Source organism: Eptatretus burgeri, chromosome 14, assembly GCF_056783735.1.
Source record: "Eptatretus burgeri isolate ZD-2024b chromosome 14, Ebu_testis_v1, whole genome shotgun sequence".
Classification (NCBI taxonomy): Eukaryota; Metazoa; Chordata; class Myxini; order Myxiniformes; family Myxinidae; genus Eptatretus; species Eptatretus burgeri.
In genome coordinates, this window is record NC_140974.1 from 14,665,529 (window position 1) to 14,737,617 (window position 72,089).

A 72,089-nucleotide genomic window follows, 5' to 3' on the forward strand; every position below is an offset into this window, starting at 1 on the left:
AATGACACAGAGGAAGCACACTCCCGTTTGAGCTGTCTCGTCGAGGTTTGATTCCCTGCCCAACATGTAGGATACTACCCTGGTTCTTTGCTGGCAGAGCATTGCACCAATGAATCCGTAGTTGCTCAGAGACGATGCTAAGTGGGCTCTTGTGTCTGTTAATATTCTTTTGTGTATGTTGAAAGTCCCCACGATGTCGATGGACACTCAGTGTAACGTTCATCCGATGGATGGCATATTTTGTGATGCAACGCCATATTTGCCTGGAAAGCATCAATTGGTTTGATTAATTATATATAGTCAGGTCAAGAATCAAACCCAGACTCGACAGCTCAAAGAAGAGCTACCTAACACTGCCCCCATCATCAAGTGACCTCGCTCAGTAACGGATAATCTGGAAGCAGAAGATCCAACAAAAATACATGTCGGTGAGTGAAAGAAAAAAAAAATCAGGTGTAAATTCAAATACTGTACTGTATTTCAACCAAGGAAATAAATTCTGAAAATACAGAGGGTTGAGAAAATAATGCATTCGACGGAGTTTAAAATTCATACATGGTTTCAGGAAACGTATGATGAGGTCACGGACATCAGAGAGATAGTGCTGAATACAATTTCCTCAAAGTTGATTTGATCAAATGGGAAGTGAAGCGGCTTGCAAGCTGGAAGTGATTAAATAAAGCGATATTACAAAATAAAATCGTGAGAGATATTACAAAAATAAAAATAAAAAGAGGTGAGAGAGGCCCCAGATTTGTTTGAGCCGTTTGAACAAATACCATAACAGCTGATGTGGTCACACAGACATTAGCTGTGCAGACATGAGCTTTCAACGGTCAATTGATCAAGGGAAGGTGATGTCAATGGAAGGTGGTGTCAGTATTGGATTCAATGAATTGATATCCAAGCACTTTTCCTGTTCAGCACTTTCTGAAGTTTTACATGAAGTTTTACATGAATTACCATTTACATGAAGAACAGGAACAATTTGACGTAAAAGGAAGAGAAGGCAATCATTTTGTACCTGCAGTCCTTGCGTGAACAGCCGTGGAGAAAAGTCCGCAGAACAACCTGATTCGGCCTGCATCCTGTCCAGGAAAGCAAAACGATGAATGAAACCAAATGATCTTCATGATACAAGGATCCATAAACGTCACGATATGCATGTCGGTGTAATGGTTATTACTCTTAACACCGATATACGTGTAAGATCTCTACCCCATTTCCTGTTTATATACATTATATATCCTCCGCGGTCTTTTGGCTCAGTATTGCTGAACAGTTTTACCTCCACCACCTGAGGTGGACATGGGTTATGTTTTCACCCCTGTTTGTCCCTTTGTTTCGCCATCTGTCCGTTGGTGAGCAGAATATCTCAAAAAGTTATTGACGGATTTGGACGAACCTTGGTGGACAGTTTTAGTGCGTGATAATGGAAGAATTGATTTGATTTTGGTTCAGGCTCAGATCCAGACCCATCCTTTCAGTGGGATACAAAACATAAACTGTTCAGCCTGGCAGAGGTATGTGCTCCACCAAGTGCCGTTCAAGTTACCCTCTCCAGAGGAGAGGGTATTGCATTTGGGTCTGTTTGTTTGTTCACATAGAACATGAATGTGTATTAATTATATCAGACCCTTTAGAGCCCTAAGACCCTTTAAGACCCTGAGTCCCACAAAGACCATAATACCCATACATTCCTTTAGACACATGAGACTCCTTTCTACTCTTTAGAACTTCACACCTTTCAGACCTTTTAATACATTGTAGACCCCTTTGACCTTTAGACCCATTTTAGATGTTTTAAGACCCTTTAGTCCCCCCTCCCCCTTTCAGATAATTCCAACCCTTTAGACCTCAAATTACACAATTTAGACCCCTTCGACCTTTTAAGACCTTTTAGACACTTAATACCATTTTAACCATTTAGACCTTTACAACTTTTCAGACCTTTTTGCACATTTACAACTAGACCATTTAGACCTTTCATTGGCAATCAACGACCTTTCATTAAGTACATCCTTCCATTTATTTGCCACACAAAATACACCACACAAAAATAGTTCTGGCATGGGTCTGCAATCTCTGATTGCTCTTTCCTGTCTCATTGGAAATTCTCCGCTATACCATCAGCCAGACAGCCATCTGGTATGACCATTCATGGTCATAAGACTGAGGAGGTTATTCAGGGTGAAATAAGGAGGGAAGGGGGTCCCTTGACCCACCTTACTCTACGCGTATACGAGACCTTGGTCCATATTACTCCATCATATGTAGTGGAAACTGGGAAGCAATGGGACACAACACATGGTGGGACATCCCTTCTAGTTCATGTTGAGCCAATCTTTTGCCATTGAGTTGTCAATGATATTTGAGCAGATTCTGTTGGTTGGAACAGCAAAATGGTTGGAGTGTTCGCTCTGATTCTGTGAGGGCGGCAGTTTGGAATCCCGGCTGAGAAAATTCCAAAGACTTTAAGAATGGTACGCGCTGTTTCCTTACTTGACATTCAGCATTTACCCATCCATCCATTGAGACCATACTCTGTGCAGAGCGTTGGTGCTGCTTAAGCAGTCTCCTGAGCTATTGGGCACAATCCTGGATCGGTCGCCACTCCGGCGCAGGATACCAGCAAGCTGGTACTCATTTTTCTGACCTGGGAAGGATGACAGGCAGCATCAACCCCACCTTGTAGTAATTCAACAGCTGAGCGGGATTTGAACTCAAGATCCTAGGATCCATTCAGCATTTATAAAGGATAGAATATGGACAAAAAACCATAGGTTGGCAACACCCGTAAGTTGGCAACCATCTTGCAGGCTTGTTGGCCTTAATGGCCACCTTCTGCATTGAAGTTCCTCGCAAGGGAACTCATATTACTCGATTAGGTGACAACCCAATGGCACTTATAACATCATCTTGTCAAAATGTCCCAAAGTGGGGCAAAAGATGCCCCCACGCCCCCCACGACCTTCACACTTTAACCCTCATCGGCCCGAGCTGCATGTCAAGTATCCTTCTCAGAATACCTTCAAGCCGAAGGTGTCATGGGCAATTTCAAATAAAAAATGTTCTGCATACTGAACAAAAGGACCAAAGCAGAAGTATATATTTTCACAGGAACATTGGAACATGGCACAGTGGGGCATCCCTCCAGCAGATATCTTTGCCTTTGTATTGCAAATTAACTTAAGTGCCAACATATTGGTCAACACTAACTTCATGATCTTTGTTACAATGTCCCAAAGTGAGGTGCAAGATACCCCTTACCCCTCACACATATCATCTCCTTGGTCCTGGATATATGTGCTGTATGATCTTCCTCTGAATACTCACTGATTGAAGGTAAAGTGGGCAGTTTATGAATAATGGACAATTTCAGTCTACTGAATAAAAGGACCAAAAAGTATGGAAATATTGGAAAGGGGACACCTATCCCAACAGAGACATATTGCCTCACCTTACGCGAATGGAAGAGTATGGTCACTCAACACTTTATTATCAAATGTGTAAAGAGAATATGAGTGTGTGGAGGCGATGGGGTTACAAGAGCCTATTAAATAACACATAGTTGCTGTCAACACCATAATGCTTTCTGCAAAGCGCAACAATATTATATTCAAGCCATTGGTGCACACCGGGGTGTGCTTATGTTAACATCATATATTCCATCTGTAGGTTTAGTTCATCGAGAGGTCATGAGAGTCCCTCAGGTGGATGTGGAATGTAGCTTGAGCATGTATTTCCTTGTTGTTTTTGTTCCTGGAATTCTTAAGCATTGCTATTAGCATGCACAGCACTGCTTCTGACTTGCATCACAACAGCGCAGGTTAGAGAGGGTGAAATATTAAATTATATATTTCATTTTAAATCCTCACTTTCGCCATTGCAGAGTTTTCTTACAGAAGCAGAAAGCTTTAACTTCCAAAAATACAAACTGCTATTTTGTTAAACAGTTGCATCTGTACTTGTTATTTTTGTTGACTTCTCTGGTTGTGTGTTTGCCTGTGGCACTTAATTGGTGAGCTGGAATTTATTCATATTTTCCCAGCCCGAGTTCCATGCATAATGATCCAGAGGAAATGCCATGCTATAATATCCCAGAGGCACTAATTTGTCAGGAAGAAACTGGCCCACGTGGTTAATGCTACGAGTTCAAAACGACGACCTTTTAGAGAGCATGCAAGGCTTTGGGGACTGCGCTCTCCGAAAAGCAAGCGACAGGCCATGAGCTCCACGACTCGCAAATGTCCGGCGTAAGCAGGTCATGGTCTCGATGGTGGACAGACTGTTCACATATCCCTGTGGGTTGGCCTGTTTAGCATTCCCAATCGAACCTATTGCTTGTAATGCTGGTGGTGTCAGGTAAAAATCCTGTACGTTACATCAACTTGTCCATTGTTTCCAGGTATCCTTGAAATTGATCTCAAATCCACACTGACGTCCTTGTCCCGCACGGTGCATTGGCATGCTCCTCCATAAATTGTCTATCGCTCCAATTAAAATTCACAATGAAAAGAAAAAAAAATCATGCTTGGATCAACGAGTGCAACCTAGTTTCCTTATCCACTTGGAATTCTTCCGAGAAAATGTTCTTATTCATACAATTGGTGAGCAAACATCGTGAAGGTCTCACAATAGGCTACCACGTTGGCGTCAAAATTAAACGAAAGACCCTCCCACTTTCTACAATACCTCGAGAAATTAAAACATTTTATCTTGTGAGCAATGTGAAGGTTGTGTCCGCATTGGTTTGTATGCTTTTGTGTACCTTAGCGATATGCACAAATGCATGTGCAAACCTCTAACTATGTGACTTTCGAATAATGTGTGTGGCTTTGCTGGGCAGAGGTAATTACAAGCTTACAAAGGATGTACAGATCTGTTTCTGTTTAACCAGGACCGGGGAGAGAGAAGCAATACTCGCTGTTTGGGGGGAGGGGGGTGGAATGGATGGTTTTCTGTGGATAATACAGCACACTCTCCTTTGATTTGCACCATTCCATTCAAGAGGATGAAGTGTTTCGGGTGAACAATTCCAGACATTTCCACCACTACAGACAATCTTTCTTGCGGATGCAAGGATTGTTTTCTGAGAAAGCAGTATACAACTTTGTTTGAACAAACTCTACATCAAACAGGAAGGGCCAGCTGCTTTTTGTAAGATAACCTGCACGAGCATTAAACTATCTTCCAAGCTTAACCCCACTCTCCCCTCTTAACTCAGCAGGGGCTTAGGCATGACAGGTTTTGATGCTTGGTTACGCATAGTGTTGCTAAGCTTGAAAGACAGGACCTGAAGTTTTTATTTTATTTTATTTTTCATTTATAAGAGGAATGGTTGTGTTCACAGGCGTTCCCTCAAAAAAAAAAGCATTCCGTGCTCAGTGGCTTGAAGTCTGTAATGTATAGATGCATCCTGGAATAACAGCTCCCCCTTTCTCCCTCGACTTCCCAGCCCAAACCTTCCTCTCTGAGATATTGAAATAAATGCCTCGGGCAGGTCTGATGCAAAGCTCCAGAGAGGGTTGTAAAAACATGGATGCTACATCGTATCACAAAAACAAAAAAGATATTCATCAGAGAAGAAACGAGTGGAGTTGGGGATTTAAGACGCATCATGCTCAGATTATGTGACAGAGCCACCGGCAGCGCCAACCAGGAAAACTCGGTCTCACAATAAGGCTGACCGAGATCGCTCGGTGACTTTCAACAGGGACCTTCAAAAGTGCTTGTTGAAGGTCACTCGGCGACCGATGCGTTGATCCTGCACCTTGCTGTGAACACAGACTTTTCCGGGTTGGTTGTACCTGAGTGTTTGCCAAAGTCTGAACACAATATTATTAGGAGTTGTCCAGTCGTGCAATTCCAATAAGGAGGAAGATTACATCAAGTTTACCTGAACAATAAGCTTTTCTTCTGATATCAAGGTGATCTGCATGCAGGTTGGATATGCAGGTCTCATTAAAGAGATATAAGTTGTCACAGAAGTCTTTTGGCTTCAGGTCCCTCGAGCTCAAACAAATTACTAATTGCCATTTTGAGTAGTTGTATATTTTTTTCAACCAAATGCTGGTAGAGTAAATCATACATCTGCTCATGTTTGATTGTATATTCATTTCAATCTGCAAGTCTTTGTTCACAATATCGGAATGCGATGAAGAATGCATATCTTCATGCGAGGAGCATGCACGGTCCATGCCACGCACGCTGGTACAGACCAGCGATTCAATGGAGTTTTACCAAAGGTCATGAAAGCAGCGAGTTCAGCACAACTATCAAAAACAAGGGTTGATCACATTAATGGGGGCATAATCCCAGCAGGCAGAGTTTATCAGGTCAACATCTCCTTCCTGCCACTGCACAACCTCGTACGTATTTATCAACTCACCTGCTGCTAGTCTGCTTCCTTAACTCTAAGCTGGATGCTCAAAGCCATTCATCTTGCACGTTTCTCTGCCATTCGTGGAATCGCCTTCCTTCTGCTGTCCATTCCTACTCTTCCCTCCAGGCTGTCAAATGAATGTACATCCCCACTCTTTCCCAAAGCAATTTGCATTCACTTCTGCTTTCCAAAGTCACAAACTAATGGCATTAGTTTGTTACCAGCAAACAGTGGGAGAAATTGTCATCGTTTTTCAAATGTAGCTCCAGTTGCATATTTCCTGTAGAGAAGTTTAACAGACTGCCTTATAGAAAGACGTTTCCTTTCCTGTATTTTGCATTTGAAGTCCTTCTAAGGACCCACATAAGTGGTCCTGAAGGTCCTCAAAAGGATTTTTATTTTTTTTTATTTTTTTACAGGGTCCATGCTGCACTAATTACTGCGTCAGTAAATTTTCTCTGTTGAGGTGGCAGTTGTTCTCCATGGAATTCACTACATCATTACACCTCTCAGAGGCAACTGAAGGATACGTTCTGAAAACTACTGTGATCTTTTTACCTCTATCAAAAACTTATCAACCTACCTGGCCAATCTTCTGTTATTGATTTGCTGATGAGCCCCACTTTTCCAAACATTCATCGTTGAAGTAAACAGGCCTCCAGCTGTATCACAGTCAGCCATTTTAAAGAGAATCAAAAATTGACAAAGCACTCACAATATGATACACAATTAACCCAAACTTCTGTAACCTTACTCTGTCTTCCAGGATAAACAAAAATTGAACTCGCAAATCCTTCCGGGTTGTTCTACATTTCATCTTTGCAAATTCCGCAATCTCTTGGCGTCACTCTTAATCAGGTAGATCAGATTTTCTATTTGGCCTCCATAGCTACGTATATGTCATATGGATGTAATCTGCCAGGCTAATCGTTCAACTCATCATTTGTACAAGGCTCCATGGAATATGGTTGTCCACCATCGGTTCGTGTTCTTGAGGGCTACCTCACACTCCTGAACAAAGATGGGTCTCAAGCCATATTTGTAATTCCAAAAAGTTAGTGGGCCTCATTATTTTACTCTCTCCCATATGATAATTTGTTCATCCCACTCCTTTAACAATATCTCTCTGTCCAACCTTTCAAAGCTTGGACTGAACTGAACGTCCTCTAGTTTCTTGTCATGAATAGCTGGTCAACTCGATTTCTATTTCTTTCTCTAATCACCAAACGGGGAGACATTTTCTCATTCCCTTTCATTCCTGTACAGTTGTGCTTTTTCCTTCAGCCCTTTAGATCCTGAGCAAACGAAGAAAAAGAGGAAGAAAAAAAATAATAAAAACCTCAACAATTATCCTCACCTCTCTCTCTCTTGACATTCTGGTTACAGCTTCTTATTAGCTGTCGGTTCCATTGCTCCCCATCTCAGAATATAAAGCTTCCATTTTCATCATGTGAGTCTGGGCTGTAGGAGAAAAAAAAATGTTTACTTGAAACAAAGCACAAATTGATTTTATCACTTCAATGGCTGAAAGAAGATAGGACTCTGCTCTTAACAGAATATAGAAGACATGAAATCAAGTTCATACTGGCATAAGAGCCTTTCAGCCAATCGCTCGGCCAGTCTTATCAACAATGTTCACTTACTCCTTTCTGTACATCATATCGATTGCTCCCTTTCGAGACAAGGCTCCATTTTTGTTACAATTGAGAATTTTTTTCTCTCGCAAATGAAATTCCCTTGAATTCCGCAAATTCCACGTGTACTTCAGCATTTTCCTTTGTTTTGTGAAATGTTTTCAATCCAACTCCTGTTTGCCAATTCTTTTCATCAACATGTTGAACAATGAAGAAAGTCTATTTTCATTACTTCAGTGAAACTCTCCAACGTACAACAGCCAAAGACGCTGGTTCGATAGACACCATTAACAAGACTCGTACGTGCGTTGGTCGTGGTACTTCTCTATTTCATTCGGCTTATTTCCAATACTGGTGCCACTTTAAATGACATCTTAATAAATCACTATCCACAGTGCTATTTTTAGAGCAAACTTTTGGAGTAAACCTACACCCAGAATCTATACATCTTGATCCAGGGCATATCTTTCTTAGCACAACAAGGATTTCCTGTTCCACACAATAATCAGCTCTTCCATAAGCCTCAATCTCTGTTAAATAAATGGTTCTCCGAGTTTTTCATTTTGAGCCGTTCGCACGTGATTTAAAAGCTGAGTTTGTAAAAAAAAGAACAGGAGTTGAAGGGAGTTGTGAACACAATAAGAACACAAAAAGGTGGAACCAAATTACTTTTTCACACAAATAGAATATGATGGCCAAAATAAGTAAGTGAAACAATTGGGGACATCTCACGATTTGGAATTGGGTGCTACGAAGTGTTAGCTCAGGATGTACACCATGGGGAAAAAAGGGAAAATACTTTAAACCACTACACATAAATAGGGTTGATTTGTCAAGAAAATAATGTTTCATAAACGTTAAATAATAATCCGTACAAGTAAAAGGACAGTGTCTGTCTGTTTTGGTTTCCTATCTCCTCTCTCACTGCTTCAAGCATCGTCACCAAACTTCATCGGCATAATTAACAGTCTTATAATTCTGCTCATGGCATCTAAATCAGGAAGTCGGCAGATGTCCGATGGAGGGATGCCATGGGTATGCCGTATGTTGAATGCAAACACAAGTCCTTGAAAAAAAAAATCTACCAAGATACAGACTTATGTTACAAAATAATTTCAAGTGCTTGTATGTTACTCTTTCACAGAGAACCGTAGCACCGAGAGGCCCCAAATTTCGGTTCCAGGAAGTTCAGAATCTGACCAAGGTTTCAATTTACTACAGGTTGGCCTTGAAGGTCGTTTTGAAGCCACCAAAGGCCGTTATAAAGTGTATATTGGGATGTGAGAATCATGCAATACTGCCGCCAGCCTGCAGGCAAAAGGCAACCACCATGAGGCCAATAACTCCATTACTTTTCAACATCTGTCACGTCCCGAAACCCCCGCTGGGAAAAGCTCACACAGGTGGGCTGCGCCGGGTAGCCCCCCCCCCCCCAGTAAACCTGTAAAGTACCAAACAGTCATCTGCAGAAGAATCACATCCAACAAGATTCATGAAGCTCATAGACAGCGTCGCTGAGCTGCAAAACTGACATCCAAAACAGCCCGTTTCCAATTTTTCTTCTTCTTTTCAGACAGCCAAACTCAAATTTGGTTGAAGCTCAATACTTACATGAAAGAAGAATTTACTGAATGTTTCATTGGGAAGGTCCAAGACTACTCAACATTTTCATATCTTGAAAGTATTCCAGAAAGTAGGCATAGCTGCTTACCTATGCTTAGGGCAATAAACGGCCAAGAGCCCAAGAGGAGTGGGTGGGACAACACCTGTCAATCAACCTGGGAGAGGTGGGCACACGGCGACATGCCAGTCACACCGATGTGGGTGTGGTTCATGGTGGAACATTACATACGGTTGGACAACAGAAAACCATTTTCAAGTCTGTCTACTTCTAGTCCTACTACTGTTCAGTTGTCACATCCTTTGTGTTCCCCTGTTCATGTTCAACTCACAGTTTTAACCACCACATAACTGTGTCCACCTCCCACATTGGATTGATAATATACACTTAAGTACTATCGACTGTATAAATAACAATGTGTGCTTTTATTTACTGCATCATATGCACTGCATCACTAAAGCCGCTAAGGGACTACGCAAACCCACCAAAAGCTACAATGGAGCCAGCCAGTTTGCTAGCGATAAGCGTTATAATTAGACATGCTACTGAAGGTGAGGATGGTGGGAGGGGGTATGGGGTATGCTGAATTACTTACATTTTACAAGGATCCAAAAACTGAATCTGAAGTACAAGACCTACTGAAGAACATTTCAAAACTATCGATTTCAAAACTATTATTTATAAAATAAATAAAGTGACCGTTTTTACAGCCATTTTTCCCTGCTGTGCAGGGGTTTGGCTTTTTGTGAGGCAATGTTTTATGGCCGGATGCCCTTCCTGACGCCAACCCTGGTCGCCTCTTACGACACACAGGGATATGGTTCACCTATTCTAACCGGGGCATACACCGGGACCAGTACACTGGCACTCATTTCGCCGACCTCGGAAGGATGACAGGCTGAGTCAACCCCCTGGTGTTAATTCAGCAGCCAACGGGGCTTGAACTCAGGACACTGGGATCCCAAGCCGCCACCCTAACCACTAAGCCAACACCAGGCTATTTTATACATACATACATATATACAAGATGAGAGTTTTAGTAATATATAGATGTAGAAAGGTCCAAGTTTTCTAAAACTCTAAATGGTCAAGGGTCTAATCTGTCTAAAGGTTGCAAATGGGTCTAAATGGTATTAATGTCTGTAATGTACTCAATAGACAGGGGCGAAGACTCTGAAGTGGGAGCAACAGGTTTAATCCGGACATGGGCACAACACAGCACAGCGAAGCATTGGAACAAGGGTGGGTCACATGACTCCCTAAACCACGCCCCAGTGCACCCATCTCTGCATGCATTAGCATAAACTACTGATACTTCTCATCATCCCGCCCACCCTTTTTTAACAAACCAAGACGCTCAGGAGGCTTACAGACACAAGTTGATTTTCTAAGGGCTAGTCCTTGCTTGCAACTGCTGTGGGCCTCTCAATAAGGGGTACAGGGTCAGGAAGGAGTTCAGGTACATTATTGGGTGAAAAGCTTTCATGAAGAAACAGCGCAGGTTCAAATGCAGGTGGTGATTACACAGGAGTGGGTGACAAAGGCACTTGAGCCGGTTCAATGTTTGGCTCCCCATGACGTTACCTGAGTTGGTCAACATGTTTCTGCGTGTATCTACCATCACACAACTTCACAAGAAACATCATTTCACCAATGTTATCAATAACAATGCCAGATAATCACTTGGTTCCACATCCGGAATTCAAAAGTTGTGTACAGGATCATTGATCTGGAAGTTGCGGTATACAGACGTTTGGTCGTGATTACGTTTCTGTTGATACTTGTTATTCTTGACCTGGACCGTTACGTCCGGGTACACGAATGATAACCGTGTTGTTAATTCATGACCCACCAGAAGCTTGGCAGGTGATTGACCGGTGGTTTGATGTGGTCTGGTGCGGTAGCTGAGCAACACACGAGCGAGACGAGATTGAATGGAGCCTTCCTTGGCAAGGCTTAGACCATTCTTGATCTGAACAGCATGTTTGGCTTGACCATTACTGGCAGGATTGTTGGGGGCAGATGTGTTGTGCTTAATGCCATTCGTTTTACAAAACAACAATAATAAGGGTGGTCTCGCTCTCCCCCTCTGCTTTATCTGCAATATGTCCCCCCCCCACCATATTTCCGCAGGGCGCCCGAGGTCCGTCAACAACCCCCTTCTGGTAAAATTACCAAAATCATGAATCACTGCTCACCTTCACTCTTTCATTCCTCTTTTTTCCCCACCTTTGGAAAAACTCCCTTACTCTCTTCAATAACATTCTTCCCTCGAGGCCTTCAAAATAGTCGTTCACCACCACCTCATATCTTCCCTCATCCAAAACCATGATCTTTTCTACCCCTGTTAATCCACCCCAAATCCACCCCCTTCAAATTCCCTGTTTTCTTTCCTGAAAGTCCCTGTGGTGTCCATCTTGTATACTCCATGTACACCGTCCCATCCCTCTCCCTTCCACAGACCTCCTAATGTCTCTGTTCCCCACTGTTTTGTCCTTCCCCCTCCCATCCCTCTTGTCTGATGCCCCCCTTGCTGTGCATTATGTGTTCGCTCTCAGATGAGCCTTGACAATGTACACAAAAAAGGTGTGTGTGTGTGTGTGTGTGTGTGTGTGTGTGTGTGTGTGTGTGTGTGTGTGTGTGTGTGACATGTTTTCATGGAGTTCTATTGGAGCTTTCTGATGTGGAAAATGAAACACGGAAATGATTATCATGATCTCCTGAGTTGATTAGGCTAATTAACTATAAATAATCCGGAAAAATTTGCATGTTTTAAACACACGCCTTGTTAAGGTGTATAGGGTAGCTAAATGGGTTCTTCTGTGGCGTAAAACTGTACGTGCACTAAGGGTGGACAAGGAGGCCGATGTGCGAGGAATCTGTGAGGGGGTAGAGCATCACCTGTGGTAAAGTAATTCTCGTCCTGCGTACAGGGGACTTTGCGCATTGCGTTCATCCAAACCCTTCCCTCGGTGTACTGCAGTTAGAGCAGAGGGCGGTAGGCTCTTGACAGAGGAGTCCGAAGTGAAGGCCCACTGGGCCAGTTACTTTGAGCGGTTGTACCAGGCTGATCCACCAGCTGTCGAGTTGAACGTCAGGGGTGTTAAAATCCCTGTTGCTGATCCTCCAATCAACTGTGGTCCACCTTCGCTTGTGGAAACACAGGCTGCGGTGAACCGGTTGAAATGGGGTAAAGCTCCAGGGATCTGTGGCATCCATGCTGAACTTCTCAAGGCTGGTGGAAATGCTGCACTCATGTCATTGCATGCAGTTCTGTGCTCTGCCTGGAACACAGGCATCATCCCAATTGACTGGAAGAGGGGCCTTGTTGTCCCTCTCTGGAAAGGGAAGGGTGATCGACAAGAGTGCAACAACTACCGAGGGGTGACGCTGCTCTCAGTGCCGCGCACGGTCTTTGCTGGGATAATTCTTGATAGGGTTCGCCACCATCTGCTTGAGCACCAGCGTCCAGAGCAGTCAGGCTTTACACCAAAGAGGTCAACGATTGAACGTATCCTTGCTCTTCAGGTCCTCACCAAATGCAGATGAGAGTTTCGGCATGGGCTGCTTGCAGCCTATGTTGATCTCTGTAAAGCATTCGATTCAGTGAATAGGTAGCCCTCTGGAGGATTCTTGGTCTTCGTGGGGTGCCACCAAAACTGATCGATCTGATGTCTGAACTCTACTCTGGTACTGAGAGTGCTGTGAGATGTGGTGGTACCATCTCTGACTTATTTCCAGTTGTTAATGGAGTTCCTCAGGGGTGTGTACTGGCCCCTACACTTTTCAGCACTTGTATGGACTGGATTCTAGGGAGGATGTCGAAGAGATCAAGCTGTTGTGCATCACTTGGGAATGTCAAGATCTCTGACCTTGATTTCGCAGATGATGTAGTCATCTTTGCGGAGACTTTAGATATCTTTTTGGGGGCCCTCGAGGTGCTGAATAAGGAGTTGGAGCCACTGGGATTATGGGTTTCCTGGGTCAAAACTAAGATCCAGGCTTTCAATGACATCTTGGATGCTGCTGTCCTGTCTGTGCCTGTTTGTGGTGAGGATGTCGAGGTGCTGGAGAGATTCACTTACCTCGGCAGTGATATTCATGTCTCTGCTGGCTGTGAGTAAGAGGTCAATAGACGTTTGGGTCGAACCTGGGGAGTCATGGATTCACTGGATAATGGGGTGTGGCGCTGCCGGTACCTGTGCAGGAGGACGGAAGTCCGAGTCTTCAGGTCCTTGGTGCTTCCACTCTTGCCCTATGGATGTGAGACTGGGACTATGACCAAAGATCTGAGACGGAGACTTGATTCCTTTGAACCAGGTCTCTTCGGAGAATCCTTGGCTATCGCTGGTCAGACTTTGTGTCCAACGAGCGGTTGCTGAGAGAGACTCAAATGAGATTTGTTACCTGCATAGTCCATGAGCGTCAGCTGCGGCTGTACGGGCATGTGGCTCGTTTTCCTGACGCTGATCCTGCTCACCAGATTCTCTCAACGAGGGAGTCTCGTGAGTGGAGGAGGCCAATGGGCCGACCATGTGCCTCATGGTCGCAGCAGGTTGATCAGCATCTCAAGTAGATTGGGATGAGCCAGGCATCTGCCTGGGGGATGGCCAGACAGAGGCCCCTGGAGTACCAGCGGAAACTGGACGCAGCGACGCGCTGCTCTGGTGCATGCTCCCATACCTGACCTGTGGCATGGCATTCAAATTACAAAATACATAAATAAATAATGATAACATTGTAACAATGTATATATGAATTGATACTAATAGTATTAACAACAATAATATTATCATTTTAGTGGAATAATTGGGCAATAATAATAACTAGCGTATCATCCCCACCTTGGCCCAACCTCATCTGGGCTTGATGAAAAGACAAACTGATAGTGCATGTCCTTGTATGTTTCTGAATTTTTTGCTACATTTTTTGGTCTTGTGTTTATTTTCCACTCTATACCCTAAGCCGAAGCGATCACAGTCGGGTTGGTGCCATTTTATTTCTATTACTCAAGAGGTGGCCATTTTGGATTTCAAAATGGCAAACCTAATTTTATGTTTTTAGATCCTCGTGGAGGATCTCTAAGTCTTACTCACGTTGTTGTTCTTCATCTTCTTCTTGTGGACTTTTTTGTTTCACAGCCTCCAGTTTTCATCGAAACTTCCTGAAACTTGGCATATATATGTAAAAATACCCTGCGCAGACAGTAACCATCTCCGATTTTGAAAATTCCTCCTGGAGAAAAAGTTATGACATCAAAATATCTCCACGAATGGGAATCTCCGAAAAAATTATCTCCGAAACTAGGCAAGCTGTTTGAATTTTGTTTGCGGGAATCAAGCCGGGCATTAGCACAGATAATTTATCGCAAACCTGATACATCACTATGACGTCATCATTAAGAGGACGAGGATCTTAGCTCATTTGAGTTTGTTTGTCATATCTTTGCAGCCAGACTACAGAAAACGATGATTTTTTTTCATTATATTTGTGCTTGAGTATTTTTAACACAATGAAAATATTAACTACTTTTATATGTGGATAATATACTAATATTAACTATATATTTTCAGATTATATTGGTGCAATGTTGTGTTGTTGTGCATTATGTAAGAAGTGATGTCCTAACATCGTCTTTATTCTTTCCGGTCATGGAATCTTCAATGTTATGACACAATGGCATCTGCAGAAGAAAAGTCCCCAACTAAAAAAATGCACAAGTTATGAAATGTGTTTGTAGTGTCAACAAGGAACCAAAGAATCACGAGTTGACCCATCCATCCATCGATTGGGACCATACTCTGTGTGGAGCATTGGTGCTGCCAAACAGTCTCCTGGTCACAATACTGGACGGGTCACCACTCTGACACAGTATACCAGCAAGCTGGCACTCATTTTGCCAATCACAGAAGGATGACAGGCAGAGTCAACCCCACATGGTATTAATTCAACAGCCGAGCAGGATTTGAACTCAGGACCCTTGGATCCCAAGTCCACCACTCTTGCCATTAAGCCAACACCTGGCATACTAATTGACTCAAGCCATGAAAACTTTAGTAGTGCATCATATGAAACATTTTTGAACTGCATGCTGTACATAAAAAGAGCTGAATATGGAAATTTAAACTTTGCACCTGCGAGCAAAAGACTCTGTGATACACTTGTTGCAGTTTTGAAGGAATGAAAGGCTTCATGGCATCCTAAATGCTACAAATTGTTGAAACCTCATTTCCACATAGCTCAAGATGAAAAGAATTACCAAAAAACATGCACGTCTAACTCATAGGCCAACCACCCTCCTGAAATTATGTCCATGTGCTCCAGAACTGGAAGGACTCACTATAGAGACTGAAGACATGATTGGCATGACAACAGCAGTCAGTGCTCGTCATCACCACTTGACAACAGCCAAATTCATTCCTCGAGGAAAATGTGTTAACGAGCTACTGGCAGTATTGGAACCTTGCAACCCATTTGCTGGCACATCGCCCAGGTTTCACAACATCATGACAAAGCAGATGATGCCTGAGAATATTGAAAGAGACATCCCGAACATGGAAAAACGTGGACAACATGCACTTCAATCCTACATTCAGCAGCGAATCTGCGGGCCTACAAATTTATGGGATCCAATGAAGAAAGAAAAGTTACCCAACTGGGGTAATGCCTGCAAGTCTATCAAGCTGAAATATGCCAAAGGTAGCATGGAACTGAAAGCAACAAATTCACTCTTTGTCTGAATGCTCATAACACCAAAGTCAAATCGTCAGATAGATCTAGAAGTGGTTTCAAATCATGAATTCATAACAGTCAACCCCAACCTTATGAATTCTTATGGATCTCTCATTTCTTGTGCAAGTAAATGTTAGTCCTACATGTTTTGGAAGAACTACCATTCCAAATTTAGATCAAACGGACAGAGATTTAGTGACTAGCAACATTGACAACACCAACCTTGTAATTGATGGCATGTCAGTTGTTCATGAGGTTATGTCATCAGCAAGACTGAAAACTTGCAGCCAATTTGGTGATCTCGTCACAAGGATCATAAAGGTAAGATGTAGAAGATATGAAGGTGGTCGATTGATATTTGACAACTACATGTGACATAATTTTGTGAAGGCCATGATGCATCATGGCCAAACTTCAGAGACATCAACTTTTGTATTTGCGTTGTTGATGCTTCACCTATCAAAGATTCAAATGCATTCTTGGCAAACAACAACACAAAAGAATCGCTAAAAAAATAAAAATAAAAAAATTAATCGGAAAATAATTAATATCTTCATCAATTAGCCAATAACATCCCAAAACCACCACTATTTCATCTGAATCTGTAACTTTTTGAAAATTAAGTAATACATCAAAAAATGAACAATTAATCGATTAATTGATTCATCAATAAATGAAAAATAGCCATTATAGTTAAATTACTTGTTCACTGTTATGTCCAAATATCAGCTTCCGAGCTCAAAAGGTGCCTGAGATGTTGCCCAGATGATAAACAAAATAAATATGTTATTAATAAATCGATAATAATTAAGTAATTAATTGATTTATCAAAAAATAAACAATATTATTTTTGTGAAAGCACATCTTCACTTTTATCCCCAAATTTCAGCCTCTTAGCTCAAAGGATGGCTGAGATATTGCCTGGACAAACAAACAAACAAACAAACAAACAAGCCGGTAGGCGACATGGGTGGTCGCTATATAATTGCATACTAGTCATAGTTTTTGACGGATCGGACTGAAAATTTTTGACAAAGAGGTTGATTATAGTCAACGCATAACAGCGGGGAAGCCGATTTTTGATTTTCGAAAAAAAAAAAAAAATTCGGATTTTTTCAAAAATTTCAAAGTCCTGTTGGTAGGCAACAGTGGCGTCCATAGCAACGGTGCTCAAAGTCATACAACTAGATCCGGGTATGAACCTACCAGTCAAGTTTCATCAAAATCGGTTGACTCCTCTGGCCTCCAAAGCTGTCCATTACATACATAGATGGAAAACCTGAGAATAACGGTTGTCTAGCGACCACCCAACAAGAAAGCAAGAAAACAAATGGAATAACAACTGAGTACTCCTTTCGGCACCCAGCGATGATATGGTGCATCGCCTGGATGTGGAATTGGGAAGGAGCGGTGTGCAAAATAGTCATAAATCTCAAATGGGATTGCTTCAGGAAGCAATCAAGCAATCATCAGGTGCATGTTGCGTGGTGCCAACATAAAACTGCCATTCTGCCAACATCAGGTGCATGGAGCCAGCATATCCTTCAAGCTCACATGCAAGCTTTCATCTGGAACCAGGACCTAGTGCTTCATCCAAGGGACCCAGATCCATACCAGTTTGGCTGGACACAATAATCAGATGGTAAATTTGTTCCTGTGCTCTCCGAGTTACTTGCTGCACCATCTTCTGTTGTTGAGCTTGTCAAATGTGGCTGTGGGGTCAGCAAATGTGGCACACGATGTACATGCAAGCTGAACAATCCAGCATGTACAGAGATGTGTAACGGTGAGGGTGCAGAGGACTGTGAGATACTGTGCAAGCTTACACAGAAATCAAGAAATGGCCAATTCAGATGAAGATGAATTAATTCAAAAGGACTGTCATCGATTTTAATTGGCCTGTAGTGTAACTTGCATTATTATTGTCTGTTTTAAGAAAATAAGAGTTTTGCAAACCAATTTCACATCAGTAGAGTGTAAGACTTTCCACAGTTATATATCATGTCGATACGCTCATTAAAACTTTGTCAGTAGAAATCAGTGTTTTGAGATAACTCTGTTCGAAAATGTTTCTATTGCTCCATATAAAATAAGTTTGTCCCTTTTGGAGTTCATTCAATGTTTGTATAAATAATTTACACCTAACATAACCGGCATGTTTTAATATCTGGAAGTAGTAAGCCATGAAACATAAAAACATGTTGTTTATGGTTGTTAAGTTGTATTAAATCCGACATTTTGAAATGTTATATTAATTACGATCCAACAAGATTACTTTGACCAAAAATGTACAAATTGCTGAAAAAATTATCATTTATGGATTCTGGCTGAAAAAAATATGACTAAAAACGTAAAATCGTGGCCGTCTTGAAATCCAAGATGGCCACCTTAGGAGTGATATAAAAACAATGGCACTAACCCTTTTTTGATACCTTAGGGGATGATGATTAAAAATAACGTTTGTGCCAAAAATGTAGCAAAAAATTCAGAGCCCAGATAGTCCGACATTGTGCCATGCACTATAATGCTCAAGCAGTACAGCAGGCAGATATGCTGCAAGACCGTGAAGACCAATGAAAATTTGGTCCAATGGACCAATGAGTCCACGAGTTTAACAAAATATTGCAATTTACAGGATATGAATCTTTAAAAAAATAACCTCCATCACCTACCAACTTTAAAAGAACTCTCCTACATTCAACCTCTCTACTTTAAAATTGAACCACACACAATCCACAGCTTTGGCAATTTGCAGTCAGACAATTTTCTTTCATGGGTTCATTTCTGGATTTCTGCTTTTCCAAAGTAACCGGTTCCATTGAAAGAATGTGAGTGACTTGTAGCACGTTATAGCTTTTGTGACACCCTTCACTGACCCTCCTTCCCAAATGGTATTGCTTAATCAGTTGATATGGAATGCCATGCTTGCATTTCATTGAGGAAAAGGGGGAGGAGAAGAAGGGGAATTATTACTTTTTATCTACTTTTCAAACTTATCCCACAAAAACACACCCCAAAAGTGCACTACATCACATTGGTGCATTAAATAATATCACAAAGTTGTGCCATTTTCTTGAATTGCAGAATCATTATCAATTGGGTGGGGTTGAATTAAAAATAGATATTTTGGAGTCCACTAATGAACTGTAAAATTTGGAAATCAATAGTTCCCAACCTTTTTGTGTGTGCGGAACCCTTATGAACCACCCTCATCTTGCCTCCCACCACCTTCCCCAAATAAAAGTCGCAGACCACCATGTATGACAATCATAGTGACACTGCTGCTTCACATGAAGGTCCCTTGGAGACAGGAACAGGAAAAGTTGGACTCTTGAGGTTTTGTATATGTTCCTGACTGCCAAGTTTTACTTCACCTGGAAGTTGCACTTTGAATGGAACAATAAAGTCGCATAGATTTAGGTTCGGATTACTCCCCTATCCCACTCGCCCTCCACCAATCACCCTACATCCCAATAGAACCACACCGAGTTTTCACAGATCTCCATGTATCTGTGGACCACAGGTTGGGAACCACTGATCGAGAAATCTCCTTTTAATTCAAATAAGATAGCATCATCATACCCAATCAGTGCAGTTTACAAAAGAAATACCAAACAAAAAGCAATATTTACTGTAGTTGAGTTGCCTGAATGGTAATTTACAGCTCATATAAACAAAAGTGCACAAGGTTTCGTTTTGTCTCATAGACCTTTGAAATAATTGCAGTTTCTTTACTTTGATTATAACCTGTGCAGATGCAGACTGCTGACTTACCTCCAACAGTAAAACGGAACGTGCAGCGGCCGCTTTCCTCTGTCCGTTCAGACAGAGGGCATTGAGAAGAAAAGCAGAACATAAAAGGATTTTAAATGGGATAAGAAGATTTATGCTTCTCATTAGATGGACAATTTTACAGTGTAGTGTTCATAAACCAATTGCCCTGAACTTCCCAATGCATTAACACCCATAAACTACACATCAAAGGAAATTTAAATATTACAATTGATTAATTCAAGCAGAAAAAAAATCAGACTTTGGAATGTTTCATTAGCATATTTTTAATTAGGAATTATTATTAAAAATGACTTCTTTTCTGGCCATTTACAAATGCACCAAGGAATTTAATAACACCAATGACACGAAGAGTGAATCATTTTTATGCATAATGTAACACATTAATTCACTGATTTAACATCCTTGCTAGATTGTGGGGAAGGGGGTGGGAGGGAACACACACACACACACACACACACACACACACACACACACACACACACACACACACACACACACACACACACACACACACACACACACACACACACACACACACACACACACACACACACACACACACACCAAAATGTAGAAATTTCAAAACACACCTGGACCACCAAGTGTGCCTCACTGACTGGGTCTTCAGTCGAAGTCCTCATCATCATCCCGTTTCTGCCTTTCAACCTCGATACGGTCAGCCAAGGTGGGCCAGGAGGGACATATATGCCTCCACATGCAGCAAGTACACTTGGATGCATACGTACCCACACCCCCAGTCAGCGAGAACACAAACTACAAAACAACAGCTTCCACTCCCAGAAATCATAGCATCAAAAATATATACTGAAGCAACCAATCAACCACCCAATCTTACCTTACAACCTGCACCACTGAGCAGCAAAATACACAAAATACACATGGAAACACACACACACACACACACACACACACACACACACACACACACACACACACACACACACACACACACACACACACACACACACACACACACACACACACACGCATCTCTACGTGTACACACATATACCCACACAAAAGTACACACATACACTCATATACACTCAGACACACACTCACACAAGCACGCATAGTCTGGAGGAGGTACATAATCTTGGCAGAGTGTTGGGTCATTCATGACTCGTCAAGAAATGCTTCAACACTCGAATTGATCCCGAACAGATCACTACTCCATTACAGGGTGCTCGACTGAAGGTGCAGGGTGCTTGATTTTCTGCTCACATAATATTCGTTGTTCCAGTTCAGCATCCAGTTGCAATTTTCTCTCGCTCACTCTTTGTAAAAGACACAGGGGGAGGAATACCAGGAGAGGGGACATCCAACTTAACCTTCATCCAACGGATGGCACACAGTACTTTGTAACACAACACACTGCCTTTTATGAACAAAGTCTCAGTCTAATTGGTGACAGTGTTTAGATAAAGTGACAAGTTCCACATGTTTATATTTTTAATCACATGGCATCGTTTCCTAACAGCTTGATGTACTCCGGTTTCAAAAGCTGAATTAATTATTTTTTCACACTGTGGAACCCTGGGCAATGACTGCTTTATTTTCACACCGGCCTGGGATTTTATAACTATCTTGTGTTTAAAAACTAAGTTGGACCATTATCTACCAAGTGGCATTGTCTGTTTGTTGTGTCATTGTGACACTAGTTACCGCTTTGATGGAGTGAAAAGTAGATCACAGAGTGGCAGAAGATCCTCCTAATGAGGGTTGTGTTAGGTATATATTTCCCCTCCCCGACACCCTCCAAACACTTCACTCCTCCCCATAGCCGCACACTTCCAGCATTAATTTGCACTTCAAATAATATTTATTGCACTTCAGATGATAGCTTTGATTCTCCTTGAAAATGACAGACAATCTGTAGGGAATCCAAATCAAATATCGTTTGGTTTTATTTATATATTTTTAACAGGATCTAAGGCGTGTAGTGCAGCTGCCATACACACATCTCATGCATGTGGACATACAGATGAGACAAATACACAAGATAACACAGGACTGTTGGAGGAGACAAACACAGTCACTGAGCTTGGGGGAAGTGTCGTCACTTCCCGGGGCACTCTGGGTACCAGCAACATCACAACAATGGTGCCGCCTTTTTCACCGCATTCAGCAGGCATTTCCTAATGAGGGATTTCCTTCTCCCCATGGATGCCATCCTATGGGAATTGGCCGTGCTTTGATCCTTTTTAAATGCTGAACGTCAAACAAAGAAACAGCACATCCCATTTTTAAAGTCTTTGGTACTTGCACAATCCCCATAGATAGGTGGTGTAATGGTGAGAATAACACCAGACTCAGTGATGTAATAGTTAGAGTGTCTGCTCTGAGTCTGGGTGGTTGGTGGTTTCAACTCTGGTCCGAGTCATACCATAGACTTTAAAAATGGTATGTGCTGCTTCCTTGCTTGATGCTCAACATTTTAAAAAGGATAGAGCACAGACAAACAACAATAGGTTGGTAATAATAGTGCAGACTTTGATGGGCCTGATGGCCTCCTCCTGCGTTAAAGATCCTTAAAAGGGAACGTGTATTATTATTACACTAGTCTAAGGCCCGTCAAAAATGAAGGGTTGGAATTATTTTATTCCAAATATTCGAAGAGACTGTAAGATATGATGTTTCAATTCTTAACAAGAAAAAAACGTTATTTCAAAAAACTACATGCACAAATGTGATCATATTTTGTTTATCTTCTGGGACGTTTCGTTTCGACAGTGCAGCCTCGTGAGCATGCCAAAGTCTGAAGCCTTGGCCTAGTGTCAGGTGTGCTTACATCTTCTTTATTTATTAGACATTCTATGTCCGTAAACGAACACTCGTTTTACTCCGCACACATGATGCATCATGTGCAGCGAATTTCACCTCCCTGCGCCTTGTAGTTATTGTTATTTTTAAAACGCTTCTGTACACCGCCTTTGAGGCCCAGTAGCAAGTCACCGTCTACAATTCCAATAGAAGAGACGTAATTACTCTTTTATGAAAAAATGTTTTTAGAGTTTTGTTTTAATCCTAAAAAATAGACCATGGTGAACACAGAGTCGTGTTAAAAGATTGGCCCTTAAAACCCTGCTTAAATCCTCCCTCTGAAGGGAGACAGACAAATACACAAACACACATTGCGTTTTATAGAGATAGATGCCGTGAAAACCAAGATGGCAGCCAGTGAGAGAACAAAAACACAGTGGAACAGCAAATAATTATGAAATCTCTGACGAACGAAATGACATTGAAAGGGTATGGCTCCATGATTTCAGGTCACGTTGCCATGTTGGAATTTTTTAGTTTTAGCTGTCGTTTTGAGTACCTTTGATAAAATGGATTTGTTGAGATTACACGGCAGGGTACGAGCCTCATACAAGTTAAGACTAAATTATATTCCTCTTGGCAAAACTTAGATTCTAGATGGCAGGTGAAAACAAAATGGTCATGTTATTCACAATGAAAATCAATAACATTTTGTGTTTCATCAAAAAAAAAACCTGTGTTGTAATGATTAAATAAATAATGAAGATAAACAAAGATGAACCATAAAATTATTTCAGCCAATCACAAATCAAAGATGATGCCAAAATATGAGATATCCAAATCAACAATTTTTACCCTCGGCGAAGGAGAGGGCATTGCATTTGGGTCCGTTTGTTTGTTTGTTTGTGTGCACAGAACTTTTATGTTTCACTCCGCAAATGCTTGTGGGATTGAGACGAAATTTTAACCATTGCTATAACTAATTATGTAGAATGTTTCAACGGTAATTATGATGTCACAGGTCACGTACTGTGGCAGCCATGTTGGAAAAACAGAAAAACTTTGGACCTCTTTATCTCTGAAACCATATCAAGGAAAAAACTGAAACTTGGCAAACGGCAAGCACTCATCATGGAGAATGAGTGTGATATTTTTATAATGTCATAGGTGCCTTCGTTATGACATCATAATTGCATATGTAGAATGCTACATGCAATCAGGATGAAAATTTTTGAGTCATCTTGGGATAAAATGGTCCACAAATTTTTTGATGATATCATCGTTCACATGATTCGGCAGCCATATATATTGTTACGAATTTGGAATTCGATTGCACACAACATACAGGTTCCTTTAGTCAGCTTTGTCGATAAGTGCTTGTTCCCAAGATAGCTCACCTTCCATTGTTTAAATGTTTAGAAATCGATTAGATGCGCTGCGGATCGATTTAATAGTTAGGGAACGAACAATGGAGACGTCCCTCCCCCTCTTCTGCGAAGAGGAAGAAGAGCCCTTCCGTCCCGTGATTCATGACGTGAACAACTCCCTCCCACCCGTGATTGAGCGGGTGATGGATAACGAGGGCATGAGTCACGCCGGGCGTGGGGGAGGGGGGCAGAGAAGGATAAAGTGGAGATCCTTTTTTTCTTTGTTCGGGTTCGTTCGGGTGGTTCAGTAGAGCTTCGGCTCAAGCTGCTAAGAGGATAAGGAAGAGATCCTCTCGTTGGTTCGTGTTCGGGGGTTGTTCAGTAGAGCTTCGGTTTCTGCTTGGCTGGTTGTTCAGTAGAACTTCGGTTTCTGCTTGGTGGAGTTGTTCAGCAGAGCTTCGGGTCCTGCTTGGCTCGGTAGGCTTTTTGGAGAGGTGCTTTGTTTTGGAAGAAAGTTGAGCCGGTTGCTCGGCTCGAGCTGCAAATGGTGGCTTCTTCTTCTTCTTGGTTCGTGGAGCTCTTTGTTCTCCGTTTGGTTCCCGGCTTGGTGCGACTCATCGACCTCATCTTTGGAGGTGGTTCCTCGGGGAAGCGACGCATCGACGCGAAGGATCGGCACCTCGTCTCACCAGCACGTGTTGAGAAGCGCGGGAGGATTCGCGGGAGCTCGGGAAGGATCGCGGCTCACGGCGATTGGATCCAGCTCGCTTTCGCTGGAGCCCGGGTCCGAACAACTTGAAGACCACACGAGGTGGAGAGGTTTGAGATCGGCTCTGGGTTTCAGCTCACCTGTCCTCCTTCAGCTGGAGCCCTTTATTAAAGGCCCCAGCCACCATTTCTTGGGTGTGTGTGCGCGTATGTATGTCCATGGGCCCGTGTCTACTAAGTAGTAAAAACTGTTAAGTGATTGTGTAGAACGGTTGTAGTTCTCCTGTCATACGTGTTGGCCTTGTATAATTGCATACGTGTTTTTGCCTTGTTTAATTGCATACGTGCATGCCTGCTTATGTACTTTATTACAACAAATGTCCTTGTGTGAATGTAAACCTGTTCGTTGCGTCCTCTTCCCTTAATTGAGCTGTCATCTTGCTTTCGGAATATAGTTGGTTTTAAATAGCGGGTAAAGTGACCAGGTCCAACGGGACTGCACGATAATACACTGCTTGGTTATCCCAAAAGGAAGCGAGCTGCTGAAGCGGCTCGTGTCCCAGCGGTCCCGTTGAGGTACAGTCTCTCGGTAGTCTGCCCACGCGAATAATTAGGTATATCGACAATTCGGCGATTGACCCTGTCACGCGCGGGTGGAATATTGACGAGGCTGTGGTGTGCTTAAAAACACACCCGTGGCTGGTTTTCGGCGTTGATCCGGAAAGCCGCGACTGGATTGTCCGTTCAGTGGGCGAAGCGGCCGCTATTGGTTAAACGAGGTCGCTCGCACGCCGGCGGGCGGAAATCTACAACAAGATATATATATATATATATATATATTTATATATATATATATATATATATATATATATATATATATATATATATATATATATATATATATATATATTTTTTTTTTTAAACCTTCAAAAGTCTTCTTCTCTGAAGTGGCTGAATAGATCGAGGCGAAACTTTACACATATGGCCACCTATGAGGAACAAAAGGGTCACACATATGACATCATTGGTCACATGGTTTGGCAGCCATATTGGATTTACCATAAAAGCTATAAAAAAATACACCACTCAAAAGTAGTCCTGGTGTGGTTCTGCAATATCAGATTGCTCTTTTTCTTGTTACTGTTGTGAGAGAAGCATTGCAGATTTTAGACTTTAAATTATCAAATAAATTGCACAGAACTTTATTAAAGAACTGTTTATCAAATACTGTGCCAATGTCAAAGCCAAATCCTATTCTAAACCCGTGTTCGCAGTCATCTATTAATAAGCAAATGTGGTGGTATTTTTGAAGACCCTACCACGACGTTATTGCTGAAATCGAGAAAGCAATGTCAGACAGACATCACTGCAAGAATAGTATGAATAATTTATATGTGATCCGTCCTTAAAGGGCGAGATGGAGAGAAAGATTGGAATCACTCCGACAGTAGACTTAGGCTTGGTAGGAATAAATTTTTAATCGGAAAACGTTGATAAACGTCGATGTGTGGGATGAAAGTTGAGAAGAGCATACGCTGGTATGTTTTTTGTGGTGGTTCATGTACTGATTTCACATGCAGCCTATGGCTGCTGGTTGCATCATTGCTGAGAGCATGGCTGTGCTGCTGATGCAGTGCCCCCTGTAGGTTACAGCAGGGATTTGGAATTTGTTCATGGTGCCGGCAGTAACTCACCTTCTCTTTGCGAAGGATACCGTGGGATCTTTAACATTCACCAACCAATACTGGCAGACTGGACGTCCAGCTTAACGCGCAGAGGAGGGAAGGCACATTCATTGATGAATAACAATGCCTGCAAGATTCAAACCCAGGGTAGACGGCTCAAAGGTGAGTGTGTGTACCTCAAGGCCACCCTGCCAGCCGGCAGGTGGTGAAATGCTGCTGTAATAATACCAGAGATGTTGTACATTGAAAAATTTTTGTAATCCTGAAAATTTAATTGCTAAAAGTCAAAACAATTGCTCATAAATGTGCATTGGTTTTATTTGTTGAAATTATTAAGAAATAAAAATCGAATTCTGCTATTCTTAAGTATACTCCACACTCTCCTCTTATTCATAAACCCCTCTCAAACATATTTCCCTTCCTTTCCTACCCCCTCCCCAGTCCCATGCCCTCCCTTCTCTTTCCCATCATCATTCCTTTTCTTCCTTTTCTTCCTTTTTTCAGTCTTAATATCTTGATTTCAGCCACATCCCAACTAGGTGTGCATAAACATAAAGATGGCCTGTTTTTGAAAATATCATTTTATACATGCACATGTTTGTTTGTTTTTTTTTGTATACTTTGTTGGTGGAGAATGTTCATTCAGAATGGTCTAAAGGAAGAATTGAATTTTCATTTTAATTGTGAGACAAGATGACAGTGAGAGGGATGTTAAGAAAACCTTCCGCTTCTCGAATAAGTACACTCATACAACACAAAACACACTTTGCACTCTCACAGCACACTCAAAATAGCACGGATATACTTACAAAGCACCACAACAACCAAATCTCTCCAGCCAGGGTCATCAATCAAGGACCCTGAGAGAAAGACAGAAAGAGCCAGAATCTTCTTATTGTGAAATCGTATATCATATGATGTTTTCTCAACAAAGTTATTGTAAAAACAAAACAAAAGGTTTTGCTGTTTAAAATTCTCTACGTTCGATTTCTAATTCGTACCTTTTCCAATTTTCACGATTCTTTATTTGGAACCCATTTAAAGTCGAGGAACAATCATTTAACGGGTTGTGTCCACACCACTTCTCCGGCAGTGCTTGCACTTTCTGTTGCAGTTGCTGTGAATGCAATCAGGATGAGATGTGACCTTGAATAGCACGTAAAGGCGACAACACCCACTGAACTAAAGAGCTTATCCGAAACATCCTACACAGTGTACCGCTCGAGTGTTTCCTGGCTCGACCGCACGACAAGCTATACTTCGGATTCACAAAAGAGGCATGGGAATGCGTGGCAGGAGAACAGGGAAGGAGATCATCCTCCACTGTCAAGTGTATTGCATGCATGAGGCATGGGGATTGTATGGAAAAGGAAAATGTTTAAAGAACCAGCTATATGAGGAACAAATAAAAATTCTTTCATCGAGACAGTTACAGTCACATCGCCTCAGTTGCAGCGTAAATTCACAAACACAAGCATATCGAAAAACAACAAGAGGCAATAATACAAAATAACGGAACAAGCCAGACAATAAACAAGCAGCCGTGAACAAGAAAGCAAAACTAATATGTTGTTGTGGTTCTGTGAAGCCGGCGCTTCCTCAAGGCAATGGCACACAACATATAGTGGCCCCAAGATAGCTATTTAATTAGTGTTCATCTTAGATAGCTCTTCCCTTATGTCTAGTGGGTTAATGGGATGAAAGGCGTTGTGAGGGCTTTTAAGCAGGTCTTTATTCCTATTATATATTTACTTTACTTTACTTTACTTTGCACACACGAGCCCTCCTCAACACACGCCTGTATGCAAGCAGCTCATTTGCATATGTGCGCCCTTTCACATTCAAACTTCATGCCATTGCCCAAACGGACGATCACCTCAAACCTTCACAGACTCGAACTACAATGCTACAACTTTCATACGACTGCCACAACACTTCCTAAAAATCCCCACATCTTCAGACCACAACCTAAGCTTGCTTACTCTCGCCATTAGCCACCACAGCCACGATGCCTCAACCACCATGAATCAACATGCTGAGAGCTCACCACTATGCTCACAGCTACACCACCATTCCCATCACTCGACCACCATCACCACTGACACCGACACTGCCTTTTGGGACCAACAGGGAACAAAGGAGCGGCCCGGACAATCAGAGATTTTCGAGTCTGGACGTTCTGGCATCCAGCTCAGGGCCCAAGTGTGCGCCAGGCATACTTCAAAGTCATGGGGATAGCCCTAGTGTTCTGCTCAATTACGGTGCTATTGGGTCTCCGGCGCAAGTTGGTGCCCGGAGAGCACCACCAGATACCCTCGACCCATGTTATTCTCAGAGCTCCATTGCATGACCAGGTGGATAGTGAATGAAGTCATATCCGGTGCCAAATCCTCGGCTGGGCAGGGCCAAAGCCATGGTTAGTGTCCGTGCACCAATGACGGCACGTGAAACACCCATCGCTCTGCATGGTCCACTCTCAAGTGCCGCCCCCACTGGGGATTATAAAAGAGGGCTTTGTTCTCTGGCCTGCCCTCTCCTCTTTAATTTTGCCTGCCCTCTCTCTATCGTCAGGCACGCCCGCTCTCTCCTCTCTCGCATGTGGCCACCCTTTCTTCTTGTTCCTGGGGTCATGGAGCGGTGAAACGGAATGGAATGGAGTATACCTGCGAGCGGGAGACACCAGACCGAGCACCGCCTTAGCTCATTAAACACTTGGACGAACAGACCTCTTACACTCACGATTAAGTCGATCCTCTTACACATTTCTTAGCTCTATTTCCAACCCACTGACCGACATCTTTATAGCGAACACAGTGAGCTTCATACTTAACGCATGCATATGAGAGAATAGGAAACAACAACAACAACAACAACAACAACACAATACCCCTGGCTATTTGGAATCCGTGTCCTTAGCTATGACCTTTTGCTTCCGGTTGTTTTTAAACGCTGTGCGGTGTATAAACACCATTGGGTTTTATTTCTATCTTGTGAATATTATTTCACGCGTGCACATGAGAGAATAGGAAACAACAAAAACAACGCAATACCCTGGCAATTGTGAATCCATGTCGTTGGCTATGACCATTTTGCTTCCGTTTTTTTTTTGCTTCTGGTTTTTTTTGTTTCCGGTTTTTGTTTTGTTTCTGGTTTTTTTTTGTTTCCGGTTTTTTTCATGGGGAATGATGCATGCGGGGAGATCATGACCGGAAGTGTTTATTTATTTATTCAATTATTTTTTTCCAAAAGTTAATTTTATACTTCCGAAAGTGATTTTTTTTCATGACAGGAAGTGTTTATTTAGTATTTAACATTACCGGAAATGATTTTGAAACTCTTTCCGGAACTTTTGATTTCTTTTATTCTTGACCAGAAGTGATCATTTATTTATTTATTTATTCAATTATTTTTTTCCCCAAAGTTAATTTTAATAAAGATATCTCCCACATCATCAAAAAATATTTTTTAATCGTGATTTACATTATTTAATCGCTGATCCCGAATCCAGGCCGAAGTAACCGGAAATTGCGTTAAAATCATCAGCTGTGCGGCGCTTACATGTACCACGGTATAGTTGGCAAGTATACAGTTGTGAACACGTTATAGGTAAAGTCAGCAGCGAATGTAAGAAGAATTCTACGTTTGCTTCAAGGCTTTGCCTATTCCATATTATCTTCCTCTCCGCATTACACCACCAATCGAAGTATTGTGCAATGCTACTCGAAGTATTGTACCCAATGACTTTGGCCTAAGTATATCTGAAAGAACTAAAACGATCAGGTGCCTGGACCTCAAAAATTGACAGGAAGATAAAGTGGAAAATCGACATCATCTCCATGTAATGGAGCAAGTGTATCTCTGTCCAGCCACGAATGGCACCTTTTGTAGCATTTATCCATGTTGTTTGTGTTCCTGTTAGAGCATATTAAAATAAATTGCAAACGTGTTGGTCGTACCCAAAGTCAGATCAAAGGCACAAAAAAAAAATCCCCTGACTCACCTGTGAGGTGAGGAAGACTGACAATTTTTTCCTGTCCACGTAACAGAGCAAGTGGTTTACTCACCCCTGCTGCATACAGGGGGGATTATTAGCCACAGCACAAAATATATTTGCCCCACCTATCCACCTTAACGTCCATCGCAGGGACGGCACACACATTGAGGAATCACCCTGCCTGTGAAACACCAGGGTGACAATTTATAGCTGGGTACAGATTCAAACACAGGTGAGACAGCTCAGAGGTGAACATGCAACTTGGTCCTGCAAATGACATAATGTAAATAATATAGATGAATACCTTGGGTGCTGGGATTGCCTGGTATGCCTGGTGTTGGCTTAATAGTTTGGGTAGTGGGCTTGGGATCCTAGGATCCTGAGTTCAAATCCCACTCAGCCGTTGAATTCATATCAGGTGGGGTTGACTCTGCCTGTCATCCTTCTGAGGTCGGCAAAATGAGTGCCAGCTTGTTGGTATCCTGTGTCGGAGTGGTGACCTATCCAGGATTGTGCCCAACAGCCAAGGAGACTGCTAAGGCAGCACCAACACTCTGCACAAAGTATGGTCCCAATCGATGGATGGATGGATTGCCTGGTTCTGCCTTCTGATATCCACTTGAGGAGTTTACATGTAATGGTGAGAGAAGGCATCATGTAAGCAAGCATTTCATGATAATTGTTCACATCAAAAAATACTCTCCATGAAGCTTACAATTTATGCAACTTTGGCATCATAAGAAATCCTTTTACATCATATCATAAAGAACCCTCTCATGATGTCCACGAGCGTCACCATATCAAGGCGTTCTGCAGGAAGAAAACGTGTTTACTGCCACATGCTATACATGCAGAACCACTTCTGCCTGGAAGAAACTGAATGGGCTGCATATTCTTAGTAGGATACCATAGGCACAAGAAATCAGTGACTTGAGCGCTATTGAACATGTCTATGAAAATATGGACCAGGAGCCACTGAAAATCTGACCTCTGCTGAGAAACAAATAAGCAAGCTCTGCAACAAAATCGATTCCACATTTTGGCAAAACCTGGATGAGGTTGTCATACAGAACATCATTGATGCGATGCCTATACGGGTTCAACCAATGTATGATGCTGAATGACATGGCACCACTCGCAAACATATGTCGTCCATTGATTGTATTCAAATCACGGATTGTTAAAATAAAGTTTGTTTACAATCAGGGGTGTTCATTTTATTCTGGCAGGACACTGTGTTGTATAAAATCATATTATAATATTTCTATTCATCACTTGTTATTCTTGACAAGTACTGCACAACGATAATAATCAGGAGTGGAAATAGAGGGACACAAGGTTGGCTTAAAAGGTCACCAAAAAGGACGGTGCTTTTCAAGCCGCTGCAAAACTGCTACAAACTGTTGTTCAGACTAAAAGGGATTCAAACCAATGACTGTTAGCACAAATAACGAATGATTTTCACAAAGTTTCTCGGAGTGGTTCACATTATTCAATTCCTGGTAGATTAATCCACAAGTTATTATTACAAGAATTGGAAATAACACAGCATGACATCCTGCATATTTTAAATTAAAAGTATAACTTCCAGTAACTCAATCAAAATTTGTAATATCTACAGATTGGATTTTATAGTTGGAATAAATTATAAGGATGAGACGCCAATGATTGCAAGTTTTAATCAATTAACTCACCAGGCCTCCCTTTTAAGCTAAATGATTAATGTCCTAATTGCAGAAAATGGTGCACCTGTATGAGCGTGGCGTTTCATCAGAGTTACCCTCGACATTTACAGCATTTACGTCCTAATACCGCTCCTGCAACGCACAGTCTCAAGGTCATTTGAAGACAAAGAAACCTGGGGTTAAACCAACCCATGGTGAAATATTCATAAGATAATATTACTCCCGTCACCATATCTACTTTTGGGCCTTTGTAATGCTTACCTGAATAAATAAACTAATTTTTTCTAATTATACGCAGCTTAGAAATGGAAAGAGATCAAATGCAAGTTGGAACTTCTGTCCCGGCACCACGTTTGATACCGAACGGGCTTTTCGATGGTGGCGATTACACATCCACAGTTGCGTAGACCCAAATATATAATCTTATGGTATACTTCTTCAAACAAAACAAAAGTGGATCTGAATAACCACAGAGAAACAAGCCATGCACACAAATATTCAGATGTTAAAGTGTGCATGGCAAGCTCACTCCTCAAGGAGAGATATATTGGGATTTCACACATTCTAGATCTCAGAAAGGAAAAGAGAAATCAGTTTCCTCCCAGAGGCTGGCACACATCAAAAACCGATCATGAGTATAGTAACACAGAAATTGCATATCCCATGGCATATCGACACAAAATTGTAACCTGGACCATGGCAAAGGCCAGTGTTCCTTGGATAACAGAGAGATCAGAATAACAGCTCTGTCTTTGTTTTCCTCATCGAGATCGAGTCATCTTTATAAAAGTCGCACGTGCCATTATATAACAACGCAAGAAAAACACATACTATGATGAACCCCCTTTTTAGCAATATTATCCCCAAATGTTTGTCAACCGAGAGATTTTAAGATCGGGATCTAAAAAACATAAATCTCTTGTCAACATTTTTCTTGTTTCGTTCTCAATAAAGACTGCAGGTTTCAAAATAAGGCTGAAAGATGGCAATTTAATTCCTCTTCACATCACACCCATTCAACACTTTCTTAACAACCAATCAGACTTTCTCCACCATCCAAACACGAAAATCCATCCATCCATTGGGACCATACTCTGCACAGAGCGTTGGTGCTGCCGAAGCAGTCTCCTTGGCTATTGGGATCAATCGTGGACAGGTCACCACTCCAACACAGGATACCAGCAAGCTGGCTCTCATTTTGCCAACCTCAGAAGGATGACAGGCAGAGTCAACCCGACCTGGTATCAATTCAACAGCCGAGTGGGATTTGAGCTCAGGACCCACTCAGGAGCCTAGGATCCCTAACACACCACTATAGCCATTAAGCCAACACCAGGAATACCACAAAAATAGATTCTAGTATTTCCAGGTTGTTATCGACAAAGAAGTGGATTTCTTCAATCCATTTAGTCTCCTTTCTCCTCTCTCCACAGATCATCACCAAACATTGTAGGCAGAATGAAATTCTGCTTACGACATCTAAACTTTGTTACAAGTAATTTTTATTACGTTTGATCTAATCAAAAGTCGAATCGTCCTGAAGCCTTCGTCATGCCGGATGACATGCTGATGTTCATAGCTTCCAGGCCAACCATTTTGTTGCCCCACGCATGCTAAGCAAAAAGTGTGGTTAAGCAATTGGTTCACTTCGTTCCATCTGTCTGTTTGTCTGTCTGTCTACAAGCGTCAGTTTATGATTGAGGAACAACTGATTCCAATTGAATATTATATTTTGACCACCAATCAGAAAACAAACCTGCAGTTTTTCAGTACTTTGTCTCTAAATTTGCTCCAATAGAGCATGCCCAGAGAGGATTGAGATAATTGTTTCACTCTAACATTCCAGATTAAAACCAATCCTGAAATTCTTGCCTCTCTGAAGCAGGATACTCGACTGAGGATATTTGGGCAGGAATATGGAATTGGGCCAGAGTGGACAAGATAACCAGCCTCATCGCAAAAGACAAAGTATGATATCTAACGTCCACAAAGGAGCACATTGTTTTGTTTTGTCCCACTGTTCTGATTGTTTTTAAACCTTGCTGGTGGCTTAAGGGTTAAACTGGTTGGCGTAGGATCTTAATGTCCTGAGTTCAAGCCCCAGATGTGCCAAAACAACACCAGGTGGGTTGCCTCAGCCTTTCATCCTTCCGAGGTCAGAAAAACGGGTATTAGGTTGCTGCGAGTAAGCCAGTCGAGTGTCCTGCATCAAAGTGATGGTTTGTACAAGATTGTGCCCCGAGTCAATGAAACTGCTCGTACAGCCTTATGTGCCAAACGACATGGGGAGGATCATCCATCCAACAACCCGATTCGTCTGCTAATGAAGTCGGAGGGCAGACTGGTCCTTCACATTAACATCCTAGAAATGGATGGCGCAAACATTGATTCTTTGCTATGGATGCGAAACACCAGGATGACAGTTTAGAGCTGGGTCAAGATTAGAACCCACGAATCACAGCAAAGAGGGGAGTGTGCATACCTCCAAGTCTAGGCTATCTATAATAATAACAATAAAAATAACAAGCAACTTTTATGGAGGAGGAGACAATGAGGCCCATCAAAGCCTGCAGTTGTTGCGAACTCATAGTTGGTTGTCCATGCTCTATCATTGTAAAGGCTGAGGATCAATCAAGTAAGGAAGCACTAAATACCATTTTTCAAGTCTTTGGTACGACTCGGTCAGGATTCGAACTGCCGATCTCCCATACTCTGAGTGGACATTCCAACCATTACGCCACGGCATCTGGTAGATAGCCCAAGTTATCTCTCGCCCAACATCTCGCCATCACAAGTTATCAGTCGATGGTATTGGTGTCAGTGAACGATATGATATCAATCCTGCATCGTCAGACTTTGAAAAACCTTTTCCGACGACGTTATATTTTGTTATCGATTTATACAAGCTCGTTCTGTGCTTTCTGATGACAATTTCAATTAAAAGGTGAAAAGGTTACACGTAAGTTTGGGTTTTACACATCATTGGCACGCCATTAGTCACGATTGTTTTTAAACTATTATACGAGGGGTTTTCAAAGTTGACCTGCACTTTTTTTCTTGAGAATCGCAAACAATGACAGATTTGTGGGATGGCATTGCCAACTCCTGTGTAAAGTGATATCACATCTGCCTAAAAAGCATTCCGGGAAATGCCGATGAACATAGTGCCAGGTGCTGTGAAACCGTTTTGTGTAATGGTGACGTTTGTGGTGAACGAAAATGTTAAATCAGCTGAAACTTACAAGACATTAACTGTACAGTCCGGTGATGTGCGTGCCTCATGCAGTAATGTGAACGAGAACTGGAAAAGGTTTAAAAATGAAAGCGAATCAGTAACAGATGATGAACACGCTTGAGTGCGACCGAGCATTGTGAATGTTACAAACATTACGCATGTTGATCAGCTCGATTTGGGCAATGACCAAATAATTGTGTGGATTTTCACCTGAAATTCACCAAAGCTTCAAGAAGATTCCAAAAGAACTCTCCATTACCATGGAAGCCCGTTGACGTAGCCAAGGTGGCATGGCACTTGCAATGTTACCTGACAGAGGGCGACGACTTCATGGACAAGATTGTAACATGTAAAGACAGGTATGTTGATTCATCCATTTACCATGAAGTCCAGTCAACATTGAGTTTCCACCACCAAGAAAGTTTCAAGACTCGGCTGCTTGTCGGAAAACGGATTTTCACAACCGAACATTGGCAGAGGTATGCTAACTGCCGTGAGAAAGGAGGTGAAGTGAGGATTTGGGCGTGAGCTCTTCTTCAAAGCTCAAGAAACCATCTTTTGCTTCGAAGAAGGGCTCAGGCCCAAAACATCATTCCAATAACGGGTAGCACACCTCCATCAAAATTTGGTTGAGAACATTTGTTCACCATATATTTTTGCTGACACCGACAAACTGCAGTCCTTTTCAAAACGACCTTTCTGTTGTGTCTGTGGGAAATATCATGGAAACAGTGTTTTGTGATATCAGTGGCATCATTGATGTGGATCTTTTGTAGTGATTATATCACATTAAAGTTGGAAACATGACGACATGGTACTGCAGCAACCTGTTAAACAATGGCGCTTGACATGCAATTCAAAAATGGCGATGCAAAGTTTGCTATAAATCGGTCTTGCATTATTGTGTGAGAATATGCTAGCCCCCAAATGGCCAAGGTCAGAAGGTAATAAGGTCAGAAGGCCCACCAAATCAGCCTGGAATTGGCCCAATCAAGTGCCGACCATATGCCAGTTACGGTCCCACCCCCGTTGGTTGTTGGGTAATTGGAATGCATGGTTATTGGCTATTGGGCTACTCATGTTTACATATCGAATCATGTAAGGGAATCTAAAAGCATGCAATCCAGCTGAATTAATAAAGTGTCTCCTTGAAAATTAATGGTATCCACAGTTAAATGAAAACTCTGATGCTGTCACATAGGAAGTGAAGTTAGTTGAATGAAGTTAGCTGATGTACCACAATGAAGTTAGCTGATGTACCCATTGCTGACATTTTTACGACCTCTCCTCGCATGTACCTCCATCTTCAACATCAAGCTCTCAATGTAATCCTTGATGTGTCAGTCATTTCCAGGTGCAAACATGGAAATGTTCATTCGTTCACACACTTCCCGGCTCTTTCCGAAGCCTTGCTCATCTATTCCTTGTCAATAGCTGGATATACACAAAAACCTGACTTTAGTTTTTCTTTAAAAAAATATTATATATATATATATATATATATATATATATATATATATATATATATATATATATATATATATATATATGTATATCTTCTTCTTCTTCTTTCGGCTGCTCCCTTTTTAGGGGTCGCCACAGCAGATCATCCGTATGATCCACATAGTGAGTTGGCACATGTTTTACGCCGGATGCCCTTCCTGACGCAACCCTGGTCGCCTCTTACGACACAGGGATATGATACACCTATTTTAACCGGGGTATACACCGGCCCAGTATACTGGTACTCATTTCGCCAACCTCGGAAGGATGACAGGCTGAGTCATCCCCCTGGTGTATTAATTCAGTGGCCCAACGGGGATTGAACTCAGGACCTTTTGGATCCCAAGCCGCTGCCCTAACCACTGTGCCAACACCAGGCTTTTATATATATATATATATATATATATATATATATATATATATATATATATATATATATATATATATATATATATATATATATATACATACATATATATATATATACATATATACATACATACATACATATATGTATGTATGTATGTATGTATCATTGTATGTATGTATATCATTGTATGTATATATGTATGTATGTATCATTAAAATTTCTACTATTTTGTTGTAAAAATTTGTGATCGAGTGAAGCGTCGAGCAAAAAAATTGTTTTTTTTTAAGAGATGTCGAGGCTCCTGGAAGAGCAAAATGACAAGGGATGAGAGGGGAAACCAAAAAATATTTTAGAAGTACTGGTAGATATGGTAAACATGATATGGATGAAATGTACTACCATGTGAGATATTCTCTGAGGTTACAGCTCATCCATACAGCTTCAGAGGCCACCACTACATTACAGACGATAAAGAGGCCAAACAAGGAAAGGTTATCCTTCCCTGTTGTTCAATCCATGCAGTGAATTTTTGGAATTTAACCAAATAAGACAACACCTTTTGCAAAATCTTACAAAGATAATGAAACAAATCATAACAAGAAAAAGAGCAATCAGACATTGCAGACCTTTGCCAGGACGTATTTTGCATGGTATTTGTGTAGTTTTGTGTGGTATATTTTGTGTGACATTTGTGTACTGGTGTGTGACATAATAAATAGGAGATATAATTAGAACTGCCAGTTTATAACTGCTGGCAGTGATGACCGGGTACCAAGATGTCCCACTTTGATGCAACCCCGCTTTGAGCGGACACCCTGACTCCGACCCATGACATGTTTCATAATTAGTCAAATGAATTTAGAATGAGATTGAAATAAGTTCAATTAAAATCAAGCGGAAGATCAAATCAGTACAATCCTGCATTGGAGTCATCAGAAGGAACCCAAACAAGCAAAAAACAAAGATGAAGTCATCAGGAGGACCCTGGATAGGATTCTCATTTCAGATGCTACTCATATACCCTCAAACCCATCCAGGCACAAAAGTGAGCCTCATTCAAAAAATAAAAATAGACAAAAAAGAGAAAAAAGAAAAAAAAAAAGAACCCAGATTAAAAAATTAAATAATTTTGGCTGCCAGACCGTGCATCCGATCATGTTGAAATTTAAATCATGTATTTCCCCTCAAAACTGCATCATAAATGTGAAGTTTCACATTGATTAATTAAGTGGTCCCAAAGAAAACATTATTTAATATTTTTCTTCAATCCAATATGGCTGCCAAACCATGTGACCTATCAATTATTCCTTAACAAACATGTACACCCTGCAATTGGGGAATACTTGTGTGATCTTTCCCCTTAATCTGTCCAGCTATTCTGGAGAAGATTTTTTTGTAGATTTTAGGGGAAATCCAATATGGCTGTAAAACAATGTGACCAATGACGTCATGTGTGTGAAACTTTTGTTTCTCATAGACAGGCGGTCATACTTGTAAAGTTTCGCCTCGATCTGTTCAGCCACTTCAGAGGATTTTTGAAGGTTTTTATTAAAAAAAAAAAAACAATATAGCTGCTGAATAATGTGACTGATGACATCATCAATTTTTTTTTCTATGGACCATTTTATCTCAAATGACCCTCAAAATTTTTCATACTTATCAGATGTAGCTTTGTACATATGCAATTAGGACGTCAGAACGAAGGCACCTATGACATCATTAAAAAATCGCACTTTTTCCCAATCAGGAGTACTTGCCATGTGCCAAGTTTCAATTATTCACTTGGTGCGGTTTCAGAGAAACAGAGGTACAAAGTTTTTCCGTTTTTCCAACATGGCTGCCACATCACATGATCAATTACGTCATAATTCTCATTAAGAAACATTATACATGAGTAGTTGCACCTATGGTGAAAATTCAGCCTCAGTTCAACAAGAGATGCAGAGAAAAAATACGAAAGTTTTGTGCGGACAAACAAACAAACAAACAAACAAACAAACGGACTCAAATGTAATACCCTCTCCTTTGGCAAATTAACAACATTGCATATCTTGCACTGTGTAAAGGGTAAACAAAGAGGTATTACCAAATAAAAGACGAGTATAAACCTGTTCACAGGTGTGTTGGTCTTATAGATGTGAGACCAGGTTCATGAAAATCTGAAGTACATGGATATATACTGACACAAGGCAATGAGCTGACCATGGAAATGTGATTTCCTAACAAGGTAGTGAAAGGCTGCCCAGTGATCTATCCTAATGACACAAAATAAACTAGAATGGCACTGGTCGAGAGTACACCTCCTACAAGCTCAACAGTTTATGTTTTGTATCCCATTGATGGGCTGGATCTGAATCCCGATCCAGATCTTCACCAAAATCTAATCAATCGTCCTTTTCACACACCCAACCTGTCCACAAAGTTTCATCCGGATCCGTCCATAACTTTTTGAGATATCCTGCTCACAGACAGACAGACAGAGAAGGGTGAAAACCACCTCCATCCAACTTCGGTGGTGGAGGTAAATACAGGGAGACATTGCACAAGTTCCTTGACTTTGCAAGAAGTCATGGACTTAGGGTGGCCGGTTCATGGTTTCAGCGCCCACAAGCTCATAGCTGGACTTGGTACACCAACGCTGGTGGTGTGGCAAAGGAGATGGACCATGTCCGTGTTGATGGCCACTGGAGGATGATCCAGAACTGCAGGGTCTACCGGAGTGCTCAGTTCCTCAATACTGACCACTGACTTGTTGTAGCAACTCTGAAGTTGCACCAAAAAACCAGGAGAATGGTACCATCCCAGCCAAGGCTGGATGTTGGCAAGCTCAAGGATGAGAGGGTAGCTGAGGAGTTTGTGAACAGGCTGAGTGGAGATTTGAGGAGTCTGGGTGCTTTGGGGGATCCTGAAGAGATGTGGAGTGCGTTCAAGACCACCGTCCTTGATGTTGCCAGTGGATGTCTTGGAACTCACTGCAGGGCAAAGAAGAATTTTGTCTCTCAAGGGACACTGGATACCATTGACCAGAGTCGCAGGGTCAGGCTGAATGGCAGAGCTGAGCTGTTCAGGGAGCTGAGGCGTAAAACTGTACGTGCACTGAGGGTGGACAAGGAGGCCTATGTGCGAGGAATCTGTGAGGGGGTAAAGCATCGCCTGTGGTCAAGGGATTCTCATCCTGCTTACAGTGGAATTTGCACATTGCGTTCATCCAAGCCCATCCCTCAGAGCACTGCAGTTAGAGCAGAGGGTGGGAGGCTCTTGACAGAGGAGTCCGAAGTGAAGGCCCGCTGCGCCGGTTATTTGAGCAGTTGTACCAGGCTGATCCACTAGCTGTCGAGTTGGACGTCAGGGGTGTTACAATTCCTGTTGTTGACCCTCCAATCAACTGTGGTCCACCTTCGCTTGTGGAAACACAGGCTGCGGTGAACCAGTTGAAATGGGGTAAAGCTCCAGGGATCTGTGGCATCCATGCTGAACTTCTCAAGGTTGGTGGAAATGCTGCACCCATGTTGTTGCATGCAGTTCTGTGCTCTACCTGGAACACAGGCATCATCCCTACTGACTGGAAGATGGGCCTTGTTGTCCCTCTCTGGAAAGGGAAGGGTGATCGCCAAGACTGCAACAACTACCGAGGGGTAACGCTGCTCTCAGTGCCGGGCAAGATCTTTGCTCGGATAATTCTTGATAGGGTTCGCCACCATCTGCTTGAGCATCAGCGTCCAGAGCAGTCAGGCTTTACACCAAAGAGGTCAACGATTGACCGTATCCTTGCTCTTCGTGTCCTCACTGAACGCAGACAAGAGGTTCGGCAGGGGCTGCTTGCAGCCTATGTTGATCTCTGTAAAGCGTTCGATTCAGTGAATCGGGATGCCCTCTGGAGGATTCTCGGTCTTCGTGGGGTGCCACCAAAACTGATCGATCTGATGTCTGAACTCTACTTTGGTACTGAGAGTGCTGTGAAGTGTGGTGGTACCATCTCTGACTTATTTCCAGTTGTTACTGGAGTTCGTCAGGGGTGTGTACTGGCCTCCACACTTTTCAGCACTTGTATGGACTGGATTCTCGGGAGGATGTCGGAAAGATCAAGCTGCGGTGCATCGTTTGGGAATGTCAAGATCTCAGACCTTGATTTCGCAGATGATGCAGTCATCTTTGCGGAGACTTTAGATATCCTTTTGGGGGCCCTCGAGGTGCTGAATGAGGAGTCGGAGCCGCTGGGATTACGGGTTTCTTGGGTAAAAACTAAGATGCAGGGTTTCAATGACATCTTGGATGCTGCTGTCCTGTCTGTGTCTGTTTGTGGTGAGGATGTTAAGGTCGTGGAGAGATTCACTTACCTTGGCAGTGATATTCATGTCTCTGCTGGCTGTGAGTCAGAGGTTAATAGACGTCTGGGTCAGGCCTGGGGAGTCATGGTTTCACTGGATCATGGGGTGTGGTGCTGCCGGTACCTGTGCGGGAGGACGAAAGTCCGAGTCTTCAGGTCCTTGGTGCTTCCAGTCTTCCTCTATGGATGCGAGACTTGGACTCTGACCAAGGATCTGAGATGGGGACTTAATTCCTTTGGTACCAGGTCTCTTCGGAGAATCCTTGGCTATCGCTGGTCAGACTTTGTGTCCAACGAGCGGTTGCTGAGAGAGAGTCAAATTAGATTTGTTAACTGCATCGTCCATGAGCGTCAGCTGCGGCTGTATGGTCATGTGGCTCGCTTTCCTGACGCTGATCCTGCTCACCAGATTCTCTCAGAGAGGGAGTCTCCTGAGTGGAGGAGGCCAATGGGCCGACCACAAGCCTCGTGGTTGCAGCAGGTTGATCGGCATCTCAAGGAGATGGGGATGGGCCAGGCATCTGCCTGTGGGATGGTGAGACGGAGGCCCCTGGAGTACTGGCGGAAAGTGGACGCAGCGACGCGCTGCTCCGGCGCATGCTCCCATACCTGACCTGACCTGATTGTACAAGGAAAACGAGACACAAGAGGAGGCCATTTGGCCCAACATGCCTGTCATATCCACATCTCAGGGGAAAAAAAATTTCGCCAGCAATTTCTCTGCCGATCCCAATATTTTTTAGAAATCATTTTAGTGAACCAATAAGTACAGACCTGTAGGCAAGATTAAATATAGCATGTACATTTAACAACTACCTGTAAAGTCATTAGTGAGATGGCTGGGTTCTTATCAAAATTTTGAAATTAATGATATTATTCTCCCATGATGGAAAAATCTCTGAGAATCCAAATCCTTAACACAGATCTTCAGCCGTATTTTCATCCACAATTAGCACGATGCTAATTTCACTCTTCATCCACCTTTGAAATAATTTTCCTGCTCATCTCGACACAGCTTGCTATTTTTGTCATTTGTCTGCAAAACTTGTTTCTATACCTTCCATCAAATCTGATTTGAATTTGCGATACCTTATATTGTTTGCATCGATATGTGACTCTTAGTAATTCAAAATCCTTGCACCAACTTCTTTCCACTTCACACCTTTCCTGATATATTAAACATACACTGTCAGTTGCAAACTTTATAAATTATTTTTATATAAAGTTGAAGATCTGTACAGAGGAGTAAAGAAAAGGACATTTCAAGTTGGGACTATTTATCTTTTGTACTAACCTGTGAATATACTTGTCAAGGATGGATGCTGGGAAGGTATGGGATTGCATAGGATGGGAGGGCCATAGAACAATAACATTTCCATGATGCAATGGCACTGGAATCGCCACCCAACTTGCTGATACATCCGCCAAGTACGGGTAATCGGATGGTGTGGGATTTAATAGGATGAGAGGACCATAGAACAACAACAATATACCATGACAAATGGAATAAATAGAAACTATTCAAACAAACGACAATACCATGCCAGTTGGGCTCGAAGTGCCGCCCAGTGGAATGTCGTGATGTCATCCAACGTGGAGAAGGTTTTGAGAAAATGTCCACTTTCCACTGGGCAAAAGGGAAATAAATGTGGGGGTTGTAAGTAAATTTGGACGCCATAAGAAGAATTGAAAGGCATTAGGTCAACCAAGTTTGGTGATGGTGCACGAGGCGATGAGAAAGGACTATGCAAACCGAATAAGACATGGACGGACAGACAATGTGTCCTTTTTACTGATATCGATTTGAGATGGCCCAAACAAAATCAGTTAAATATTTAAAAGCTCCAATTCAAACAAGTGTATGCAATATTTCCCCCCAAACCTCTGCAGCGAATGAAACGTGGAAGAAGAAAAAAAACAAAGTGTTACGTAAGAATCTATTCGGCGTAGGAAGGTGAAAAATGAATGCAAAGAACACATCTGATGTTATCAAGCAGTGAAGGACATTTACATTATGAATATGTTAAACTATTTCAATCACACAGTGTTTCCCTTCAAAGGCAATCAAAATTCTTTTTGCCCCTGTGGATGTTTAATGGAGGCCCTCATCGCTTCAACAAAATGACATTGTCTTATCACCAAGGGCTTTGGCTGCAAAATGGTTTGCGTTATCAGAGACAAATGGATCAAGGTCTTGAGTCAGTGATAGAATACTTGTGATAACTTTCAAGTCATTTTATCTTCCAAATTTCCCTTTCTAGGACAAAACTGTGCTTTAGAGGCCATCTATGTGTTATTGAGAGAGAATAAGTGGACATGGAAGGGGTAGGGGTGGGGGGCAGAGATAAATTTCGAAAAATAATAATAAAGGGAGAGGGATAGGGGACAGAATTGTATTTGGGGTAAAAGATGAAGGGAGAGAAAAGAGAGAGAGGAACCTGGCAGGATATTTGAGCTCATTTTTCGTTTTTGCGTGCTGATGGATCGACATGTATAGATTGCCAATTAAATCGCTTGGAGAGATAGCTTTGGGGGTATTCGCACTCACATCGGTTCGAATCTCGACCAAGCTGCAGAGTCACCCAGGTATTTAGCAATCAGGGAAATGCATCAGTGTGTGCCGTCCATAAGATGGACGTTAAGCTGACCGACCTGTCTGCCAGCACAGGTTGTTGGTGGGCAGTGAAGATCCTACAGTGTCTTTCATGAAGAGTCGGGGAGTTATCGTTGGAATCCTGAACAAATTACAAAATACCCTCCAAATTCACATTATTTATTTTTCTTGCACATGTAGTGGTAGCAATGAAACTGTATGAAGTAGTAGTAAAGTGAATGTTTTAAGTGGTATTAATGTGCCTAAGGCCACCCAGTTGTGCTCGTTGAGCCCCGCACACCTTGCAGCACACCTGAGACAAAAGGCTCATCTTAAAACACAATTTGCTGTGGCTGCAAATGTGCACAGCATCTGTGCATTCTTCACCTGTTATGATTAAATTAGACAACATTGTTCGAGAAGAAGTGGCAGCAGATTATATCGAGATGACCCCTGATAAAAAAAATAAAAACTTGGACAATCAAAAATCCATTAATTAGAGCATCCCGAGTATTGTTTAACATTTACTCACAAATACATCTATTAAACGTTCATTTTAACATCGGAATGTTGAAAGCCTGTTATTAATTATACTTATTGTTTTCCGTTCATAAGAGAAGCGTTAAATACGTGAAAATAATAAATATATTGCATTGAACGAGTTTGTACAAAAAGCAGAGATGTTATTAATAGAGCAATGGCTTTTTAATTTAAGAATTTGCACTTGGACTCTTTTTATTTTATTTTTTTTTACAGCTCGAAGCAGCAGAAGGCTGATTAAATTATTATAATGCCGAGATATTGACTACATATTTCTTTGCAGGTGCATTTTATTGTGGAATTCCTTTTGACACAAGATCATTTCCATCATTTCAATGATCTCTGAAAAAGATTCCTGTTGCACTTTAAATCAGGCTTTCACCACATTGCGACTCGTCATGTCCATCCTCAAGGCTTGATTAGCGGTGTTGGAACGTGCCTAAGGCTGCCCAGACGTGTTAGTTGAGCCTCGTCGGCTTTGCAGCGTTCCTGAGACCAAGGGTCGTCTTGAAACACAATTTGCTTTGGCTGAAAATGCTGCACAGAATGTGTGCATTCTTCTCTTGTTATGGTAAAATTAAGACAACATTGTTACAATTTCATTTTGATAAGAAGAAGAAGAAGAAGAAGAAGTAGAAGTAGTAGTAGTAGTAGTAGTAGTAGTAGTAGTAGTAGTAGTAGTAGTAGTAGTAGAAGAAGAAAAAGAAGAAGAAGAAGAAGAAGAAGAGGAAGAAGAAGAAGAAGAGCTTTTCGCTGGAGAGTGTCACCGGGGGTGTAGAGATGATTTTGAGAATGAAAGATCATGAATTATTTATGACAATCAAAGAACAATATTAAATAAATAGGCGCAATACCCCTGGGCGCTCACCTGGTCGTGGCTGGATAAGATTAACCAGGGAACCACTGGCAGGCATGGATCCATCCACTGGGACCATACTCTCTGCAGAGCGTTGGTGCTGCCTAAGCAGTCTCCTTGGCTATTGGGTACAATTCTGGACGGGTCGCCACTCCGACACAGGATACCAGCATGCTGGCACTCATTTTGCCAACCTCGGAAGGATGACAGGCAGAGTCAACCCCACCTGGTATTAATTCAACAGCCGAGTGGGATTTGAACTCAGGATCCTCGGATCCTAAGCCCACCACCCTAACCATTAAGCCAACACCAGGCAGGCATGGATGACCCACAAAATATGTAATGGAGAAGAAAGTAAATATCTGTGGATTTTTTTTTTAATGCCATGAATAAACTTTGGTACATACCGGGTGATGAAGGTTGTGGTCAAGCTTCATGAAAATTGTGTGTGTGGTTTCAGAGAAGTTACAAGTGTTTACAGATGGACGGACTATGCACCATTCCATAAGCTCCATGGAACTACGTTCCAGCTGAGCTAATGATCTGTGTATGGACACATGGACAGACACACATGCACAGCTGTGCACACATGTGCGCACACATGCATGCACGCACACACACACACAACAATAGCCTCTCCAGGACCTCTGCGATGAGCAAGGAAAATAAAAAGAACATTACACATAGAACAAAGACCTTTCTGGTCCATCACATCTGCACCACATCATCCCAGTACTGTATATAAAATTGGCAATGTCTCATGATGAAAGGAAAGCGAAGCCAGGTGAAAAGATGCCACAGTCAAATCAAATAAAGAAAAGGCTATGTTTTTTTGTATTCTTGCTTTGAAAGACAGACAAGCCAGGAAGAAAATTATGCAAAATGATGACAGGAAAATGATGACAGGATGAAAATAATGGAATCAAGACACTGACATGCTTCCAAAGTGACCCCTTGAAGGATGACCTGTGTAACATCATGTTCCAACGATGGTTGGTTCGAGATCAAAATTTTCAAAGCATCCAACTTGGAGACCACCAATGGAGCATTACATTAGTTGGTGCATTGACGTTGAGACTTCATGGACAAAGGAGAAATGCAACTTTAACGTGTATCGAAGTGAAAGCTGAATCGTTCACATACATATGGGGAGATGCAATTCACTAATATACTCACATGTGAACATGCCGTACTTACATAAGGTAAACTCTGAGGATGTGTGATCGTACATGACTACAATGACATGACTCCATGTACATGACTACATCGTGGCACGTGAGATGAGAAAACTTTACTCAAACTGCCCTCATAGTGTAGCATTTACACATTTCTGAATGCCATTTGCTTTGTGACAAAGACTTGGGTGGTGTGTGCATGCGCATGTGTGCCTGTCCATCTGAATGAGTCTGTCTGTCTGCATGAGTGTTTGTCCATCTGTCTATGTTTCTGCATCTGGTATGTGTCTGCGTCTGTCGTATGCATCTGCACTTTTTTTTTTCCTTTTTCAAGCAAAGACAGAGTTAGCATGCCAAAAAAAAAAAATAAACCTGCAGAGAATGAGTAAAAGGATGCCTTTCTTCACTGGGCCAAGGTTATGAAATATTCATGAGGCCACCATTTCCTTCAGTAATGATCAGGAAAAGATGGCCCCACTCGGTCCCATTCCAGGAGGTCGTAGGTACCCCATGATGCTCATTTTTACAGTCGTGCATGCCTTCAGCAAGGAGAAGAAAAAGAAAGAAAAAAAAAAACAAGAAGTCACTTTTCCCAATTTTTCACGACATTTCTTAAGCAAATGTCAAGTTGGAAATGATGCCATGCAGGAAGAATAAAAATATTCCACTCAAAGGTTGCTCCCTTGATCACAAAGCTGCTCAGAATGACAACCTAATCCACCAGGCTGTGCTGGATTGTCATTTTCCCATTTCATTATCTTGTATTTTTTTCAGCGATTTCACCCATGCCAGCAAACTTATCATCGTCACAAAAGAATAGCACATTATTAATACAAAGACGAGGCTCCTGTACAAGAGAGAAACAACTCAACCAATACAAAAAAGGCAGAAGAGAACACACCTGCACATCAGATAGAGAGCAATCATGCAAAATAATTGCTGGAAGAAATCAATGTCAGGTGAGAAGGAGGTGATGGACCGGTCATTAAATGCAATAGCAGGTAGAAGACCTTGCCAGTCAGCCTGTGTGACTTTTCATACTTTATGGAACTTTGACATCTCTCTGAATAAAGCCGACAAAATAGAAATGCCAAAAATGACCGGATGTTTTTTATTTTATTTTATTAAAACCACATCCAAGTGGGTTGTGGGGGTGGTTTGGGGGAGGGGGTGGTGAAGAGGAGCAGGAGAGATTACCAGGAAAGTTGGCTGTGAGCATATCCAATGGAGAAGATGACCTCTTTGCCATGATCTAGATTTTAAAATTCACCAATTCTCCTCCTCCTCCTTCGTATGTAGCACAAGGCTGCAGGTAGCATCATTTTCTGTGGGCACGGCTGTGCTGTTGATGTCCCTATTACCAGTCCACTGATACTCATTTTGCCGACCTCAGAAGGATGACAGGCTGAGTTAACCACACCTGGTGTTCATTCAAAGGCCAGCAGGGGCTCAAACTCAGCACTTAAAGGTCCCAAGCCAGCCACCCTAACCACTAAGCCAACACCAGGCTTTCACTAATCCTAACAGAGCCGGAATCGGAAATGGTGCCATGGCATGATGTAGCATTTGTCACTCCCAACCAGCTGCCGCACATAGCTAATTATAACACGAATATTCACCTGAACAACTGTGAAGAACGGTAGAAACTGTTGCCTGAAGCAACCCCTGTTGTCTCCAGGTGACCACACCAAAGAAGGCAACTCCAGCAAAGTCGATGTCATGCCATCACAAATCCCCAGGCTTCCCACCTAAAGCAAAGTTGAAAGACGGAAAAAGGTTCCACTCGGAATGACCCAATATAAAAAAAATTACGAATTAAAAATGTTTTTCCTGATTTTAACCCCTGTTGCCTCAAGTCCACACCCGCTGGGGTATGAACCAGTGGTCAAACCCACAAAATCGTTGTATATTTCATGCATCCCCCAATATTGATTACATCTACAATATTTCATGAGGAAAAAAGTTTTAAAATATGCCCATAATTGCATTGTTTGATATTTTATATTTTGACCCCACCCTATGGGGTGGGGTCAAAATGATACTGCTCTTGCACCTTCATGCCATGTAGTGATCATAACTACTAAGTTTGGTGAATTTTTGCACAACTGTTCAGGAGATAGGGTGATGGACGGACAGACACAGACAAGCCGGTAGGTGGTGATGGGTCGCCGAGCATGGAAACTATAAGATATAGAGCAAAATGGATGTCATATAGCGGATAGGGAATCACCTTAAGGTTATGCCTATCAAATCTCATCCAGTTCCATCGACTGATAACTACTCGGTATTCATTTGAATGAAAAGTACCGAAAATGCGATTTGAAATCAGAAATCCCCAAAGTTTGAGGGGGTGCTGTGGGTGAACAAAGATCTAAATCGAAAATCCGGCTTGATTGTTTGTGCACAATGTATTCCAGATGATTAGTGTGAATTTTCATGACCATCCGACCATAACCCTAGGGGGAGTAGTATTCGGCGCGAAAGCACCTCCAGCTCTCGTATATTATCGATTTTTTTCACGAATTGACCTTTGACCCCTGACCTAAGCGAAATCGGTCAATATGTCTTGAGGCAAAGTTGTAGTACTCATTGAGTACCATCAACCTGCAAAGTTTCGTTCGTATCGATGCACTCACCTGGTTGCTAGGGGGCCTTCAATTTTCGCCAATTTTCGCGCATACCCTAATTGTAGAGGGTGCTGTGGGTAAAGTATTCCATATATCACAAAAACCGGAATATATTTGATAGAGCATCACCTGTAGATCATTTGTGCCAAATTTCATAATCCTACGTGGGATAATGGCTTTCGGAATTGATTTCGCGTGAACAGTACCGATTTTGAAGGTTTTTCGGTTGTTGCTAGGGGACCAAAGCGTCCCTAGCAACCATCACAATTTCCAAAGCACGAGGTCATAAGATGTACCTACCACCCGAGTTTGGTCAAAATCCGCCCACGTTTATTACCAATTATGCTGATGACAAACGAACAAACATCCAAACAAACATCCAAACAAACAGACAGAATTACTGACAATAAGGGTCACCTATTTCGGCGACCCAATAAGCACAAAACTTATTAAAACAAGTAAAAAAAGACATAAAATGTCATAGCCCCCATTGTTTTAGTAATTTTGCTGTATGGAGATAAACAGCTAGCCCATAGTTCGGTGCAACTAAAATGGCCGCCAGTCTACCAATCGGCCCTCTTTGATCATATTGCTAAATAAAACGAGGAGCACGTGTGTGCCATCATTTACTGTGCTTGTGCCAAGTTTGAACAAAATCGGTAAATGCATGTCTGAAAAATGGTTATGGATGTGTTCAACATATGGGGTTTTTTTCCAACTAAAATGGCTGTCAGTCCGCCATCTTGGATCTGATTTCGAAAAAACAATGACACGCATATGTGAACCATAATTCTTTATCGGTGTGCCAAGCTTGAACAACATCGGTAAATGCTTGCCTAAGAAATGGTTGACGACGTGTTCATCATCAGGTTTTTTTTACAACTAAAATGGCTGTCAGTCAGTGACATTGGATCTGATGTTGAAAAGAAATGATGTGCATATAAAAACCGTCATTCGTTATCTGTGTGCCAAGTTTGAACAACATTGGTAAATGCTTGTCCGATAAATGGTTGATGACATGTTCAACACCGGTTTTTTACAACTAAAATGGCTGCCAGTTGGCCATCTTAGATCTGATCTTGAAAAAAAGAAAACATGACATGCATATGTAAGCCATCGTTTCTTATCTGTTTGCCAAGTTTGAGCAACATTGGTAAATGCTTGTCCAATAAATGGTTGAAGACGTGTTCAGCATCGGGTTTTTTTACAACTAAAATGGCCGCCAAACGGTCATCTTGGATCTGATATCGAAAAAAAATGAAGTGCATCTGTATACCATCATTTGTTGTCTTTGTGCTAAGTACGAATAAAATTGATCCATACATGTCCGCGAAATGGTTGAGGACGCACCCGCACGCATGCACACACACGAAAATCGAGAACGAATCCCTCAGCCCCGTTTCGGACTAAGTCGGACAAGTACAGTTCTTTTTCACTTTTACTCGATGCATTTTTGGAGTTGAGATCAAGCCGTTTAGATTAAGAGTTTTCAAAATGTTCTCAGTGGAACAAATGTACCAAATAAACATACGGAACATGTATACAGTATACGACAGTAGATTGATGCCCTGAACCCCAAGCAAGAGGTAAGGACCATCTCACTGCATATATATCTCAAGCCTTTGACAGTGTCTGGCCTACAGCTTTGGATTTCCAAATTGTCATATTTTCATATTCAAGGGCCTCTACTCCAGTGGTTGGTTGATTTCCTCTGAGTGGAAACAGTAGGTCACCTTTGATGCTATCCTTTCCCATGACATTTCCCAAGGTAGAGTCTTATGACCTATGTTATTCTTGATCTCCATCAATGATCTATGTAGTTCTCTTGAAAACCAGCCCATATCATTTTGTCAATGACTCCACCCTGTGCTGAATGGTACACATTGCTGTTGTGAAAGGCTGGCCACACCTGAATGCCTGTCATCAAACCTGTTGCTCAAAGCAAGCAACTCTCCACAAGAATCAGCAATCAAACTATCCAATTCACTTACCTGGACAGCCCCGAGAAGAGGTGCATTTCCAAGAAATGCTTGGCCTCACTATTTGCCATAACCTTTCATGAGACGATCATATCGCCGGGCGAGCATAAAAGTCACCGTCTGGAGATTCTCCGTTGAGCTAAGGCATTCCTGCATATTCCTGCACTTCACTGAGCTCATCACGCAACACAACGCTTTCATACAGAGCTCAATGTAATAATGTTCCTCAGTCTGGGTTGGTACTTCCACTGAATCCATTCTCGAGTTGTCTTCTTGTCTTGTCTGCATTTCCCACCTTGCTCCTTTTGAAGTGGTCCAAAAATGGCCTACCGCACCATTGGTATCTCAAGGCAGGAGGCGGATTCTCAGCAGCCGTCACTCATCCACTGGTGGCAAGTTCCCTCTCCTACCTTTGTACACCCCAAGCCAACCAAGGTCGCACGTGTTCTTTACAAACCCTTGCCTGCTCACCCTCTCCAAGTCCAGGGTGTTTGGGAACTTGCACTCATTCATTCCATTGTTCTTGTGATTGCGAAAGTCTCTATTATCTTATTAAATTTACGTCTGCCCTCCTGATTTCAGTCTTTCAAACACACTGCCCATCATTAGCTTGTGTGCTCACCCATGCACAACCACAATCTCTTCTACACAGGCTGATTACCTCCCATTCTGTTCCTTTCTGAGCCATTATTTCTCGTTTTATGTTTTTTCCTTTTTCCTATTTTTTCACATCCACTACCCCACCCCTCCCCACTATGACATGGTAGTCTGAAAACCGTATGTCCTTTGTCATTTAGCTCTTCTGGAAGTTTATATCCTTCCACAGGAAAAGAGAAACTACATTGTGCTCATACCACGAGATTCACAACCAATTGCATGCATTAATTTCCCTTGGCTTCCAATACTTAACAGAACTGGGTGCATTGTATCCAATTAGTCATTGGTGACTTGGAAGTTTTGAAAGTTGGAAACTAGAGCGAAGCTGCTGTGCCACTGATGGCGAGGGCAGTATTTTGGAATTTGGCCACGATGCGGACAATAGCTTGCCGACTCGTCACAAAGGACACCGTTGGATATTTAACGTTCACCAACTGATGTTGGCAGATGGGACGCCAGTTTCATTTCCATCCGAAAGACGGCACACACATTGATGAACACCAGGATGAGAGATTATAGCTGGATCAGGATTCGAACCCAGGCTAGACAGCTGAGAGGCGAATGTGCATACCTCCAGGCCATACTGTCAGCCCCAATTTGGTTCTGTGTCAGAATCAATATTTAAGCATGAAGGACAATACAACGAAAAACTTCAGGAAAAGCCTGAAAATATTGTGTATTTCTTGATATTAATGCTGCAATGATTAAGAAAGAGGCTTTTAATAATTCCTCATACTTTAAGGATTTATTTTTTTTTAAACAACATTGCACTAAGTTTGGAAGATTGAGGACAGGGCTGACTTTTCACAGACAGCACTTCAATGCCATCGCAAGTTGCCCTGAGGGTATTAAGAGTCAACTACAGTGTGTGCACTGGCAGATGTAAACCAGATTGGATGGTTTGGATGGAGGCAGACTTCAACCAGCCTGAGCCCATTAGTGAGCCAGCCTGGTGTTTTTTTTTCTTTTCACAATCCAATATCAACACAGAAATTCCCTGGAAACTCGCCCGGACAGAAGCTTAAAAATCCAAATCCTGATTACGAATGATCTCAGCCGAAAAATTTGAAACAAAGTTCTGCTAGGACACAGTCAGCTCTCACCACACCGATACCACCAGCACCACGACAGCCTGAGAAGGAAGCGTTCCCTGAAAGATGAACAGTTACAACATTGGAGTGCTGTTAAACAATGCAGGTTACATTTGGGGAACCGAGTCAGAGTCACTCATTGATATTCCCCACCGTCCTACCGTACCCTCTTCCCCTCCTTTCTGCTGTTGCTGCCAAACTGCTCTTGAAAACGATAGGTACGGGGTTAAAAAGCCTGTGATAAATTGTGAATGTAAGAATGGGTTCGCCAAAGCAAAGCTCACGCTAAAGTAGGACCACATTCCTTTCTCAACAAACGTCTCAATTTGTTGGTGGGTGGAGAAGGGAAAAGCGAGGCCACACACACAAAAGGCAGAGCATGTGAGGCTGAATTAGGCCCAAAATAAATCCCGTTATCTACGCTGTGCCCTTGCACATACAAATCTCTTTCCTGCTGCACATCTCGATATTTGCTGCCATGCTTAAAGGATTTATGAGAGCGCATCATGGAAACTTTCGAAAGAGCGTGCGTGCGGGCGCCAGCCCAGTTCGGGCCCGTGCGCAGCCCGAGTTGAACATTCCCGACAGGTCCTTTACAACCCAAAGAGAACTTTGTTGGCTGTGATGCTGAAATGCAGCAAGATGAATATCAACCAGATTTATCTCATATTCTACCCAAAATGCATTACATGCAGCAGATTTGTAAAATGTATGGTAAAGATAGCGTAGCAGATATAGAAAACAACAAGAAGGGATTTTAAGTCAACATTGAAAGTTGCAAGTTTATGCCAATAATGAGGTTAGATTACCTGAGCACCTTTGCTTGGAATACTGATAAACCTCGCAGGGAGTGTCCTTCTGAGCCGGTGGGTCTGGGCTCTTGCTGGAGAAAAAAAAGAAAAAAGAAGAAAAGCACAGTGAAGGAATTTAATGATTAATGTTGGTGCTGCTGGACCATGTGCACCTCCAGCTCTCCACATAGTGGGTCATAATTCATTCCGCTGGTTCTGCACGATGCTCCCCGCACTCTCATTCCCTTCTGCCTAACTGCTAACCCTCCTGCCTAACTCTACTCGCTTTAAGGGCCAGGTTACCTTCACACAAGGTGAGCTGCGGGATGTTGTTATTTACCAGGGGAGGGATGAAATACACCAGTAATAGGATGATATAATGGGTTAGAGTGAAGCGACACAATTTTTGCAAAAATAAATATTTTTTTCATCATTGCTGGATAATGAACGACCAACTTGTCGAAAAAAAAAAACACACCGATGGAGGATCTTTTTGAACGATTGATGAGACGATAGCTCTGAAGTTGGTTGAAGCAATTTTTACGTGGTTGGTTCCAGGAATTTGGCAAAAGTGCCAGCACACAACGGCCTGCTCTTGCCAAAGATACACTGGGGTTTTTAACATTCCGGTGAATGCTGGCAGACGGGCCAGCCGGCACATTATCCCTTCAAAGGATGGCACACTCATTGCAAAGATCAAGGATGACAGTTGTTCGAGGCGGGTTGGGAATCAAATCCAGACAAGACAGTTCAAAGACGAGTATGCTACCTCTGAGCTCTCCTGTCAGCCCCGACATGCTATTATGTATGCAAAACGTCAGAAATTAACATTCCTCTCAAATTCCACACCCTATCTACATCCTCAAACATCCATTTAATTATTTCTTACCTCCCCATAAGTCAAGTACAAGTGATGTCAATGACTCCAGGGATAGTTCATCATTCACTTTGAGGGACACAGATATGGAATTTATTACTGATGTGTCCGACTCCACCAAACCCAGAGGTGAGCATTGCTACACAGAACCACTATATCGCCCCAATGTCAATGATGAAAGAATCGTTTCATTATTTTTGTTGTTTTGCTTCTGCTTTTCTTGTAAATCACAATTAAAATGACATAAAATATGACCTTCACCCACTTGGATTCAAATGAAGCCAGCTTTGAAACGTGTCAACATGTACGATCAAGAGAGAAGCCTGTTAGTGCCCGAGGCCAACTATTCTGGAGGACATGACAACCCCCTCCTCCCTCTCCCCCTCACATCAATACCCCTTGCCACCTCCCCCCCTCCCTCAAACATCTCCCCATGGTGCAGCTTTAACAGTAAGCTTTCATCTTTTATCAAAGTTATCATCCTCACGATGAGAAACTCAGAATTATCTGCTGTTGGTTGGTGATTGGGTAATGATTTTGTGTTATAATAAATGAATAAATAAAAATCACTGGTCGAAGCTGTTGAATATAATTCTTCTTCAATTGTTTTAGTGCAAGCAGCATTTGTGTGTTGTGGCTGCAGAAAAAAAATAAAATGCATTGCAGTCTGTTTGGTGGTGTGCCCGCAGGCAGGTTAGTGCTATGGGAGCAGTCTCATGACAAATAAGACGCTCGATGGCCTCCCATTGCCTGTGCAGTGGTAGTTTGAGCAGAAATGTGGAATTTGGCCAGAGTGTTCGCATGCAACGGCCTACTACTTATAAAAAATGCTGTGGGACCTTCAACATCCACTGGCAAACAATGCTGGCAAACGGATCCTCAGCTTAATGCACCATCTAATGGGTGGCATGCTCATGCACAGAATGCCCTGCCTGCCAAACACCAGTTGTGCTGTTTGATGTCGGTTCAAGAAGCAAACCCGAGACTAAACAGCTCACCTCTGAGCTACCATGCCAAGTAACCTCAGAAAGAATGTACCCTGTGATTAAAAGAACTAGTACATGCCCGTACGTGCGTGCCGATACGTGCGTGGCCGTACGTGCCTGTACGTGCATGCCCGTACGTGCAAAAAAAAAAAATTAAAAAAAAAAACCTTCAAACCGCGAGCCAGAAACAACAACCACACAGGCCGTTCCTTCGCTCTCGCGTGCCCATATGTGCAGCCCCACCCCCCAAAAAAACTTTCAAACAACTACACAGGCCATTCCTTTGCTCTCGTAAATGACGACTGGATTGGGGCATTGTGTTTATCTATAAATGTGGATAAGAAATCGAGAAATTATTAGAATACATTAAGTCATCACGATCCGGAAGTGGTGCGTGCCTGTACGGAATGTTCACATGCATTCCTCGAATTATCGCTTGTATTGAAGTAACAACTGCTGTGATACTTACACAGAATTAATTAAAATCAAAATTAAAATCAAATTTACCTCCCTGTCTTTGCTTGTCATGACATTCGCTGCCATGTAACCGGCACAGCCCGTGACGTCATCGTCGGCCGGCCGCGCACCGGCCTGCGCAGCCACGCCGACGCAGCAACGTGTCATGTCATTGGATGGTAAATAAATGCCCATAACTTGGGAAGCACTTGTCCGATTAATATCAAACCTTGAAAAGGCACATCCTCAGGTCCCCAGCAATATACCTGGAAAGTTTCGATTAGATCAGACCAGTGGTTGTCGAGAAACAACGGTCACAGACACGCGTGCGCGCGCGCGCGCACACACACACACACACACACACACACACACACACACACACACACACACACACACACACACACACACACACACACACACACACACACACACACACACACACACACACACACACACACTCTGCTGGAATTATAGATAGATAAGAAAAATTGGTGAACATCTCATCATTAAAGAGCTTGCTGGGTAAAACTTGAAGTCCACTGCTTTTATAACTGGAACCTCGCTCGGTTGAGTGCATACCTCCACCAGGCTGAACAGTTTACATTTTGTATCCCACTGATAGGCCAGATCTGCACTTGCACCTCAACCGAAATCTCATCAGCTTGTTCTTGTCACCTCCCCAACACATCCACTAAGTTTTGTCTGAATCCATCTGTAACTGTTTGAAATACCATGCCACATACCGTTTTTGGCCCCATTTCTCAATGGTGAAGAATCACTTTTAAAAAATTTAAAAGTTCTCGTATCCAGATCCGGTTATTCACCAATATCTAATCAAGTCATCATTGTGACACACTCAACCTGTCCACGAAGTTTCGTCTGAATCCGTCCACACCTTTTTGAGATATACTGCTCACAGTCAGGCAAACAAACTAATTTTAAACAAAATCAAACGCAAGACCAAGAAGGAACCCGAAGAAGTAAAGAACAAAGATGGAGTCATCAGCAGGAACTTGCATAGGATTCGGGTTTCAGCCACTACTCCACAACCCTCAAACCCATCCAGACGCAGCTAAGTGAACCTTACAGAAAAATTTCTGCAAGAATTTACTTCCCCTTAGAGACATAGATAACGAAAGAGAGAAATAGAGAGTGAAAGAGATGACAGGGAAGAAGAAGCAAGAATTAGAATGACTAAAGAGAATTGTAAAAAAATTTTTTTTAGAAAGAACAGCGATAAAAACATAACTTCAATCCGTGTTGTTCGGTAGCAGAAATAATAACAAATAAAAAAACTGATGCACAACAAGTTCAAAGAAGTTGGGCATTTCCATGTCTCCATGCGAGAGTTGATCAGAATAATTAATGTAATTTTCCCATAAATCAGACCTCAACCTCCACCTAATACCCCTTGTCCCCCAGCATCGAGACAGCCACAAATACCCACCGTGTAAGATAAAATGAGACATTTGTTGAGCGATCTATTGTGCGACGTGCTGCGTGAAACACGCTCGGCTGTTGATCTGAATTCAGCGAATGAACGGCACACCGCTGCAATTCCCTTGCGCAATACTTTTGAAGGCCACAGCACAATTAGAAACAAAATAAGACCAAAAAATACACATCCCCATGCGTGATTTACATAATTACAAGTATATTAGCAGTAATACATTTTCATTTCTGGGGAATTGCCTGTGCTATCTGTCTTCTCACAGTAATTAACAGTTAACGACACGTTGCTTGAAATGTATCTATTATATCCGTGTCATGCACGGAGAAGACATTCTATTTTACGATATCGTTTTATAGCACGATATGAAATTCCAAGGCCGATACATAATACAGACATAGCGATAATTAATCAGGTGGCACAACAGGAAAAAAAAAACAACAACACAAACAACAAAGAATCATTGGAGAAGTCAAACAAATAATCAGCGAATGGAACACTCGTGTCTGTGAAGGTCAATGCTGATATGAGTCTGTGGATAAGATTGGTTCGGGATTCTCTTAACTAAAAGTTGATAGGTTTGTACAATTTATTTACCGTTGTGTGAAATGACGTACAATGGACGTTTCGAACTTGCAACCCTCTACCGCTCCGACGAAGGTCTCAAAATGTCTGTCCGTAACTCGATTCCTCAAGATCAAGAGCAGAAAATGCATCGGTTTTGGGTGATAGAAAACACTGCACATAATCGTTAATTAAATACTTGCACTGAACAATGGGAGTGTAACATCAAGGCTTTATGGAGAGGAAATGCTTTAACGAAGATAACTCGTCAATTACAATGATAAAAATTATATGAGATCATTGTACGTATGCCTGGTGTTGGCTTAACGGTGAAGGTGGCGGGCTTGAGTTCCAAAGGTCCTCAGTTCAAATTCTGCTGCTCCGTTGAATAAATACCAGGTGGGGTTGACTCAGCCCGTCATCCTTCTGAGGTCGACAAAATGAAGACCAGCTCGCTGGGATGATTGAGCCATTCGAGTATCCTGTGTCGGAGTGGTGACCTGTCCAGGATTGTGCCCAATAGCCCAGGAGACTGCTTCAGCAGCACCGACGCTCTGTACACAGTATGGTCTCAAGGGATGGATGGATCATCATATACATGTCTTAATGGAAGAGCCTCAGAAAAGAAAACAAAAGAAAAAAAAAAGAGGAGAAGTCTGGATGGTAGAACTTTGTAAACCATGTAGTTGTGTATGCATCCTTCCATTTGTAATGTCCATTGTCAATCACTCAAATGTATCAAACTCCTGACGAAGCGTCGGTGCTGCTGAAGAAATTTTCCTACTCTTTGGGGAAAGACAGTGTGGAACCTTGAACCTACAACAACTAATGTTAGAAGACAAGACACCCAGCTTAACGTCGTTCCGAATGATGCCACACACACTGATGCCTTGCCCTCCCTACGAAACACCAGGGCAACAGTTTATAGCTGCGTCGAGATTCAAACCCAGGCTAGAGACAGCTCAAAGCCATGCTGCCAGCTCTAACGTTCATTCTCTGCAGGATCATAAAAAAGTGGAAATTAATCTATTTGTCACAATGACAAATTATTAAGGCAGCAAATTAATAACTCCGTTATATTTTTGGAAAAGTGCTCATAACGGTTTTGGATTAGTGACATAATTAGGTTTTCTGCGACGCAAGTGTTACCCCTCAACCCCAAGCAGAAATATTCGAGTGGATGAATATGATGAAAATACAATTCCAATGGAAACTATTGCTGACATGTTCTTTGTACTGCCTTGTAATTATCACCTCGGTTTGAGCTCTGCCAATCTCGCAAGATTATTTAAAGTATATTCATGCATCTCATCCAAGAAGGTTGCTGATGTGTTCCGAGTGATATTTCAAACATATTTCTCTTAACGGGATGCATTTGAGCTGGAAATAATTGGTTAACCTTTTGTGCATCTTCGTTTGTGTGTATATTATTTGTTTGGGTACGAGAGGAACAATCGATCACGGCTCGTATGGCAACGACATAACGTGCAGCATTTTGACTTCAAGTTGAACTGGCTTCACAATAAGAGGATCCTTTTGGCCAATATTTTTTATGCATTAAAGCTCTTGTCTCTTCTGTGCATCTTATTGTTCAAGAAAATTATGAATTTTAAAGACAATAAAAATACAAACAATGTGGGATAGAAAAGGTCAGGTATGGTCAGGTAAGGGAGCATGTGCCAGAGCAGAGCGTCACTGTGTCCACTTTCCACCGGTACTCCAGGGGCCTCCGTCTGGCCATCCCCCAGGCAGATGCCTGGCCCATCCCCATCTCCTTGAGATGCTGATCAACCTGCTGCAACCACGAGACACGTGGTCGGCCCATTGGCTTTCTACACTCATGAGGCTCCCTCGCTGAGAGAATCTGGTGAGCAGGATCAGCGTCAGGAAAACGAGCCACATGTCCATACAGCCGCAGCTGATGCTCACGGACTATGCAGGTAACAAATGTCATTTGAGTCTCTCTCAGCAACCGCTTCTTGGACACAAAGTCCAACCAGCGATAGCCAAAGATTCTCCGAAGGGACCTGGTACCAAAGGAATTAAGTCTCCGTCTCAGATCCTTGGTCAGAGTCCAAGTCTCACATCCATAGAGCAAGACTGGAAGCACCAAGGACCTGAAGACTCGAACTTTCGTCCTCCCGCACAGGTACCAGCAGCACCACACCTCATTATTCAGTGAATCCATGACTCCCCAGGCCCGATCCTGACGTCTATTGACCTCTGACTCACAGCCAGCAGAGACATGAATATCACTGCCAAGGTAAGTGAATCTCTCCACGACCTCAACATCCTCACCACAAACAAAAATTACCCCAAAAGCCATGTTGTTACCCCAAAGATAGAAAAAGTTACCCCAAAAGCCATGTTGCAGAAAGAACACTTGTGCACCACCACCAGAACTGCTATTTTAACAATCGCAATTACTTCCACCTTCTTGTGTCGTCCATTGAGGAATGTTTTTGGCCCAAGTCTTTCATGAACCACTGGCCAGGCCTGATGTTCACTCGAAGGTGATTTTAGCAGCAACTCTTCGCAAAATATGTGGGATCATTAACATCCAACAAAGAGCAGTGCTGTCAGATGGGTCATCCGGTTTAACATCCTTCCGATGGATGGTGCACACACTGGTGCCTCGACCTGTATGAGAAACACTAGGTTGAGAGTTTATAGCCAGGTCGAGATTCAAACCCACGCTCAACAGCAAGAAGGTGAGTGCGCATACCTGAGGCTGGCAGGATTGCCTTGAGGTATACACACTAGCCTCTAATCTGTCTGTCATCCTGGTGTCTCGCAAGCAGAGCGAGACATCAATGTGTGTGTTTTCTCCTGGGTAGACGTTAAGCAGGGCGTCCCGTCTGCCAGCAGCAGTTGATTGTTGTTAAAGATCCCACGGTGTCGTTGCGAAGAGTAGGTGAGCCATCGCTGGAACCTTGAACAAACTACAAGTTCCTGTCATAACCAAAGAGGGCCTTGCATCAGCAGCACAGCCGTACCCTCAGCCAATGATGCAACTCACAGCCATGTGTTGCATATTAAGGAAGATGAAGAAGGATGCGCATACCTCTAAGGCGTAAGTTATCCTGCCAGCCCTACCTGTGCACAGTGGCGAACCTAATCTCATCCAGAATGATATACTGGATTTGAAACAAGTACTGCAATAAGCAGTTCCTCAAAAATGCTTTAAGGCTCAGGAAGGAGCTTCTACATGTCAGATAGATGAGTACAACCACATTTAGGAAGAAAATAGGAGACTGAACAAATCATGCTGTCGCATTCGAACTTACGATCACAGATGAGAAAGACAAGTAATCCAATCAATGTGGATGCAAATTGCAGCTTCAATACATTATATTATCATGTGTACAAATATATTAATAACCAACATATATAACATGACATCAGCAATAATGCTTCCACATCTCATACTACTCGCATTATTAAAGAGCAAGTGTTTTGATGATTCCAAGTTTGGTGATCATTATAAAAATTATTTTTTAATACTTCCACTTATTGTGGTGGCATGATTTCATGCTTTCAACTGGCTATGATCAACAGTGCATCACCACTGCTCCCAAGTATGGGGGCACTACTGATGTAATGTGCCTATTACCAGTTCACTGGCACTCATTTCACCGACCTCAGAAGGATGACAGGCTGAGTCAACCACACCTGGTGTTAATTCAGCAGCTGACAGGACTCAAACTCAGGATGCTAAGATCCCAAGCCCACCACCCAAACCACTAAACCAACACCAGGCTTTTGGTGATTATGGTTTGCCCAAATTCCAAGCACAGATTAACTTGATCGAGTTTTGGTGAAAGTATGTACAGAAATGATTTTTGACGTTTGAACGTTCCACCATGAAATATCTACCGATGACGTATTTGGAGGAACAATGACATTACATGACATGTTCAATGTGTTGTCCCTCATGAGAAATGCACAGTTCAATGCGCTGTGCAAAAATTGCAACGAACATGGTACATAAATGCAGCATTTCCATCAATCCCTGCACGTTGCTTCAGATGATTCGTGTCTCTGATTTTCATTGAATAAACCTGCAACTTCTGCTTACCCCAGAGTGACGACTATCCATCGATATGACCCGTCCTCGCGTCCACTCAGCAGTATCATCTCAACGCATTCGTCTTTCGTCAAGGACATCTTCAAACTGTAACAGGATGACATAATATTATATATGTTTCCACACTTTATGGCCACCATGTAAACTAAATGTAGAATGTCAAGTAGCCCAATGCCGTGAACAAACTTTGGTACATCACGGGTGATGAAGGTCTTGGTCAAGTTTCATTGGAGTTGAGTGCGTAGTTTCTGATAGGAAAGCAAGCAAATTCCTCTTTTGGGGGGCAACCCCATTTTCCAAATTGGACCCCGATTTTTTTTAATGGTGTCAACAAACTTTGGTACATCACGGGTGATTAAGGTTGTGGTCCAGTTTCATCGAAATCGTATGTGTAGTTTCAGAGAAGAAGATGTAAGTATTTGTTAATGGACTGATGGATGGACAGATGATGCTCCATACCATAAGCTCACCGGAACTAAGTTACAGGGAGCTAATAATTTAAAAAAAAAGGATTATTATTTTAGTACACTGGGTGGACATCAACTATCGACCTTAACATTTTAATCTGCTTGTGCTTTTCACTCTTGCTTCATTTTCTCTTTCTACGGGTATGTGATTAATTAATTAAACATGAACAGCATTCGGTAGAGCGTATACCACCGCCAGGCTGAGTCGTTTACGTTTTGTATCCCACTGATAGGCTGGATCTGCATCGAGATCTCAACCAAAATCGAATAAGCTTTTTCAGGTCACCCAACCAACTCATCGACCAAGTTTTCTCATAACCCGTCCAGAATTTTTGGAGATATCGTACTCTACTTGAAGTAACAGATATGTGCTGCACAAATCGTCAAAATCAAAAAATTCAATAGATTCCTCTGCCAGCAGAAGTATCAAACCGTAGGGCCAGCAACAGTGTACACCTTTGAAAGGTGAACACGCATTTGAACGCTGATTTTTAACACGCACAAGTGAAATGCTGAAATTTCACATGCTTTTCTACACCAAACATGGACCCACAAAGGTAAGGCCAGGTTGGCTTTGTTCAATGATACAGGACACAAAACTTCCCGGATAGCCTGCAGAATCGGACCAGAAGTGGCATTTCATCAGCAGTAAATTGGCACGCAATTGGGGAATGAATGGTCGGCTTTGGTGGTCTATCTGGGTTTTGACCTTAATATGTGAAAACAGGAGAATGAGGAGAAAGGTGATATACAGGAGATAAACCTTCTGGTGAAACTACCTAAATCCAGGCTCACTGCTCACCTTCACTCATTCATTCCAATTTTTTTTCCTGCCTGTGGATCCAACTTCCACATTCTTTTCAATCTCATTCTTTCCTCCAGCTCTTCAAAACAGCTGTTCACCACCATCTCAGATCATCTCCATCCCAAAACCATGATCTTAATTTCTACCCTCATTAATCTACCCACACCCCCATTTCAAATTTCCAGTTTTCCCTCCTTGGAGTTTCCTTCTGTATCCAACTTGTCCAACCCCACCCTATGCATCCTCTCCTGCCCCTCAGTCCTCCCCACACCCATTGTATGTCCAAGTCTGACTCTATCCCAGCCTTCAACTCTGCTGTTGGTGATTCCTCCATCTCTGCATCCCGTTATGTCCTGAACTGTCAGTGGGTGAGCTGTTCCACAACCCTCGACGACGTATTCAAAAAAAATTGGAAAGGAGATCAAAAAAGAAATGGTACATGATAAGAAAAGTCAGCTCCATTGCTACATCAGTCAGAAATAATAATGGTGGCATTGAGGACACCTTGTGATACTGCAGTGCTGGAAAAGCAGGAAATTGGCGCTGTTAAAGGGGACAGAATGGAGGACAGGAACTTTGAGGCTTGTGGAAAATATATGTATAATAGGGCCCACTTACATATTGCACACTAACTGGGGTGAAATGCAAGATAAAAGTAAACTTGAGGACTTATAAAATCCAATTTCAGCTTGTGGAACGGAACAAATCAGTTGCTTGTGGGTGTAGGGTGTGTGTGTGCGTGCGTGCGTGCACGTGCGTGTGTGTCAAATAGTATGTATCAAATGCTGAACACAATTGGTTGCTTTTGATGGTGTCATCTCCACTTTCAGAACTGACACAAACATCGCCCAGGTTTGTCTTTTTCGAAGGTCTCTCATTCCAAATAATAAAGGCCCTTTCAAACCAGGAAATTGTGAACTTTTAAACGACAAAAATAACGACAAAGAATCACAAAATGCAAAGCATCTGCATCCGCGTCTGCTTTGTACATGAACTAAACTTTATGAAAACGTCAGTTAAAAAAAATTGTGCGTTTTATGAATCTGTGTTCTTCACAATGTCATCATAAACTTTTGTTGAAGATTTGATGACAAAAGCTCAATTGGTAAAAATGTTACGGCCTGGATGTACACACTGAATCTCAATGGTAAACAAGGATTTTGATTAAAACATTTATGGCTGGTCGACCACTTCACCAATGACGTCATCCTTACAATCCATTATTCCTAATTTGGAGTGTAATGACCTATGGCGTCATAATTATCATTCAAATGTTCTCCATGGGGTTGGGGGTCACTCCTACCTTGTAAATTTTGTGTCAATTGGACAAGTGGGTGCTGAGAAAAAGAAATGTTAAAAAATAGTGGAGCTAAACAAGACCAAAAAAAGGATCGAAGAATAACATCAATAATCATAATAATAATAATAATAACAATAAAAATGAAAATTATTTCAACAAAATTATTTATTTGTTTTCTCCATATTCTCATAATAAAGCTTTGTTGAAAATTTGATGACAAAAGCAAAAATGATTTAAAAAAACTTACGGCCCTGACAGACACGCAGAAGCGATTGCAAAACACCGTCTTCATCTGCATGGGGGACGGGTTAATAATAACCTGGAACGAAACTCAGTAGAGCGCATATCTCTGCCAAGATGAACAGTTTACGTTTTGTATCCCAGTGATAGGCTGGATCTGCATCTCGACCTGAACCTGAACCAATATCTAATCGGCTCGTCCTTGTCACTCACCCAACTTGCCCAGCAAATTTCATCCGGATACGTCTACAATTTTTTGCGATATCCTACACACAAACAGACAGACAATGAAACAGACAGACGGAGAGGGGTGAAAACATAACCTCATTCACCTACGGTGGTGGAGGTAATGAAAAAAAAAAATGAATGCAGGTGAGCAACCCGAGACAATGGGGAAGCATGGTAATTTTACGTGCCGAATGACATCGAAGCCGATGCACCGGGAAAAATCACAGAACCATTGGAAAGCATCCGCAAATGAAAATATAAATAAATATAAAAAAAATGAAAAAAGAAATGCACGTGAGCGACCTGAGACAACGGGGAAGCACGGTAATTTCGCACGCCGACGGACATCAAAGTCGATACACCTGGACCAAAAAAAAATCACAGAACTGTCAGAAAAGTGTCCGTAATTGAAAATAAATAAATGAAAAAAATAAACAGGTGAGCGACCTGAGATAAATGGGAAGCACTGTTCGTTATTGCTTCTAATGTGTAAGCATACCCGACTAGTATATACATATATTATCGTCCTGTGCCTACAGAATTAGAAACATACTTTAGTCTTTTTTCTACCTAGTTCCAAGCCAGTGTCACATACCAATCCCAATGAGATGCGTTTTCTTATGCAATTGGATTAGGTGATGTTGTGGGCTCTGAAAAAAAATTTGACACGGGAAATTTTTTTGACTCGTCCATACAAAATGATAAAGGGTACATATTTGCTTTGAATAAAGAGTATATTGCTGTGGTTCTATCATACAATGGCTGCATATAAAAAGCAGCAATACAAAAATAATTTGTGATAGTGCCAAATGAGATAATTCACAATTCGCTTGTTTGAAGGCAAAGCTTTGAAGGTTTGGCAAAGTCTTCCTACCCAGACATTATCGACACATAAATTAAAAGTCGGTCGAGGAAATTTAATTGGTTAGCTACAAAGGTGATTCCGATTTACCTCGTCTGAATATTTGGGGCCATCAGCTGGTCATTTATGAAAGGTGGAGATGGAATGTTAAATTAGGCCGGCATTATTCAAGTTGCAATACAATCCAAGCATATACACACAGGTTTCGGCTTGTTCTTAAAACAGAATCAAATGCATTGCTTGGCATTTGATAATGGGCATTCTGGAGTTGGACCTCAATTACATGAAATAACATTTCCCGTGTGTGACATCGGAGAGAGATGTGGCTCGACTGTTTTGTGCTGGACACTGAATAATTGAAAGCGGTTCTTCCTGGCAGCCAGAAAGCAAAGCAAGCCTGATGAAAAGACAAAACATTCTGCGGTGTAACTTTGAGGTGCACAGAACTTTGAGCGATTTTGCATATCTTTTTTTAAAATTCAATTTTTCTTTTAAACACGAATGATGTGTCACTGGCTAACACCGATGATCAGGTCTACATGAGAATAAACAACTGACACTGGAAAATTATTATAGTAGAAACTTGTACTTTGCTTGCCATTAGCAGAGAAAAAAATAGCAAGATAAAAAAAAACATAATTCCTAAGTCTTGCATCATAAATATCAAGTGTAATTCTGAAAAGGTCCCCATGGTGAGTCGTTTGAAATAAGTTTTTGGGATAGGTGCCGAAAGTTACCACCATCAGTAGGTTTCTGCCAAGTTTTGTGAAAAGCTTTACCACCGCTCTCAGAGAGGATGTTAAATTTTATTGAGGGTGATATAAGAATGGATGGATGGAGCATTGAGGAAAAGATTCTCAGAAAGAGATTTCCAAGTTTGCTAAAAAATATATTCAGCAATACAATTCATGGAAAATATAGGATAGAAATACATCACAGTGTGCTTGGGCTTCCAGGATGGTCTCGAGGTACGCACACTTACTTCTGAGCTGGTTAGCCAGCGTTTGAATCTTGGCCTAGCTATAAACTGTCATCCTGATGTTTTACAATCAGGGCGATTCACCAATGTGTGTGTGTCATCTCTTTGACGGACGTTAAATTATGAGGCATAAATTGGTGTACGTCAGAGACAGCACAATGTCCTTTGTGAAGGGTAGTCGACCTATCACTGGCATTCAAACAAAAATCCTGCTCTAACCTTCAGACGGCACTGCATTAGTGGCACAGCTCCATGCTTCCAGAAATGATGCAGCCAGCACCCACAGGCTGTTCACAAAATGGATGAATGAACGGCATGCTTTAAAATCTAATGATAATGACAAAGAAAAGACAATCAAAGTGCTTTTGAAATAATTTGGATGCAATTCATAATTTAATATATCATCCTTGTGCGATTGCAAATGACAAACAAGATGGATCATTTAACAAGCAGACATAATCTGCTCAACAGAAACCTTCCTCCTTCAAGACATCTCTGACACCTTAGTGTCTCTCCCTCGTTACTCCCTCCTCTGGTATGACAGACTTGAGCATTGCCCTGGTGTCAGAGTTGCTCTCTTCATCAAATATCTATTCCTCACTAACCATGCAGTGCCCTCTCTCAGCAACACCCCCAGGAATACCTCTGGCTACAGCTTCCCCTCCACTCCCACCTCATATTTATATATGTGTTGTACCATCCACCAAACAGTGATGACTCCATTTACACCTCACTATCCGAAAACATGGACCAACTTCTATCTTCTCATCCAAATTCTCTTTTCCTCATATGTGGTGACTTCAATTGTCATCATGCTAGTTGGCTAGGTGTGGGTACCTCTCTCACCTGCCATAGGACTTCAGCAAAGGACTTCTGCGACTCATTGGGACCGACTCAATCGGTCAACTTCCCGACCCGGATCTCAACCAACGGTACACCATCTCTTCTCGATCTGATTTTGACCAAATTCCCTGAACTCCATGTCTGCTTCTAAATCTTATGTCAGAAACCCATCGCTTTCTGTACCCATCTTACCCAGTCATTCCCACTGTTCCTGGACTCTGTGTCCTTTTTTACTGACAAAGTGGAGATTTTGCTGTCAAACGTCGACTCTGATTCTGCAACTGGTTCAGACAGCATCAGCCCACGTGTCCTAAAAGCCTGCACTGCTGCTCTTGCTCACCCTCTCTCTGTTCTATTCACCCTTTTATTTGCTCAAGTTCTCCTTGCTCATCTCCTTGGAAATTAGCAAACATTATCACTCTGCGTAAAAAAAGAGTGCAAAAAGAGATCCCTGCAACTATTGACCAATCAGCCTTCTCACAATCATCAGCAAGGTTATGGAATCTATCATCGCTTCCCACATTAAATCCTTCCTCTTCTCCAATGGTCTGAATTCCGATCATCAATTAGGATTCAGACCAGGTCACTCTACCCTGGACTTGCTGCTCCTGCTTTCCCATCTATGGATGGAGGTCCTCAATGCCAGACATGAGATCAGAGCCATCCCCCAAGACATATTGCGTGCGTTCAATATAGTCTGACACCTGCCCTGCTCACCAAACTCTTTTCCATAGGTATCCAAGGCAATCTCCACTAATAGCTCATAGACTTCCTCTCCTGTGGCAGCCAAAGTGTGGCCCTTAATGGAGTTCTCTCATCCCCTGTTCTGGGCCCTGTTCTTTTTCTGGTTTTCATCAATGATATCTTTGACTATCTAAAAATCCTCTGTCTCTTTGCTGATAACTCCACCCTCTGCCGTATCATCTGTCACCCCTCAGACCGGCAAGCAGCAGCTTCTTCGCTCTCTGCAGATCTGGGTAAAATCACAAACTGGTCCAACATGTGGAACATTCCTTTCAATCTTGACAAATCTCACACTCTCACTATGTTTCTCCCCCCCCCCCCCCAAATCTACTTTCTGAACAATCCTCTTGAAGAAGTCCTTTCATTCAAGCTTCTGGTTCTCACTATCTACCGTGATCTTTCTTTGGGAAAGCCACATTTCCAAGATTGCCTCCAAAACCAGTCGCCAATTGGGAATCATCTGTCATGCAAATTCCTTCCTTGGCACACCTGAGCTCCTGACCACATACAAAGCTTTCATCTGCAGCCTGATGGAGTTCTGCTCTCTCCTCTGTGCTGGTGTTTCCGCCTGTCACCTTTCTTGGCTTCACGCTGTGTAAATCAAGGCATTTAAGATCAATGGTATCTCCTGCAATGAGGCTAAGTGTTTTGGTCTCTCACTCTCTCACAGCAGGCACACTGGTGGCTTTTCTGTCTTTTACCGTCTCTTCTCAGGCCTTGGCCCCCCCTGCTCTGTCTGTGATCTGTTCCCCCCCCCCACCATTATTCTGCAGGGTGTTTAACGTCCACCAGCAACCCCCTTCTGGTAAAACTACCAAAATCAAGAATCACTGCTCACCTTCACTGTTTCATTCCTCTTTTATCCCACCTTTGGAACAAACTCCCACACTCTTCAATCCCACTTTTCCCTCCAGGTCTTCAAAACAGCTGTTCACCACCATCTCTCATCTTCCCCCATTCAAAACCACGATCTTTTCTACCCCCGCTAATCCACAAGAAACCCATCTCCATCAAATTCCCTGCTTTCCTTCCTGAAAGTCCTTGTCGTGTAAGGACCTGAAAGTCCCTGTAGCATCCATCTTGTATACCCCATCCCTCCCTTCCACAGATCTCATAATGTCTCTGTTCCCCACTGTTTTGTCCTTCTCTCTCCCACCCCTCTTGTCTCCTGCTCCCCTTGTTGTACGTTCTGTGTGTTAGCTCTCATATGAGCTTCGACATCGTGTGTGTGTGTGTGTATGTATATGTATATGTATATGTATATGTATATGTATATGTATGTGTATGTGTAGGTGTATATATATATATATATATATATATATATATATATATATATATATATATATATATATATATATATATATATATATATATATATATATATATATATATATATATATATATATATATATATATATATATATATATATATATATATATATATATATATATATATATATATATATATATATATATATATATATATATATATATATATATATATATATATATATATATATATATATATATATATATATATATATATATATATATATATATATATATATATATATATATATATATATATATATATATATATATATATATATATATATATATATATATATATATATATATATAACAGAGCAAGCCTGGTGTTGGCGCAGTGGTTCGGGCAGCGACTTGGGATCCAAAAGGTCCTGAGTTCAAGCCCCGTTGGGCCACTGAATTAATACACCAGGGGGTTGACTCAGCCTGTCATCCTTCCAAGGTCGGCGAAATGAGTACCAGTATACTGGGGCCGGTGTATACCCCGGTTAAAATAGGTGTACCATATCCCTGTGTCGTAAGAGGCGATCGGGGTTGCGTTAGGAAGGGCATCCGGCGTAAAACATGTGCCAAATCACTATGCGGATCATACGGATGATCTGCTGTGGCGACCCCTTACAGGAGCAGCCGAAAGAAGAAGAGGAGATATATAAAACAGAGCATTGCCTGGGTATGTAGATTACAGAAGATTACGTTGACACACAGTAGGGCTAACTTAAACATAATCCACATTTAAGGTACAAAATTACCTTGTGGTTAAATTAGATATAAGAATGTGATGGTCGAATTGGACAAATCAGCTGAACTGTTGCTGAAAGCCGGCCGGTGTTTTCCTGTCGTCATGGAGAAAAGTTGTATTAAAATGCTTACCAATGGCTTGAATTGTGTCTCGATTGTTAGACACAGAGGATGCTGCTTTGTGGAACTTTACTGATGATACATCTGTAAGAAACGTACTTCCTCAATATCTAAAAATGCTCTCCGGTGTAAATCTGTCGGCAATTCTGGTTGACAGTCCCTCTTTCTGCGAAAAAGAAAATTGATGGGTGTAGTTGCCTGAAGTGCACCTTCTTGCATATTAACCTTGATTAAAGCTGTTTTAGGCATTTATTTTCAGTTTGACTATTTTTGTCTACGTCCTGGCTGTCTAAATATGGATTATTCTTGTTAAGCCAAAAATGTTTATTCTGCGGACCATTCAACGTTCGTGGTATGAAGATGAAGATCTTTTGTTTATGGACATAAATAGGTTCTGTGTCACAAAAGCATTTACTGTACGTTTAATTTGATGTCATAGCACAGGTAATGAAGATGTTACCAATTTTTTTTTAATCTCTGTATGCTGACTAATAGTTTAATTGACACCTTTAGGCTCACTAACACAAGTGACGGAGATCTACTAAGTTATGTGTGATTAACGTACAGCCAGTTTGCACATACGTGTGCTATTGGGAGTAGGATATTCTGGTATTCTCGTTCATTCGTTCCTCTGTTTGTTTGTTTTTTTGGTGAAATATATTGCTTAACTTTAATTTGAAAAAGATAATGCAACGTGTCTTTGGTTCTGCAGAAACAGCTCCTTTTAACAGAAGGGCATATCGTGCGTGCAAGAATGTGATAAGGCAGTGGGTTCAGTTTTTGCGTGTGAAATGAACTAACTTTAAAAGAGCCCATCACTGTCCCCTCAAACCGCATGGGATATTAGAACACCTTGCATGCAACAAAAATGTTGGAAGAG

At 42.0% G+C, this 72,089-nt stretch overlaps 2 long non-coding RNA genes across 2 annotated transcripts; both read right to left on the bottom strand.

The window, feature by feature from the left end:
* Positions 1–1,023: 1,023 nt before the first annotated feature.
* Positions 1,024–10,084, bottom strand: LOC147012695 (uncharacterized). Its single transcript, XR_015051149.1, has 3 exons — positions 9,731–10,084; positions 7,743–7,846; positions 1,024–1,088 (listed from the first exon to the last, which is right to left on the bottom strand). It is a non-coding gene; the product is annotated as an uncharacterized LOC147012695 (long non-coding RNA).
* A 10,387-nt stretch (positions 10,085–20,471) lies between these two features.
* LOC147012696 (uncharacterized) lies at positions 20,472–54,222 on the bottom strand. Its single transcript, XR_015051034.1, has 5 exons — positions 54,153–54,222; positions 48,609–48,737; positions 27,713–27,828; positions 27,521–27,571; positions 20,472–21,465 (listed from the first exon to the last, which is right to left on the bottom strand). It is a non-coding gene; the product is annotated as an uncharacterized LOC147012696 (long non-coding RNA).
* Positions 54,223–72,089: the final 17,867 nt, after the last annotated feature.